The following is a 72,089-nucleotide window of genomic DNA, read 5'->3' as shown; positions in this document are numbered from 1 at the left end:
TCAGGAGAAGCCATCACGACAGCAGCCTGCCCTCGTCCCCCCGGAACCCCCGGACCCCCCGGCCGAGGCACGGTGCTGCCGCCTCGACCCGACCCCACCCCACCCCCCCTACCCCCCACCCCCCCGGGGCTGCGGCGGATCGTTCGGAGCTGTCCAGCGGCGCCGGTGCTGCTGTCCCCGCGGCGGCGGCGGGTGGCGGGTGGCGGGCGGCTGGCTCCCGAGGCGGGGGCGAGGCGCAGAGCAAGCCCCGCTCCCTATTCCGCCGCCCCGATTTATACCCGGTGCTGGGAGGAGCCTCCCCGCCCTCCCGCCAGCGCCTGTGCCCTCGCCCCGGCCCCAAGACGCCGAGGCGGAGGGGAGCCGCGGGGGTCCCCGTCCCCGAGCAATGGGGATGTCCCCGGAGGGGCAGAAGGGGACGGTGCCCCCGCCGCTGCCATGCCGGAGAGGCGCCGCCTGGGGAAGCCGAAGAGCTGGCCTCCGCATCGGGTGGGAGGTGGGGTCGCCTTCGGGAAACCCGTCTGCCAAGCACGGATCTTCCCAGTTCACGCAGCTGAAACCACAGCGCTTTGAAACGCAGGGTAACGGGGAGAAAGGGACTTGGAGATGAAGGGAATTTTTTTCCTGTCACCCATATGTGGGTTCTGAATAGCTCCTACTGAAAGACATTAGCTGCCTTTAAAGTTTTGGGGTTTATTCTCCAAAGTTGCAACACATATTAGTCTCAGTTAGGGAAATGGGGAAAGCTGATGAGTTAATCCATTACTTTTTATGCAAATTGTATATCTCAATGGAGAATAATGTTTTCTTCTATGAAGTGTCTCTTGCTTTTCATAGATATAATATATTTTATTTCCTAGTGCACGTACATGTATTGGCTTTCCAAACAGTTCCATCTATTTCCAGCAGAAGCCATGAATTTAGGTAGCAGTTCAACTATGCTGCAAGACAAACAGTTCTACTGGACTCAGTTTTTCAAGATAAAGAGTTAACACAGAGGAATAACAGCATTTGCCAGTAACACTCTCCATGGACTGATTTTTGCCCTTCCTTTTCTCAGGAAGGAGGATTTATAAGTTTGCAGTGACCTTGCTTGCTCATATTAAAGCAGTTATCTTGACGCCCTAGGGGTTTATGAGAGGTATAGGGAAAAGTAAAATGAACACATGGATGACTTGCTGAAGTGGGAGAATGAGTTTGAGCACTGAAATACCAGAAGTGGTGTACCACATATGTGCAGTTATACATGGCCTGCCTATGATTTATCTTCTGGAAACAGTCAGTGCTATTGCTCGGAAATAATCAGGTTAGAGACTTCATGTTTACTAGGCAGGTAATAGGAATTGTCATGGAGCTCCCTCATAAGTGATGCCTGGCACTGACAGTGCTTTTCTGCACTCTTTGTTAAGTTCTTCTACACTCCCTTTGAGGCAGCCTTACAGTTTGCTTGGAAGTTATCACAATTGCTAGCCTCCTCTACTTGCTGAGTGCACACAGACTTTGCTAGAAATATCGATATTCATGCTCTGGCAAGCAGTCTGAACCATTCTTTTTGATTTCCATTTGTTGGATCCAATATTTGTCTTTAACCCTGTAAGCCCAGAATATGAGCTGTGATCCTTCCACTTATTTATTTGAAAATGGGCTTATATGTGAACAATCAATATAACTCCTATATCCCATAGTTTAAAGTCAACATGTATCCAATATCAATTTACCAAAACACCAGAAGGTGAGTCTTTTTACATGAATATCAACAGAAGAACAATTTAAAGCTACTGTTGGCATAAACTTCACTTGCAGCTTGCATGGAGAAAAGTGAGACCCCTTGGGTTTTGTTGCACTGAAACTACACTTCCACTGCTGCCCTCCAGGAGAATTTCTTCTACCCAAGTAAGTTATACCATCTAGACTGAAGTATGGAATTCCTTAGAATTAGGTAGAATTAGGAACATTTTCAGTAGGAATATACTTTACTGATTTTCACCAGCACTTGATTTTATCTACTCTATGCTTTCAGAACTCTAAACAGCAAGGAAATAACCTTTGGAGACTATGAGTGTCTCCAGCTCAAAGGAAACAGAAAGTTAGATTATGTTTCTAATGTCATTCGGCGGATGTCTGTGTAAAGGCAAGAGAATATACTCAAACAGCATGAATATAATTTCCTGCAGAGGCAAAAAGGAGAGGGAAAAGCTCCACAGACCCTGACATAAAACAGCCGGAATTTAGATCCTCACAGGCAAAATGTTCGTTATTCTCTTTTCAAACAAAAAAATCTATCCATCTCTTTGGATTTTGTTTCAGATTATAGTCTAGAGACAACTTCATCTTGCAGCTATGACACAAAATTTAGCACAAGAGCAAAGGAGAGAATGAGCAGTGCAGGTGTGTCTCCTTAGTGGGAAAGAATCTGCGCACAAACTGAAATCAGGAAGCACAGAGGGAACATATCTGGGAGTGCAATATCACAGGGCAGGGACGGTGACAACTGGGAAACGTGGGAGGCAAATCTGCCTCATCAGTAATTCCCAGATGTAGGGATGCCAAATCAGTCTGTGTAGGAATGAAGAACTCCATGCATCTCACAAACGCCCTCTACTGAGACCTGCTAATAGCAGGGAAAAGCATTCCCATGTATTCGGGCAGCTGGAGGCACTTGATACTCAAAGGGCTAATTGCAGATTTGCACATCACAACAAACTTTGCATAGTCCCACAAAGATCCAGGTATATCTGCCACTAAAACTACCTACAGTAAGTAGTCTGTAATTAAGTATGCAGGCTTGCAAACTGAATGAGAGAACAGTGTAGCTGCATTTAAATACAGCCTTGAAAGTGATTACAGAATCACAGAACTGTAGGGGTTGGAAGGGACCTTGAAAGATCATCGGGTCCAACCCACCTGCAAAGCAGGATCCTCAGAGCAAGCTGCCCAGGTAGGCGTCCAGACAGGCCTTGAATATCTCCAGAGAAGGAGACTCCACAACCTCTCTAGGCAGCCTGTCCCAGTGCTCCGTCACCCTCACCGTGAAGAAGTTTTTTCGCATGTCGGTGCAGAACTTCCTGTGTTCTATTTTGCAGCCATTGCCCCTTGTCCTATCCCCAAAAACCCCTGAGAAGAGGTTAGCTACATCCTTCTGTCTCCCACCCCTCAGATATTTGTACACATTGATAAGATCCCCCTTCAGTCTCCTCTTCTCCAGGCTGAACAGACCCAGGTGTTTCAGCCTGTCCTCATAGGAAAGATGCTCCAGGCCCCATATCATCTTTGTGGCCCTCTGCTGCACTCTTTCCAGGAGATCCCTGTCTTTTTTGTACCGGGGAGCCCAGAACTGGACACAGTACTCCAGGTGAGGCCTGACCAGGACAGAGTAGAGGGGGAGGATCACCTCCCTTGCCCTGCTGGCCACGCTCCTTTTAATGCACGCCAGGATCCCATTGGCCCTCTTGGCCACCAGGGCACACTGCTGGCTCATGGTCAACCTGTCATCCACCAGGACCCCCAGGTCCTTCTCCGCAGAGCTCCTCTCCAGCAGGTCGTCCCCCCAGCCTGATCATGTTTAAAGCCTGATCATCAGTCACATGAAGAAGAGACAAGAAAACAAACAAGTAACAGCTATTATTTGACTTTAAAACACTGAGCATTAAGGACCAAACCTTCAGGAAAAGTTTCTAGTATCACACATTAGACCAACAGCTGGGAAAAGTGCATTGTAGTGCAGAGTGAATTCTCCCAGACAGCTGGAAATATAATTACCTTAAGTAAGTCATGTCTTCTTTCTCGTTACTTGAGTATAGTCTTTCTTTATTTGGGCTTGTTTTGGCAGAGACTTCCATTACCTTCCAGTTTCTTGAGTCAGAGGATCTATTTAAAGAGTAAGAGGACAGGACTTACAGGGTAGAAATAGATCACTTCCCCTCTCCCCAGGTTTCAGAACAGACAAAAGGCTTTGCCACTGCTGCTATATGGGTAGCAGGAACCCAAGCAGCTCAAGCAGTAACTGGGAACAGTAGCTGGGCCTGGAGAAGGGAGAGGACGGAGACAAAGGTCTCCCTGGATATGAAACACTCTATACTGGGAAACCTTGAAGGAGGACAATGTTCAGCTTCTAAGACTACATCTCTAAGGATAGACCCCAAACTCTAAGGTTAGACATCTAAACATCAAACTTCTACAATTCTTTTACTAGTAAAACAACACTGGAAGTTAATCATCTCATAGGCAATGCCAAAGGTTTCCCTGGGAGAGATGGATGTGGGAAGAACTACTCTAAAAAGAATTGTTGTGGTTTTGTGTAGAGAATGTCACAAACAGCATGAGCTAGCAAACTGTGTATGTTCAAAAGAGAAATGCCAAACACAACTATGGCTGCTCAGGGACGAGCTCTAAACAGCAGCTAATTAATAGAAATGATGTCAGATATGTGCCATGCAGCCCTTTCTTCTCCTGAGACTCCAGATAATGGACAAAGTAGCTACACTTTGTGGTCAGAGCCAAGCTGTGTCTGCCAGCAGTACAGGCCTGGCAAAGCTGCAACCAACACCAATATGAAATCCCCTCTTTGTTAACGCCGCGTTACTGGACATGAGGACTGTAGAAAGAAAACTAGAGAGTTGTTCTTCATGCCTTTTTTTTTCTTTTCTTTTCTTTTTTAATATGCTTTTTCAGTTACAGATTTTGTATTAATGAAAAAAAAATGTGATGGAGAAACTTAACTTCTGATATGCACCTCCCCAGACTGGGTGCCATGGCTGAGGCCATACCCTCCTACAATAAACCCAGGCTCTCTTTTGTCCATCCTTCTCAGCTCTCAGCCTTTGCAACCTGATACATCCTGTACATGGTCCTTCCCACTGCTCTTCATGCTAAATATAAACCAATCAGGAGAAAATGAGGAAGCCACCGATACCACGAGCCTCCTGCCCTAGCTGAAAGTGAGGCAACCTCCATGTCATGTCAGAACTGCAGTGGAGACACCAATCTGCACCTAGCAGAGGCCTCCACTGGCCCTAAGCTTTGATGCATAGGGAACACTGCAAACCAAAACTGACAGAAGAGGCTGTTTTACAAGATTTAGCCATGAGAGTTCTCTTTTGGCAGAGAAAATCTTGTCTTACTGACACCAGGTTTTTTTCAACAGAGATAAGGCTTGTTACATTGCAATTATTATTTAATAATGATAATATGTGCCATTACATTTAAAGACACTAAGAAAGCAATGAAAAGTTTATTATTAAAGTGTTAGTTCATCCCTATCAAAATCTAAGCAAAAGTGCATCTTTATGCGCGCCTTTTTTTTCCATTTGTTTAACTGTGATTGTTCAGTAGGACTTAAACTCATTAAAAGGTTGAAGAGCATACTGCTGAATTCCAATCTTGAGCTACAAGACAGGGTAAAGACACACTTAGAAACAAGGATACCAACATCTTCTGTCTTATTTGTGTGAACTAGACAACCAACAAGCAGCCTCTCCTGCAAATTCAAAACAAAACAACAACAACAAAAAAATTGCTGTCAAGAAAGTCCCAAAGAACTGTTTGAGTTACCTTAGGAGACAATATTCAGACGGCACAATGACAGCTTACTGTACTCCCACCTCAAGTCATCCTCTTACTGCAGTGTTATGAAACACATTATTGGACACACAAGACAAAAGAAAAATCACTGCTTTCCGTTCCTCCTAGTGGGAAGATAATTGGCTTCCCGTACTTTAGCTCATAGGACACATGTTTGAACCACTTCTAAGAATCTGACAGATTTATTATGGACCCTTTCATCATGGTCGGTGGGGTTCAAGCACAGACACCCATGGGGTTTGTATCAGGCTTATTTGACAGCCTCTTCAAAATTCATTTTTAATTTCAATTCAGCTGTAGTCGTTATGTGCTACAAGAACTAGAGCAGAGCATTGACAGATAAATCTTACCATCTTTATCACAAGACAGTATCCAAGTTTCCGTATTGATACTGCAGTCATACAAAGAATGATTTGATTGTCTTAGATTAGGTGACTCAATCAGATAAGTAGTTATTTTATCTCAAAAAAACAAAACAAAACAACAACAAAAAAGAACTATAGAGTAGCATTTGTATAGTGCAGTTTTTTTTACCCAGAAAGTGTCCTTATATATTGCTTCTATCTATAATGATATCAAAATCTTCCTGACCAAATGTAGTGTTTACTGTAGATTCATGTTCATGGATTAATGTGAAAATAATGGCTACTATATATAAAGCATAATAAAAAGCATTGCAAGATCTATCTCAGCTTAGAAACTACTAGATTTCTCCATTACTGCTTTTTTAAACATTGCTTAAAGAGGCCATAAAAAATACCACTACATATATTTTTGAAGTACATTCAACCATAGGTTTTCAATGGCAACTGACAGTTTAAAATAATTAAATGATTAAAATATTACTGATATTAAAAATCTGTCCAGCATGCTGAGCTAATTTAGTGATTTCATAGTATTGCAGGAACAATAAAAAATGCCTTGGATGCTAATTAAGCTCCACATGTATTATGAGCAGAAGAAAAGGAACGCACAGTAACTGTAATTACTGCATTTTTTAAAATGTAAAGGTTCATCACATACCCTGAGAAGCACAATATTTTATTGCTGATCACATACCATTGTGAGATATTATTGTTTGTAGTTGATTCAATACGCACAAGCATTAGCATTTTCTACATGCAGCAGAGCAGCAGAGCACTCTTTAAAAATTGTGAAACCCAGTGAAACCCAGTCTCACTACTAACACAACACCTTTTACAGTCCTCCAAGAGATAAATAGGCATTAATTAACTGCTTGGGAAGGGAGATGTAGTAAATAACACAGTTACAGAAGCATTTCTCACTATCTTCATAACTGAGCACTCAGCTAATCTTGGACCAATAACTTCCAAGTTTGGCTACCTCCCTCTTTTTTATGGAACTTTAAATATAAAATATTTTTAACTTAATAACCCCAGATGCTGCAACTAAACCTGTCAGCATCCCAGCTGGGGTAGGAAAGTAGTGGTGCCAGGGGACTCCTGCAGCTGAGAGGTGATCACTGGTACCTAGCAAGCAGGACTGTGGGTCCCTCCCAGCCAGGGGAGAAAGACTTGAGTGGGCCAGGTAGTGAAACTAACAGATGAGTTGATAAAGGTTAGATAAATGAGTGTTTATGGAAAACACATAGCAACAATAACTTGTTCTAAGCCAATATTTTGTTAGAGAGCTACTACTGCCTTCACAGGCAAAATCTTTCCTTTTAAAACAGGGAGGATAAAATAAATATTTTGGATAGTGATAAAGAGCAAGTAGGCCTCCAACAATAATTATTTTGCTCATTTTTGTTTTCATGTTGAATAACTCTGTGATGTGCAGCTCAGGCCACCAAGGGTAATTGGCTAGTTCCACACCCTTTGCTTTGGCTCAGTCTGTATGTTTTTCCTTGGCATTTTGGGCTTTGCTGTTTATGGAAATGAAACCTTGCATTTCAGCTGCGACCCAGATGACAGGGAGGTTAATCTTTTCTGTTTCCAGTGCGGCCCTATAATTCCTCAGGTAATTCTCTCTCTTTCTCTCTCTCTCTTTTTTTATTATTATTATTATTATTATTATTATTATTATTATTATTAATTGTAGAGATCCAATGCCAAGACAATAAACTCCTAAAAAATATACATAATTTTTCCATATAAGAAGCAGTAACTGATTGGTCTAGTTATCACTTAGCTTTTTCATGGATTCAATGACCTTTCATTTGTGACTAAATATGGAGTCATACTTTCTGTCCTTCATAACAACAATCTGGACCTTTCAGAAAGCAAGTGAGCTTTTCCAGTTGAAACATAACAGTGATTTCTACCTTTACTCTGTCATCTATGTTCTTATATATTTGATTTTTTAAAAAACAGGCTTGCAGATTATTCCAGTATGTGCCAACTTTAGCTGTCCCAATGCAGTTTTAAATGGCCTAATAATGTTTTTGCTACAGCTTAGGTATTCTGGACATTACAGCTGGTGATTGTAATGGTACCCGGAGCATTTTTTCACCTTTATGCCACAAGTAAGAGCATCAAACAGGAAGACATCCTCCAGAAGATGTCCTACACTATCTTTTTATATCTTCTCTGTTTTGTTAAGGATTATTCTTGAAGTTGTGGCTTTTAGGCTTCAGATTCAACTTTTTGGTTTTGAAGTGAATGCAATATACATGTGTAATGTGGCAGCACTTGATAAAATATTTAACATTACCTCATGCATGGTGCCAGAGGGCATTGAAAATACAATTTTCCTTCCTGCTATGTACACTTTCACCATGATTACATTGGTCTTGTGCGTTGCTGAATTTTTTGAGATCACATTTAGAAGGCTATATGTTTCATAAAAAGTCAGTGATGTCAATCACTTTTCGTCGTTTATTACCCTGTCCACCTGCATATTTATAAAGTTCTAGAGCTATAACAAAAAAAAAAAAAAAAAAAAAAAATCTCCTGTCCTCTATGCAGCATTGCAAAAGAGAATCACACTCATGATTACTGCTGAAGAGAAGTCATCTAACACTTAATCCCCATCTAAAAAACACCTCTTTATGTGAATAATTTTTGTTTCTATGTATAGGACAAAGGTAATAAGATTCACACAAGTAACATGTTTATGACCTGCTGCCTACAGTAATTTGTCTTCCAGAGGGATGCCTTTTGTGATGAGGAGATTGTTGATATACACATTTTTATTGACAGCTTTGTAGAATATGGTACTTTTCTTAACGTATGCAATTGAATTTGCTTGTTACTGGTCAATAAGGTTGTCAGCCTGCCAGGAAAAGCTATTCCAAATTCCTTCCATGTTCGTACAGCTTGAGAATTAATCAGTAGTGCGGGATACTCTCTAAGTATCAGAAACTGTTCAAACATTTTTCTCAAGCAGCACCACTGTTGCAATCCACTGTGGCGACAATGCATTCATTGGTATCAGTCTAGGATGCAGCATTCTAGCTGGAGTCATGCTAGCTGTGAATCTCCTTTTAGAAGTGAAAGACTGGCCTGGTATTCTTCATGTTGATTTGAATGTCCTACTTTCATTATCTTTTGAATTTAAAATTTGCTTTGTTTTTTGTTGTTGTTTTGTTTTGTTTTTGTTTTTCCATGTGTGTGTGTGACTTGCTAGGACATTATGGTTTAAGATGCAGTAGTAAAGGGAAAAATGGAGAACTTTCACAAAGCATTTACCAATTTTGTACAATTACAATTTGAAGGAGTAAAGGGGTTTTATGACTTCATTTTGCATAAGAAGCTTAAAAGTGTGAAAAGAGAATTAAAAAAAAAAAATCTAAAAAAAAAAAAAAAGGCTTTTTTGGGTCCAGTCATGCCTTGATTTCAGTGAATGTTTAGCCTGTGCATGACTGCAGAATTAGATCCATAGAATTTTCTGCAATGTCACATCTGACTAGCTCTTGTTTTGACTAAGTTGCTAGTGTAACAATTAAAAAGAAGTCTGCATACAGAAAACATTCAATGAAATATGTGTATTTTTCTAGGTTAGGACAAGAACAAGATGTTTTCTTGTGCTACGGTTTCATTTTAAGGACTAATAGGTACCTCAGCTTAGAAGTAATTTCATTCCTTGTGCTGAAGTGAGGTCACGGAAAAAATCATATTTCAGAAATGGAAAGGAGATAGCTTCCTGCATAAAATATGGACAAATTACAGTCATAACAATCAGCTATTTTTCATTTGTTTTTCAAATATCCTCAATTTCCAAGAAAAAAAAAAAAAAAAGGAAAAAAAGGAAAAAAAGGAAGATCTCCTCTTCTTTGCTAATAATTTTCCACAGCTACTGAACTGAACAATTTCTGTTCTGAATCTCAATACACCAAGAGACTCAGACACAGAATCACAGAATGGCTGAATTTCAAAGGGACTTTTGGAGGCTATCTGTTCCAATCCTCTGCTCAAGCTGGGATACCCAGACCAGGCTGCCCATTGTGCTAGAGTTCAGCCAACTGCACAGTAACATGCTTCCTGATGTTCATACGGAACCTCCTGTGTTCCAGTTTGTGCTCATTGCCTCTTTTCCTGTCACTGGACAACACTGAAAAGAGCCCGGCTCCATCTTCTTTGCATCCTCCCTTCAAGTATTTATACACATTAATAAGATCCCCCCTGAGCCTCCTCTTCACCAGGCTGAACAGTCACAGCTCTCTCAGCCTCTCCTCATAGAAGAGAGGCTCCAGCCCCCTGATCATCTTGGTGGGTCTATGTTGAACCCCTTCCAGTATGTTCAGGTCTCTCTTGTACTACATGGGGGGAAGAACTGGATACAGTACTCCAGATGCGGCCTCAACAACGCTGAGTAGAAGGGAAGGATCACCTTCTTTGACCTGATGGCAATACTTTGCCTAATACAGCAAAGAACACTGTTAGCCTTAGCTGCAAGGGCACTCATGTTCAACCTGATATTCACCAGGACTCCTAGGTTCTTTTTTGCAAAGCTGCTGTCCAGCTGAGTGGCCCCCAGTGTGTACTGGTGCCTGGGGTTGTTCCTCACCCAGGGGCATTCCTCCCCCAGATACACTGAGCAGTGACTCCTTTTCAGTACTTAACAAAGATCTGGGAACCCGCAAAGTCAGACAGAATCTGTTAGTGTCTTTAGGCACGGTCTGAGGCCTGTAACACTGAAGGAAATAAAAACAGCATTACTTCTTGAATTAAGTGTAACTTTGGGAAGCATTTAAGGAAACATCCAGTAGAAAAGCATATGAAGTTAAGATCCCACTGAGAGGAATGGTCATTTTAAGAGTATTTGAAAAATTCTGGAAAAATTACAAGAAAACCTTTTAGCATCAGCTGCTAGTTAAGCAGTCTCAAACAAGGCTGGATTATAAATGCTTTGTAATCCTGACCCACAAATGTGGTCCTCCTTATGTAAATGGAATTGCATAATTTAGATTTCTTGGAATTGACTGCTTTTGTGCCATGGACATCAAAGTAGTTCAGAACTAGCTCTGTCTTTTTTTAAAATATGCTTATGAAGAACAAGATACATTTCAGTACTTTCACTGTATTAGGGCATCAATGTTGTGACATTTTCCCTATGGAAATAAGCTGTATGTTGTCTTAAGCAGATGTGCAGCCAACACTAACAGATTTGTGCAATGAGAAACTAGTTATTTGATATTTGTAAGCATTGCAAGTGGAATAACAATCACTGTGCTAACTTCTTATTTGCATAACATGACATGTGCTTTGGTCAATACATTTAATTTTTGTTGTATGCATTGGTATCCATCCGGAGTTACTTTTTGCAATTTAAACTTGTAATTTCAGTAAAAAAAAAAAAAAAAAAAAAAAAAAAAAACTTTTTACTTATAAATAAAACATTCTGCATTTATTTCTAGTAAAAAGAAGAATTACTTCTATGTTTTAAGTACAGTGGCAATTTTACTCAAATCACACATAATCAGACCTTCATACAAGAAAGTAACTTCGTCACAACCCCATCGTTATTTTTCCTAGTACTTCATATTTCCATTGCTTGTTGTTCTTCTGCAGATTTCAAAATACTTCAGAAAGGTTAGAAGAGTGTCGGAGTCCCCAGCCCCTCGGGGAGCTTTCCTATTACCTCCAGGAGCATTGCAGAGCCAGGACTGGCATGGGACTGCCTGAGGTTCCTTTGGGCATGTCCCCAATGAGTAGTCCATGCTGGACTACTCATCACCATGCCCCTTCCTTTAGTGGTCAAAGTCTGGAAAATATCAAGTCCTGTTCTTGTTCAAAATCAGACCAGATGTAGATTTTTTTTTCTACATTTCCAGTAAAACAAAAATTCCTCAGTTTCAGTTTTTCATTGGCAAACAAAACGTGCATTGTTGCCTGTTAGTGCAAATGTTTTTCTGTGACTGATTCAATCATTAGTTTCTTGAACAAACAGATTATGATTTTACATCCATGTAAAGAAACCTTTTCCCCACGGCTGTCAAAACTTCTATTTCCTATGTTTGTCATCTGTTTTCCCAGCATTTAATGTATTCTTAAGTGTCTCTCAACTTTTCTTCCTTCTGTTCTCCCCAATTCCCAACACTTTTTTCATCATTTATGTTGCTTTCTATCAGCTTCCCTCCACCCTCATGCCCTCTGAGATTTATAGCATGCCTGCATTTATTTCTCAGTGTTGTGCTGATTTTACTTCAAATGCTTAGCAATTATTTGAGATGATCTTGGAGGCTTTTTTTCTCATTATGAAAGGAATTACATAATAAACTTGGGGATTCTTTGATTCAATTCTATTTTTTTACAGAATGTACATAAAGTCCTGCCTCCCAGAACACAGTACAAAGTATTTTTCTGGCTTACATCAAGCACATATTTTAAGTGCTTCTTTGACTTTTTCATTGCTTTCCACCTTACTCTAGCTGCCTCGTTTTCTCAGACAGCGCTCAAAGCAATCCCCAGCTCATGTGCTTGCAAGTCAGATTTGTCTCTAGCCAGACATCACACCCATTTCAGCTCTCTCTTAACAAACTGCCATAATTGTTCCCTCCATGATCTTCAGTGAAACAAGCCCAATACACCCAGCAAGTGACGTAGCTGCCTTTACATCAAAGCCATAGCTGCTTTGGGCCGGCCAGCTTCTACACCACCACAACATCCCAGCCCTATAACCACTCGTCGTTCTGTTGGTTTCTTGTCTTCCTTTCTTCTGCTCAGCCATCGTTTCCCTTCCACCCTCCTCTCGGCACTCTCCCAGGACAGCCATGAGACGATGCAGCCATCTCTCCTGCCCCGTGGCTCCCTCCAACGCACAGCCTTCGTTACGCTCTGGAGCATTGACATTCCCCTGCCTCATAGACAGCCATCTGGAGCCCAGGGGAAGCTTGGCACCAGAGCTATTTAATAGAAATCAAAAAACCACTTAACCACACCATCAGAAGACAACAGGTGCTACAATATCACAACTTGGGAGTTCCATTTTGAACGATTTTCCTCCAACAGCTCCCCTTTCTTTCGCCGTTCTCTCCAAAACCGAAAAGCCCCGGGGGTTCCTCTGAGGAGGGAGCTACGGGGAAAGCGTGTGGGCACGGCGCTGCTCCGGGAGCACGGAGGGCGGAGGCACCCGGGACTGGGAGCTGCCCGAGGTCGTCGCTGGGCCCCGCTTGAACGGCTCTGGAGTCCCGCGGGCGGCCTCCCGCCCGGCAGGGGCCGCTCTCCCCGGGCGCAGCGCCGCCGGTAGCGCCCCGCGTCCCGCAGCGGGCCGGAAGCGGAAGGCTTCGGCGCCGGTTTGGGGAGCGAGAGCCGCCCGCTCGGCGTTGCTGCGAGATGGCCGCTGCCGCCGCGCTCCCCCCGCTGCCGCCGCAGTTCAAGAGCATCCAGCACCACCTGCGGACCGCGCAGGAGCTGGACAAGCGAGAGCCGGTGGTGGCGTACTATTGTGAGTGCGGCGGGGGCAGCGCCGCCCATCCCCTCCCCTCCCCTCCCCTCCCTTCCCTTCCCGTCCTGTCCTGTTCCCTCCCGGCCGGGCCCGCCCCGCCGCCGCCCCCGTTCCCCCGGCCCGGCCCCCCGCACGGAGGGAGAGAGAACCCTTCCCCTGCTCTGCCTCTTGTGGGGCTACGCCTCGGAGCAGGCAGCTGTAGTGGGCCTGCCAGTGGGCTAGTGTGCGTGTAAAGCAGAGCGTGGGGTGTTGGGGTGCTGCCGGTGGATATCGCTCGAAACTGTCATACGGGAGGCTCTGCAGGGTTGTCATGCCACTGAAAAGTCCTCCTTTTTGTCCTGTATCTAATTAAGCAGTTTGGGTTTGGCAGTATTTAATCTTTCTAGTAATGTCTGCTTTATTTTCGAGCGAGCTAGTGTTGTCACTTCTTCAGGATTCTTTGATTCTTCTTCGTTTGTTTCATTTGTTTGCATTTCCTTGAAATGAACAAAGCAACATATGTCTTTCAAACAAACCCATCTACTCCCCTGGTTCTGATCTGTCAACCTTTCTAAAAGCTTCCCACTGCTGGTTAAGAAATGGCAGCCTGTTAGTCAGCTTCAATTAGTGTCACGGTTGATCACCGCCACACTTGGAACATCCCTAAGATGAATAGATTATGAAGAGTTACAAAGTGCACTGACTAGAAATGTGTCTTTATGTTGTTTGCTTTTTTTCTCTATTTTTTAGATGGGAGGTCATTTGGGAGGATTACTTGGCAATAGCTTGTCTTCAAAACATTAAAAAAATACAGGTGGAACTGATCACTTAATGTGCAATGCAGTCTTAGTTTTAGAGAGATGAACTCACAAAGTTCAGGCTTCAGAAAGCTTTGAAAAAATGTCGACTTAGTATCAGAAGACTTAATTTAATTTCGATGTATTATACATGAATAGCTGATTTCCACAGCTAACTAATTAATTGCACAGCTAATGTAGAAAAGTACCACTAGAGAAGCCAGATAGCCACATATGAGAACCCTGGGCATTCTCAGTAGTATTTGCCACTTTTTGCTGGAAGAACACAGGACAAATCGTTCTTTGTGTGACAGGAAACACGAGCTAGGTCAAGATGCATTGTAATTTTGTTTTTATTTATTCTTTTTTATCAGAATGTCTGGCTATTAACAAAGGCAACAACACAAGTTCATTTTTACTTTAATTTTAAACTGAAATATTTTTTTGTGGCAGATCTCTATTATTTTAATTCTGGCTTTGAACATAAAATAAGTTTATGAACTGTTATTTGTAAACATTGCGGTTTTGGAGCAATTGCATGGGGTCCCATAGTATTAATTATTAAATATTGCTACTGTCAAAAAAACTTAAAGTTCCAAATGTCTACTTCTTCCACATTATAAATAACAAAAATTTTCCTTAAAAGGTAGATCTGGGTGTGCAAAGAATGCTCAGGATGTTTTTCGGGTAATGTTTTGAAAGCAACACAGAGTTAAGAGAAAGCAGTATGCCTTACTGAAAAGGGAAAAAAAAAACCAAACTCAGATCATCTCATTGCTGGGCCTTTGAAATATGCTAATATGCTTCAGAGAAGCTCTGTACCTTTCAAATCACATTCTGTGTGAAAGGGATTGTGTGAGAAAAGCTTGCTGTGTGCTGGAACACATTGGCTCGCCTCCACTGCCCTTGCGTGTACATGTATGCCTGCAGACACGCCTGTCATGGGACCAGGCTGGTGGTGTGGTGCAGCAGTCAGCTGGGGGGCCCTGTGGTCACGAGATGGGACAGTGCTGCCTGTTCTGTCACGGGCCTGCTTGCATGTACAGCCACTGCGTGACAGGGAATATCTGCAATTTGGTAATATGATGGGAGTAGCTGTCATTGCAGAGATGCCAGGAAGGTGTTTATAGCTTTGGTGTATTGCCAGAAGTCGTTCATCCACAGCCAAAAGTTTTCATCCTAATAGTAATATCTTCAAGGCACAGTTGCTTTGAATACAGACATGTATTGGCTAGGATTTTGATTTTTGTGCATTTTAATTTAATTCCACTTATATATTGTGTAAGAATGTGTAAAAGCTGTTACACATTCTAATTTGAATACCAGAAACAGATGGATTCTGGTAAGATATGTTTGCAGCCTAAAATATTACATTCTGTGCCTTAGCAATAAAATCGTCGAAAGGAACCACTTACTACACATGTTAATATTTTGTGTCTCTTCAGCATCTACTGGTGCCAGAGGTGTGTTCTTAAAGTCTGGAATTTCAACGGCAGTTGCACATTTCATTTGCATATACCATTTTAAATTTTATTCTCTTACTTTCTTTGGATGTGGTTCATCTGAAGCCTTAAGCTAGTATAAACCAGTACTGCCACCTAAAGAAGATATTGTAGTTTGTCTCTGGTCTCACATTCCCACACCAAAAATACTTCAGAAGCAAACCTTGATGTAATTGTATGGTGAACAGGAACAACGGGCATTTTCAGCCAGGCCAGTTTGCTACCACTTAAACAGCTGTGCTCACAGAGGCAAGGAATAAGTAGCAGTAGCTTGGGCAGAAAGCAGGACTTTTTTGATCTTGCTGGCTTACGTTGATTTAAGGAAAATGTAATTTGATGGATGTTAACTTCTGTTTTACACAATACAGATATCTGCAGCAGGGATGGTTTGCGTTTTCAAGTACCACATACTTTTCCACATGAAAAATAAAATGTTACAGAACAGCATTGATGCTCTTGCGAAGCACGACAAGTGGTATTTGTTGTGGTGCTTGCTAGAAAATCCACAGAAATTGAGATTTTATTTCTTGTGGTCCTGTGAATTCCTTACAAAGCCTTCATGCAGTTTTTACATGTTCAGATTGGCACATGATCCAATCAGCTTATATGTTGTATGAAAATGATTTTCTTTAGTCATAGCTGAACAAACTGTTGGTTGACACAATAAAAATATACTTGGTTTCTGACAGCATGTACTGTAAATTTACTTGGCTGTAAAAAATTATTCTTCTTAGAACATAGACTAGAAAAGCAATTATACCATGCTTATTTTTTAATTCATACAAGACTATCTTCCAAGACTATTCTCCTTTTAAACAGATTAGGAGATGCTTTATAGTTAATAAAATGTTCAGGCCTGTTATACTCTACTACCTTCCTTTAAAATCTGTATTGTTCCATACTACTCCACATTTCATATAATTTTGTTATAGTGTTACTGTAGTTACTTTGTGTTCAGTAAAGGACAGTTGTTTCACTAGGTATAAGAGAATACCATTAAAGGATGCTACATAGGCCCAGCAAAGGAAAGGAAGTGATTGGTGGTCAATAAAATAACTTTCTTGTGTTAAAAAAACTTAAATGAGCTTGACTCTTTGGCTACTTCGAGATGTTGTATTGCAAACACAAGGAGGCAGGCTTTGATAAGAAATCTTTGGCCTGCTTAGTAGCTGAAGAAATCTAAATTGTGCCATAGGCAGATTTATTGAGAAGTTACTTTTTTGATAAATTGCATTGTTTGAGAGGTAGGTCTGTCTTCTGAAAACTTCTGTTTTAATGTTTAAAGCAAATTTTTCCTTAATAGCTGTTGTTTCAGGCTTTCAGTAGTGTTGCAGTAGTACATCTTTTCAAAGATGGTTGGTAGTGCTATTAATTTTATTCTTTTGTACCTGTTACTCATTGATGTTTTAATTCAAATGTTTTGAGAGTGTGCTAGTGAGTTGCCAGAAAAACACATATTCAAAGTGACATCTTAAAACCCACACGGTGTTTGGATATCTAGTAAATGCAGCATGAAATCATATGATTCTAGTAGCTTCTGAAAATCTTTGTTTGATAGTCAGCTAAGCATCAGAAAACATTAACATGAAATCAGTGGACTTGCTGTGTTTAAAAAGATGTAAAGAAAATCTTCCACAATTCTTATTTTTTTTGACATCTTACAATTTTACAACTTAAATACTATTATTTTGTCTAATGATCTTTCCTCAAAGCAGAGAACCCCTATAACCAATATTGAACTTCTATTTTATTCAACTTCTTACTCGTGTTGATGTATTTTGACCTAATTTGTAATGACTAGTTAGGAAGATGCATGTAATTCAGACGTATTAAATGGAAATAAAAGTAACTAATGTTTGCTATATTTCACTGGAGACGTTCTGCATATACTTGGTTTAACTGTGACATTCTAGAACAGAAGTGCATAAAATAATGTTCTTAACATCAGTTAAATACTAATTTTATATAATGCATTTGTAACATGTACATTTACCATATTCTTATGTTGCTGGTGTCATAAAGCAGTTTTGCTTTCTACCAATACTACAAAGTATTTAAAGCCTACTAATAGAGATTAGGTACTGAAGAATAGATTTACTCAGTTCTTTACCCAGAATAAGTTACTGATCAAGTCAAATACTTAAGAATTAGATCTCCATTTCATAGTGTACTGGAGAATTTTTCTGATTGTGCTATGAGTATAAACTATTTCTCATTTTTTTCCATTGCTTTCTTTTTTTTTTCTTTTTTTTTTTTTGTCTTCAATCTTAGTTTATTTGCTCTGATTTGTTTCAGAGATTTGTAAGTAGGAAAAGTGTACTCAGAACACTGTGCACTGTTTTTCTGTAGAAACAGAAGAACAGGCAGAACTGATGGGAATAACAATAACATGAAACCCACAAACCTCAGAACAAGCTGTATGTAGAACTAAATAGTAAAGATATTAAGTGCTGTGTAGTGTTTCTGGCACGTGCTCTGATTACAGATGTAATATTTTAAAAGAAACTGCTCTGACAGAGACAGGAATGAAAATAATAAAATAGAACAAGTATATTTCAGAGATTAAAACTTAATTTCTGAGGTGTGTGTATTTGTTTTAGACTCCTAAAGTTCAGTTGTATGGTGTGAATATAATAACGTGTATTTTTCCACCAAATATTTCACATTCTTTTGGTGGATCTGTTCAACTTGAACCTCTGAAAGTAGAATGTAGAACTGCCTGAGATTTGCTGCTGCTTCTGTAGAAGGGATGCATCAATGTCAACGTTTCGATTTACAGAATAGCAGAATCATTGAGGTTGAAGAGAATTGTGGACATCATCTAGTGTAATCTCCAGGTCACTAGTTCAGGTTAGTCAGGACTGTGTCCAGGCAGATTTTGAATGTCTCTGAGGATGGAGACTCTACAACTTCTGGGAGCAACCTGTTCCAGTGTTTGACCACCCTTGCAGTAGAAGATTTTTTCTTATATTTAAATGAAATTTCTAGTATTTCATTCTGCACCTGTTGCCACTTGTCCTGTCATTGGGAACAACTGAGATGGGTCTGGCTTTGTCTTCATTCCCTGCTGCCGCCCTTCCCAGGTCAGGTATTGACGCACTATCATGTGTCAAGGCCAAACAGTCCCAGCTCTTTTTCTCTTCTTGAATGACAGATACTCTTAGTCCTTCAATATTTCTGTGGTCCTTCCCATGTCTCCTCTACTGTGGAGCACAGAACTGGACCCAGCACTCCAGGTGTGTCTCACTGGACCTGAGTGGGAGAGAGGGATCATCTCTCACAACCTGCTGGCTTTCTCCTAATGCAATGCAGGATGCTGTTACAGTTAAGGTTAGGAAACATATCATAGTCGTACCCACCTACAGTGCTTTGATTCACCTCACAAAGTAGTTGAGACCACAAAATGGGTTTCTTCCACTTGAAACTGAACTAGAAGGTGTTCTACACAAGTGCTTCAAATTTGCTCTCTGATAGCTACAAGCTGTTTTATCCATATGAACTTGTCCGTAAATGAAGAGTATCAACCTTCTTTTGCCTTCTTGAGAGCTCAATTACTACATCCTACAGTTAAGGTAGTTCTTCTATTTTAATTATAAATGTTTTGTTATCTGTATTAGAATATAGAGATAGGCTTTAAAAATACTGCTTGTTTAAATATTGTGCAAAAGTTTAAAAATGTGGTGATTACCTATATAGATTTCTTACTCAAATTCTTGAGAGCAAAGGTGGTCTCTAAACTGTGGTGAAAAATGGCAGTATAAAATACTGAGTCACATCTTAGGATAAATAATAGATATTATCAGCTTACTTGGGTTGTCTCATCTGACCTTAATAATTACTACCCTTGTTTGGAATTGCAGTTTTTCATTATTTACCTTGTTTACAAGTTGCTGTTCTTCGAATAATTGTGAATTTTAATGTAACTCACTACAACTTTCAGTAGAAAGAAATATTTTACTTGAGATTGTTTTGACTTGACAAGGTTTGTCTCGCATGTAACATAACCTTGAAATTATGTTCTATAGGATTTAGAATATTATAAAAGAATCTGAAGTGAAGAGGGTATGAAGTCTTTTATTGTTTTGGGTTTCTTTGTGAAATTTGTGTGGTCTTCCCCCCAGCACACACCTTTCTCCTCAGAAAGAAAGATTTTTATTTTTTTTCCCTTGCATTTCTCCTTAAACTAATTTTACTTGAAAGTATTTATAAATAATTTGTATTCTCTGGAAAATTTCAGGTTTTGAGCAGATGCTACTAGCCAAATACTTTTCTTGTTTTGTGCCAATTTCCTTCAGCATCATATAATGAGGAGGAGGTATAGGACCCTCCAAAGTTTGTTTGTTGGTGCCATTAAATCTATTTTAAAGTCTCTTAATTCAGATACCTCTGAGTTGGCCATGTGGAAATAGCATATATTCATGATACGCATGCAAAAATTACATGATTGGTATGATATATTGATGTTCATGAAAGCAAGAATAATTCATTTTCTGTGCAGATGTATTCTTTAGGAAAAAACTTTGACAGTAGTTTTAGTACAATCTAATTTTCATGTTTTTGTGTCCCCTGCTCCCCACATTTGTATTCCAGCTATTGTTTTCCTGTTCCAAGCAGTTAACAAACTGTCAGTGGATTGATTGACAGTGGGAAGAGGAAGGTGTAGAATATCAGTGAGTAATAAATTACAAAATGAAAAAGCTTTCATTTCTTAATCAGAATCAAAATATGACTAAAGGTTATGGAAATGTTTTTGTTACCATTTAATGTTAATTGCGGAATATGTGAATGAAAAGTATTAAAAGTATTCCAGTTCTTATTAATTTATTTTTCTGTACTGGAAGAGAATTAAATATGTGTTAGGGGAAAAGAACTGTAATCTTTTGATCCTGGTAGACTAGGAAAAATCAAGATAGATAAGTAGGACAGAATTGAGAAGACAGAATCAGTGTATTGTGCATACTTGCTGGCTAGAACTTTGGTTCTCCAGTATTTTTACTTGGCACAGAGTTGGTTTAAAATGGGAGCAGGGGGAGTTTCAGTTGTAATCCAAACATAAATCTGGAATAACTTACTGTGTATTAGGAATGAATGCCTGGCACATACTGAAGACGAAATACTCTGAAATTGTGCTGTGTATTAGCAAAGGAAAAATAACGTGGTATTACGTGACATAAATAAAAGCAGAGAAGTTTCTGTAAAGCTCACTGTATAATTCCTTCCAGCACACCCACACTTAGTATTTACTGAACAAAGATTAAGGGCAACAAATCAAGACATAAATTTTGTCGTTGTCTTGGCAAAACATTTTTCTGAGAATGATTGCTTGCCAAGTCTTTATGAATTTGAAGATAAATGTCCTGTCTGCAAACTGAGAGCAAACCCTCTTTTAGTTAATAATTGGCTAAACAGTCCTGTCTTTGTGCGTAGAAGATTACAAGTGACTTTAGCCCTACTTAAAATATTAATAATATTTAGACATAAGCACGATGTAGTCTTTACCTCTTTTGTGCTTTGCTTTCTGCATATACCCTGATTGTTAGCCACGTTAAAAAACTTTCCTTCTGCTTGGTTTGGGTAAAGGAGACAAAAAATGTAGATTGTAAATATAGATTTAAAAGACCAAGTAATTGCATTAATTTATGTGTTTCCGGGTATTCCAGATCTTCATCGCAGTATTGAATAGAGATGACAATTATATGTCAGTTATTTCCAAGAGTGGCTGTGTTCTCCAAATGGTTTGTTTAGGCTTTAAAGTCTTGGAAATTTTTCCAGCTACAATGTATAGTTTTCATTGTCTTTTTATATCAACATTTTTAGCAGCTTGGCTTCTCACAGAAGAAATCAAATGTCAAATATTACCGAGCAAATGGTAATGTAAGTCTAGTTGTTTAGTTTTATGGTCATTAAGGACATTTTAAATGTTTACAACTCAGGTTCTTGAATAAAAGTTCTCCAAAATCATTTTGATGTAAAATGAGATCTCAAGTCATTTAAAAATTGATGTGCTATATTTTTAAAATGTGAAAATTTGTGTGACTTAGCAAGCACAGTAATCATGCACTCTATTGCTTTTACAGCATTATAGAAACCAAGATAGCTGTATTTAAAGGAATGTAAATAATTTCTGTGTTTTCTTTCAGAAACAGAGAAAAAAGTCTTAACTCGTGTTACATTTGGCCTTCACAGAAAACAGAGATTTTCGAGGTGATAAATAGTTGGCTTCTTGCTCAGGAGCTCTTTTCTACTGAGATTACTTGTCAACATAAACATGGAGAACAGTTCTTTGAACATTAATTACTAGTTTAAAATTTCACTGAGGATACTAACACAGGAAAATGTTATGTTTTGTTTACTGCTGCTGAAAACTCAGTAATGAAGTGAGTTTGCCTATTTGCTGCAAGTTAGATAGGATGAGGACACTAATTGGATTTCCTTCACTAGATCAAAACGTACCTTTAGTTACTGTTGTGTATGCTTACCAAAAGTAATATTTGTGTGATAAACTATATGTAAAAGTGAAAGGTACTTAAGACTTCTGACACTCTAATTGGCAAAAGTAGTAGTTTTGAAAACAGTGTAGACTTGTAGGAAATGTAAAAAGTAGAACAACTGAGCACTTTGTCATTATCTATAATAAGGCAAGATATTACTCATTTAGGTCAATCTGCAATAAGTACAACTTTAGTGATCAGTGTCTTCATATTTACTTGCCTATTGCTCTTTATACATAATATGAAAAGCAAAAATTCAAAATATTAAAAGAATATTATTTTTATTTCAGTACTGTATATAGGGGCAAATACAATATTATTTTCTCTGCATCCTGTTCAGCTTTTGTCAGAAATTCTGTATTCTTTCAGTTTTTCAACTATTTCATTTTCTTTCTGCATAATAAGTTGAAAGATTGATAATAGTTTTTCAACCTGCAGAGTTTTGGCTAGAGCACCACTGAGTAAAGCAGTAGGTGTACCAAAGTGTACTTAGCAGCATTTTCATACAATTACACGATGGAGGTTTGGGTTGGAAGGGACATTAAATTCCAACCCTCCTGCCATGGGCAGGGACACCTTCCACTAGATCAGGTTGCTGAAAGCTCCATCCATCTTGGCCTTGAACACTCCAAGAATGGGAAGCGTCAACAGTAGTTTACATAAACGTCATAATCTTGGTCACCACTTACTTGAGAAAGAAGGAAAAGCTTTTGCCCATACCTCAATGATTGTGTCATCAGATGTGTGTCTCTGGGCAGATGTGTCTCTTGATATGCAGTATTCCTTTTGAATTTATTACTGTGTGTGAAGAAGTAAACATGTAAAAATTCTGAACTTTGAAAGTTCTTAAAGATTGCCACAAACTCTTTTAATTTGCTAAGTTAACTTAAGTGTGCTTTGACCTTTTGCCAGCTAATAAGATGCAAGAGTTCTCCCTTGTGATGTATATTGATGCTGGTAAATGTGAGAGGGTTTGATGGCTAGATGTGGTAAATCTCATTATGTATTTGGTTGTGCGATACACAAATGTCATTGCTGTGACAGGTGGAGCACATTTAACCTTAGCTCAGGTGACATAAATAATCTGTAGAACGTCTGCGTTCATATAAGTAGAGCATGTATTAAATTCTATGATTTTACATCATGAAATGTGTTCAGGGAAGCTTGCAATCAAATAAGTACTTAAAGATCAGTTTAGTTAAAGACTGAGTACCAACCTAAGATTACAACACTTTAATCTTCAGTAATCTCAAATTAATTTCAGTTCCTGAAATACAGATCTCTTTATCTTTCTGTTTGGATTTCAAGTCCATCCAAACTGTTTCAATCCAAACAGTTTGGATTTCACCCTCAAGTCCTTCTCCTCAGGGCTGCTCTCAATCCATTCTCCTCCCAGCCTGTATTTGTGCTTGGGATTGCCCCAGTCCAGATGCAGGACCTTGCACTTGACCTTGTTGAACTTCATGGGGTTCACGCAGGCTCACCTCTCCAGCCTACCCAGCTCCCTGTGGATAGCATCCCTTCCCTCCAGTGTGTTGACTTTACTACACAGCTTAGTGTCATTGGCAAACCTGCTGAGGGTGCACTGAATCCCACTGTCCATGTTGCCAACGAAGATAATAAACAGCAGCGGTCACATTAGTGACCCCTGAGGAATACCACTCGTCACTGGTCTCCACCTGGACATTGAGCCACTGACTGCAGCTCTTTGAGTGCAACCATCCAGCCAATTCCTTATCCACTGGCTTATACATCAATCAAATCAACATCTCTCTAATTTAGACAAGAATGTTAGGTGGGGCAGTGTCAAATGCTTTGCACAAGTGCGGGTAGTTTCTCATCAGTTTCTCTTTCCTTGTCCACAAATGCTGAAACCCCATCATAGAAGGCCGCCAACTGTGTCAGGCACAATCTGCCCTTGGTGAAGCCATGCTGGCTGTCACCAGTCACCCCCTTATTTGCCATGTGCCTTAGCATAGTTTCCACGAGGATCTGCTCCATGGTCTTGCAGGGCACAGAGGTGAGACTAACTGGCCTGTAGTTCCCCAGGTCTTCCTTTTTTTTCTGTTTTTGAAAAATGGGGGTTATGTTTCTGCTCTTCCAGTCAGTGGAAACTTCACCGGACTACCACAGTGCCTCAAATATGATGGACAGTGGCTTAGCAACCTCATACGCCAGTTCCATCAGGACCTTTGGATGTATTTCATCAGGTCCATTGGACTTCTGCACCTTCAGGTTCTTCAGGTCTCGAACCTGATCCTTTCCTGTAGTGGGTGGTTCTTCATTCTCCTAGTCCCTGCCTTTGCGTTCTGTGCCTTGGCTAGCTAGCACACTTACTGGTGAAGACTGAGGCAAAAAAGTCATTGAGTACCTCAGACTCCTGCATATCCCAGGTAACCAGGTCTCCTGTTTCCTTCTGAAGAGGGCCAACATTTTCCCTAGTCTTCCTTTTATCACTGATGTTCTTACAGAAGCTTTTTTTGTTGCCCTTGACATCCCTGGCCAGATTTTAATTCTGTCAGGGCTTTAGCTTTCCTAATGTGATCCCTGGCGGCTCGGACAATGTGTCTGTGTTCCTCCCAGGCTACTTGTCCTTGCTTTCATCCTCTGTAGGTTTCCTTTCTGTGTCTGAGTTTTGTCCTGGAGCTATTTGTTCATCTATGCAGGCCTCCTGGCATTTTTGCCTGACTTCCTGTTTGTTGGGATGCGTTGCTCCTGAGCTTCGAGGAGGTGACCCTTAAATACTCATCCATCCCCAGGCAGAGCTCTATGCGCTCCAGCTGCTCACTGACATAAAGGGCAACACCCCATCCTCATCTCATTCTTCACTCTCATCCTTCATTGAAAACTTAAATAGAAAGTTGCTAGGTTGTTCTATCAGTTACTTACGCAAGAGCAGGGAGACATTAGAAGACACCGGTTCTTCAGTGTGTGTTTTTGTTTTGGTCTTTAAATGGTTGGGCAGCCCAAAGTCTTTAACATTCAAAACTGTGTCAGTTTTGCAGTCCTAAATAAGGTGTATATATGTATATATATGCTCTGTCTGGTTTGAATAATCAGTTGTATATGAAACAGGAAATAGTATTGTTAAAACATAGATAAACTAGTTAAATAGTTAAATTGTAATGCTTACCGGAAAAACGTAGGTAAGTTTTATGGAGAGATCTTGTTTTATTAGATGAACCGCTAATAGGTGGAAAATGCAAATAAGCTTCTGTGCATATAATGCTTTCTTCCACAGCAAGCATCAGGTTAAGTACAGGCTGAAACAGTTGTTTTGTGTGTGTTTTCTGAGATAATTTGAAGTGAAAAGGTTCTCCCTAGATGGTTGGAATAGGAGGGAAAGTAAAGATGTGAGGCAGTTCACTTGCAGAAGACTATCAGCAATGGAATATGCTGTAATATTCATGAAAATGTTTAAAAAAATGTATAGTTCTTACACTCTGCATTTGGAGGTGTTCTGCAGGACACCTTTGATGGTCAGAAATGAGAGTTAATAGAGTGATTTTGTGGAAAAATGTTATTGTCTCCATTGGGTTACAGAATGTTTCTGTCCATTATCCCTTCTGTGTGTAGTAATTCTGGTAAATAAGTTGTTTGGTTACGTCCACAATTTCCTAAAGCATATGAAGTTTTGCCATGTACATACATGAAATTCATAGGTTTTGATAATTCTGTTCATCATTTTTAACCACAGGGTAGTTATCATAAGCTTTTCAAGATCACACAAAAGAACTGTAAACTTTACTTGCAGAGAAAGTTTATTAAAAGTCTGTTGTGTCTGATTTGAAAATGAGGTTTGAGTCTTGTTTGCCTTTTGATGATGTGTATGCATTTATGTGGGTACAATAGATTGTTAATTCTGTTTGTTAAAGTAATGGTTTTAGAGATGACTAGTTCCTGCTACAGGAAACTTCATTTTTTTTTTTTTTTAGGTATATCCATACACTATGTACTTTATATAAGAGTTGTTTGAAAATTATTTGTGGATACTTAGGGAAAAAATCACGAAGCTCGTATTAGAGAGTTGCATTGGAGAGTAGTGATTATTTAGAAAAGCACTTACAGTGATACAACCATCAATTTGAAATGAGCAGAGAGACTCGTGAAAAATAAAGCATAAATCTTAGAAAAAATATTTCCTAGTATTTATGCAAGATTGAATAGATCTCAAATTACCTGTCAGTGCTCAGTAACACTATAGTATTGCATTGTTTCACTGATGAGCTTGTCTTTCAGATATATTGGGAGGTGAATTGCTTTGTCTGGTTATGGGTTTTGCCTTAGATACTTAATCTTTGTTTTTTTTCCCATATTTTGTTTCCTTTAAGGTCGTTTGTATGCAATGCAAACAGGCATGAAGATTGATAGTAAAACCCCAGAATGCCGTAAATTTTTATCTAAGCTTATGGATCAGTTGGAAGCTGTAAGTATAATTTATTGCTGACCTTTAAAATTATTCATGATGTTATTTTAATTTCTATTTAAGCTTCTGCAAATACTGTCTTTTCTCTGTCATCATTCTTTGAAGCAACTGTTCTGTATGCAGGCTTAATGTAAGAATTTAAGTGGTATGTCATAAATCAGCAGAAGGGTTGGAAGGAGATAAAAGCTGCGTGTGTATTTATGTGTGTGTATACATATGCATGCATAATCATAACCATACAGTGGGCATTTGCCATAAGATTTTGATTAGACAATGTTAATTATGATACTTTATATATATATTCTCGTGAGAAATCATAATTAATTATGAAATATATGCTGGAGACCTTTTTATTGATTTGTCTTTCCTTGAAGTCTGTGAGAGTTATTTGTAATGCTGTAGGAGTGATTAACTTAGTCCTTACTGCTTTTAAAATCTTTGACCTAAGTTGTTGTAGCCTGGGAGTTTCTTTAAATGTTCTCTAAAAGATAAAGGTACTTTTGATGTTATCCTCTGTTAGAGATTAGGGATCTCTAATTATGATTTTTTTGTAAGCATAGTATTATCTGTTGTGGTTAAGAGGTAGTTATGCCTTGCTCTTTTGAGCAGACCTGGTAGTATTAAAGAGCAGTCTATTTAACAGTCTTAAATAGAACAGAGTTAAGGTAAGAAAGGTAGTCAATGTACAGATAGTTTAAATTCCAGGAGCTGTTTGTGTTCCTGTTCTGTAGAGTAGTTTTCAATAGTCTGGGAGGAAGTAGTGCATGGATTTTAATGTTTAAGCGCTCATTTGGAAGCAGAAAGTAACACTGAAAAATGAAGTGGCACTTCTTTTTGTGTTCAGTGTTAATGATTCCATCCACAAACTAACCATAGAAATACCCGAAGAATTGGTGTGAAACTAATGCAACAGCCTTCAGTTCTTCAAGGGGAAAAAATGAAACATGAACCATTTGCCTTGTATTCATAACCTTCATGTTATGTTTTATTACTGATTTTTTTAGCAATGGAAAATCCTGTGTACAGTGACTTGGTGTGTTATTGCATCAGCTTTTGATATCTTCAGTGGATCTGGTTCTCATGCTGAAAAGGGAACAGGTAGCAAGAAAGATAAGATTTTAATCTCTGAAAAGTGTTCCCCTTCATTCCATAACGATTCTTGAAGGTGTATTGGATCCCTTGTGGTACTGCAGCAAGCAATCTGTCTGTAGTGTGCCGTTACCCCCTTTGTTTCAAATTTGAAAAAAATAGTAAACCAGCAAAACCCACAGTTTAATCTCTCAGAATCTTTAAGATTCTCTCTGTGACAACTGATGCGAAGGTGTCAAAATTCCTTTTATGTAGCCAGGTGGTGGAAGACTGAAGAGAGTGCTTCTAAGCAGGTGTAATACAATATTTGGGGGGCTAGGAAGCTTGAGTGTATTGGTAGGTTGGTGTGTACCTCTGCAGTAATTTAATAGCAGCCATTGTCAGTGTACCCGTACCAGCAGGGGGCACAAAGGAGTGTTACAGGCATGTGCTAAACAGTTCTCACAGCTTTCTGTGCCTTGCCAAAATTATTTTGGAGGTTAAGACAGAAGCTTACAAGGGATGCAGATTTTTTAGTAGCAAAGAACAAAAATATATACGTGTATCTAGAAATTACCAAATGTGTTAATTTGCAAGCAATTTCATACTGTTTCAAATCTGTGTAATTAATTAAATACAGTGATTTTTTAGATATAAAATGCTTGTTTCAGTCAGAAATACTTTTACATATGATTATATTGTTTTATTTTTTCAATAGGTAACTATTTCATTTAAATGTTTACTAAAATTAAACCAATTTTGCTTGATTTTAGGGACAAATTATGAATCAGTTTTGAAAAATGGTCTTACTGTACTGAATCACAAATTCAGATGTTTGAAAGATAGTTTCAGAAGTAAATAACATGGTTAACTTGAACTTTTGAGGAGCTTATGTATCTGAGTGCCAATTGTGCATTTGAAATTATCTCTATTGAACACTAGATTAAGTATAGCAATAAATTATTTTCCAAGTGTAAGGTATGCATATAGGCTGGTAAAATACACATTAGCAATTTGCTTTCTCTGTGAACTTCAATATTTCATTTCAGATGTATATCTTGCAGTTTACAAAGTATAACTTTGTTTTTCATGTGTGTTGCAATTTGTAAAATAAAGACTTTTTGAAAAATGTGTTGGAGTTTGACAAGTCTTCAGATTTGAAGTACTTTTTAGAAAGTTTATTTTTCACTACTGAAATCAATTTAAATATATATATATTCTGTGCATTAAAAAGTTGGCAGCAATGTAAACAATATTATGGAAATGTAGCTTGCATGATTAAACTTTCCTCACGCACTCAAAGTGAAAAATAACAGCCATTCTGATGCTGGTTTTAAATCTTTTGGCAAAATAAAGGCTGCAGGTTAGTATCATGCAGTGTTGCTGTTTTTGTTCTGTAAGGGTAACCTGAGATTTCCTTATGTGCAAACAGTAACCCTATTCAGAAGCTGTAAGTCCACCTGTTGTAACTGTTAGTGGATTATTTGCTTTACTGATTTTTATTAGGAAACCTGAGGTTTCTTGTACTCCAGCATCTTTGAAAAGAGGTCTTTCAATTGCAGTACACTGCTTAGACTGAAAATTCCAGTAAATCCATAGGTCACTAGACCAGTTAAGGTGCGGCTCAAACTTGGTGAAAGATGTAATGCAGTGCAGTGAAATATCTTACAAGAAAGAAGATGCATAGTCACTCTGATCTATGGTACCTTAAGAATGTGTGCAATATTTTATCAATTGAGCTGTGTTGAATTGCAGTGCGTGCTTCAGAGTGCTTTGTCTTTTGGATAAAAAGGGGAAAATATCTGCAGATATTCCTTCAGAATATCATAGTTTGTATATTTTTGTTTAAGGTGATTTTTCTTTAAAAAGTATTTTCTACTAGAAGATAATACTAAGAGCTACTTATTCTTAATGTTTCTCTCTCCAAAAGAGCATATTTTCTCTTTGGCATGCTGCTTTTGATGTTTGTTATGTTAGAAGGTGGAGATTTGAAAAAATAATCAAAGTGCATATGGTTTCTTTTTTAAATTGTACTCAGGTTTGTCTAAATCAGCAGTTGCTTCTTGTGTTTGAATTAGATTGAAGTTCTTGGGTCTAATAAGGTAATGAATGTTTTTTTTTCAACTTCTTTCAGATGAAAAAGCAATTTGGTGATAATGAAGCAATTACTCAGGATATTGTTGGTTCTGCTCATGTGGAGAATTATGCTTTGAAGATGTTTTTGTATGCAGACAATGAAGACAGAGCTGGGCAGTTTCATAAGTAGGTGAAAATCTTTGCGTTGTTGTCTGAATTAAGATATTGCTCAGGAAATTTGAATTTTCAATCTCTTTTCAATTTAACTATAAGCAGGAGTTGTGCATTCATCTTCCAGAAAACTCCATTTGTTACCATTTCTGTCACTTAACTTCACTGGTATATTCCATCTTGTATTCTTTAAGTAGTTGCTCACATATTGTCAAGCCTTCTAATTGGTCTTCTCAGACTAATATTGAACTTGACGTCATGCATATTATATTTTTTTACTGTCCAGCGATATCAAAATTGTTGTGATGATGCATGACGTTGTTTGATTTACAGTGATTACTACAGTATGCTGATGATTTTGCTGGGCCCTTTTGAAGATAGTACAGGATGTCCAGTGTCCTGTATTGAACATTGCAAACTAGAAACGAAGTGTAGAACACATGTCCTGCTTGAAAAAATATTGAAGACTTTCTGCATAGTGGTCATGATATTAGTCAATATGTTCCTAAATTTTAACACTGTGAAGTTCTGTAGCATCAGTTTAAAAGAAGAAATCAGGGAAGATTTGTTTGATACAAGCCAGTGTAATCTAAACTGTTAAAACATGATCCTAGGAGGATGACAATGCCAAGTTAGCACTGTTTCCTTTTTTTTTTTTTTTTTTTTTTTTTATAGAAACATGATAAAGTCCTTTTATACTGCAAGCCTCCTGATAGATGTTCTGACAGTATTTGGGGAGCTCTCTGAAGAGGTAAGTGGTAAGGATGTATGATTGCTTTTCATAGCACAGTTGCAAGTTCTGCAGTTCTGCATTTTTTTTATATATAATTTATGGTTATGAGTTTCAACGAACATAGTGACATGTATTTCACTACACAATGAGAACCTAAGTTGTAAGGAATTGTGATAGCCATTTCAAATTGTATGTAAAATATTAGATAAACATTAGCAATAGAATATTAGAAATAATGTGAAATAGTAGATATCTGTTATAAGATGACGTAGCAAATAAGCAAGACTTAAAAAGTATTCAGTTAGAATTTCAAAGTCTGAATTTTACTGACAGCAGTGTTATATCAAGCAAATGAGAATGATTATAGGGAAAAATGATGCAAGGCTCTTGGCGTTTTCCATCTTCCTATTTTTCACCCTGCAATTAAGAACTTTAGTGCTAACAGTTGGGTTGGAATGATATACACTTTGTGTTAAAATGGATATCTTTGTTGTCACAACAAATCTTACTTTTAAAAGGTGATATATTAAGTGGAAAGGATATGAATTTACTTTAAAAAAAAATGGCTTGCTTTATGACCATTTGGAAATGAATATTTTATTTTTAAAAATTCTCTACCAAAGTAGCTAGCACAGACATGTAGCATTCTTTGTGGCAGATTATTTGCAATCAAACAAGTTTTCCAGAAGTGGCTGAACAAAATCATGATTTTATTAAGGAATACCAAAATAATCTTTTGGTCTGTTTTAAAGAAAACTTTTAAATTAGGTGTATAGTCGGCTATCTGTTATTCATGACACACAGGAGAGTTACTCCCCAGTATGGTGGAGCAGATAGTCTACTTTTAATAATGTATTTTTTGTTATGAGAAATAATTTAGCAAAGAACACTTCAGTTTTAATTGAATGATGAACTCACTTTGGAAATGTAATGGTGTAGTTAACTTCTGACAAAGAAAAAAATATATAGAAAAAGGATACTGGCTGGTGAAGACAAGTTTCAAAGGCTGTTAAAGGAAGGTTGAAATACCTAAATAAGAAACGGTAGTGATACTAAACAATTTGTGACAAAGTTAGCAATGACTGATCATGTAAGTGCTTAATATGTTTCAGGCCAACTAAGTCTATATGGGTAATTGAAAAACGTTTCATGCCTCACATGCATGAGTGCTGTAGTAGGCTTCTCTGCTTCCGCTTGTAATATTTTCTTAGAAACAAGCGCTCCGTTGATTTGCGGCTCCCTAACAGCCCTGTGGTTATATTGGTCCCAAACTACTCCGTGCCATGTTAGGAATACACAAACTAGACATTCTATAGGTAGATTTCAGGTCTGATAAATATGCCTGCATATGAAAAATATTTGTTACATTTAAAATGCAGTAACTGTGGATACTTTCATTTGTAAACATTGGAAGGAAAGTAAAAGAATAATTTTGGTGGTGGTGTGCTTTAGGTTCATATTAATCATAGGGTTGTTGAGCAAGAAGGGGGACACTTGTACAAGTGTTCTTTCAAGATTCTACATCTTCTGTAACTTGAGGATATACTAAAGTTTTCATCTATCAAATGCAAGAAGTATGAGTGTTGTTTCATGTGTTCTATTAAAACTGGCTGTTCTGCACGCTCACATCCTTTATGATATGAAATAATAATAGTCCCTAGAGCCAGAGAGTGAGTAACGTAGTGGACCAAAAAGGCACTCGCCTTTGACTGTAGGAATCTAGTGCATTACCAATAATCAGCAAGCTTTCAGAAATCCTGAAAAAATCCTTCGTGTATATAGGAAAAAACTATAAAATGTCAATGTATTGGTACGCTAGCAGTGATGTTTACTGCTGAATGTTGTTTTTTCATTGATGTTGAAAGTACAGAAGTGCTTTGTAATTGGAAAGAAGAATTATCTCATTTTGATTGTTTAATTAGTGAAGACGTTAAAAGAGTGTGTACAAGAAATACAGTAAAAGGCTTGCACTTCTGTTTAGCATCATTAGGTTTCACCATTTTCCTTATCCAGAGCAACATGAAGGAATGTTGGGACAAGTATGACGTGACCATCTTAGATTTTTGCAAAAGCCTTTTTTAGCCTGAAGGAAGTCTCAGTCTAACTCCTTGTTATATAGTAAGATATCTAACTTTTCTACCCTTCCTTACTATTCAGATCATCCATGTTTTTTTTCAGTAGGTAATTGCCTTCACATGTATGGAATGTTGACTATTAAAATGCTTTTAAATCAACAGCAAAAGGAGTAGAAAACAGATATTTGACACCTAAAATCAGAAGTTCAGTATCCTAAATAATGTGTATATTTCTAACTGTCAAGTGGTTGATAATAGGTTAGTACGAATGGATTGTATTAGAGAAAACACTGGATATTCCGTATCTCAACATTAGAGCTTAACAAAAGGGTTTTCTGGAAGACTTGTTTTACACAGCTCATACGAGATTAGTAAGAAGCTGTGCAGTAATAGAGTTATTTTCCTGTACCTCAGTAACGCTGTTCAGAGGGCAGCCTTCTGAAAAGAAACAGACATTCACATTGAAAACAGACTAAAAGCAACATCTGGATTCGGGAGTTAGAGGTTTTGCATTTAGGTGCATAATAACATGTCAAAAAGGGTTCACTTACTTGCCTGTAAATTTTGTGATCTTTTATAGATTCTTCAAATTGCCTTGTTATCGCTGCCAGAAAGAAAATGCCTTTAAGTTTAAAAAAAAAAAAAAAATCCAGATTATGCTTTTTTTAATGTTACTTTAACTGAAATGTTCATTACCAAAATGCTAATTTTAATCAGTGATTGTGGGCTGTCCAAAATGTTCCTAGCTGTTCTTTCCATTAATTAGGTATTTTCTTCTATTCGTTTTGGAGAAAGCTTACGGAAATAATTTTGACTAATTTAAATCTCAGATAAATTATTAGTAGGCACGTCAGTGTTTCATGCGCTCCTGAAAAGCATCCACTGAAAACTAATTAGTAGACTGTATTTAAAACATTCACAGACTGTATTTAAATAAAGCATTCACAGTTTCTGAGAAACAAAATTTTTACTTTTTCAGGGAAGCTTTCTGTAAACGTCAAGTTGTTTCAAAGGAGTGTTAACAACTGTAATGGGGTTTGGAAGAGTTTTTCTTAGCCTATAACTGTGAATCTTGTAAGAGTTCTGTCTTAGTGCATCAGTGTGGCAGAACACTCCAGTTAAATTTCTTTAGCTAAATTATCTTTCGAACGTCCTTTTGGTATTTAATATAGATTACTGAACTTTGTCAAATATTTTGTAGTGTAACATTCCACCTCTTTACTAAAAATGTAAAACTAATTTTCAAGAAATGCTGCTGAGAGTGTTGTATTCGGTATTGAAAAAGTAGAATAGAATTCCAACACAGTTTATCTTTTCAACTGTTTTTTCAAAACATCTGTATCAATCATTTTGTGCAGTGTTGCTGAATAACTTCTTTAAGATCATCAACAAGTATACTGTTGCAGTTGAATTTTATGGTTACTTAATGGCCATTTAATAAAAGAACAGAAAATATGTAATCTGGTTTCAGACCTATACGAAGGAAAGCAGACTCCAGGGAAGAAATGCTATCTAATTCCTGAGATCCTAAAGTGTAATCTAATCCCTTGTCTGGTATGCTTTGCAGTGTTTTATATTGGTCTTTGGAGTGTTTTGATTGTTTTTTTTATATTCCTATTTCAGTCTGTTAATAACGTTGTATAGATAATTTTAAAGATAAAATGTAAATGAAAACTACATCTCTACAGCTATGGTGTTTTTAACCTTAGTTAACAGTGTAACTCCAACTCAACCACTTGCTCAATGCCTCTTCTTCACAGCACTGGTGGAGAAAATAGGATGAGAAAGCTTGTGGGTTGAGATGAAACAGGGAGATAGCTTACCATGAGAGAAACAGGCTAGACTTGAAGAAAACTAATTTAATTTATTGCCAGCTGAAATAGATTCAAGTATTGAGAAACATTAAAACAATCCCTTTGATCCCTACTTTCCCAGGCTTAAATTTATGCTTTCACTCTCTACTCCTCTTCTGCTCTGCCCTGAATACTGCAGGGGTGGATAGGGCAGGTTATGGTCAATATATACTGATTCTTCTCTGCTTCTCCTTCCCTTGTTCCAATGTGAAGTCCTCCATAGGCTGCAGTGTGAATCTCTGCTCTGACACCATCCTCTCCACAGGCTGCAGAGGATACCTGCTACAGTGCTTGGAGTAACACTTTCTCTTCCTCCTTCTCTGACCTAGGTATTCCCTCTGCTGTTTCTCGCTCTGATTGCTCCCTCTTCTTTGGGTTCAGCTTTGGGCTTTTTTGCCCTTTATTAAATACATTGTCCTAAAGGTCCTGTGCCTGTGGCTTATAGGCTCAGCTGTTCCCGATTGGTCTGGTATGAGGCAGCCCATGGCCTCTTCTCAAAGATGATCCCCCAGATGCCAAAACCTTAACATGGGCACCCGATACAATTGCATTTCCACACCGCTATAATAATGTTTGTAGAGCATGTTATCAAGAAATAATTTCAGTATATTGGAAACAGAAGGGATATGTACAGGCTGTTAGAGTTGCATAATGTTCTCGATACGTAATTCTGCATTTTGTGGCTTCCAGAGTATTTGTGAATAATGAAATAATTTCATCTGCAACACTACCTGGCCAGGAAAGATTATTCAAAGGAAGTATATAACAGAAAGTCATGCTTTCTATTTGTGCTTTTCCCTTCTTAGGTATAGTGAATGCATTTTATTAGATCTGCCATCAGGGTATGCTATTTTGGAGATCATTTCATTTGCAAAAACAAAAGGGCAAATCTTTCTACTAGGCTGCATAAGCATTCTGGTGGATAACAAGGAAGCTTGCTGGAGTTATCCAATACGCTATAGCTCTCTCTCTCATCATGGATAATAGTGCAGTAGACTTTGTAAAGTAAAATTTGTCATTTCAGTTTACTAATTTTCTTACTTTGGATGTAATTTCAGTCAGGACTTTTAAAGAGAAATTAATCTACCTGTTTCCAAACTACTCTTCTTGTGAGGTTTTTACTGTGGAAATCTGAGTTCACTAGTGCCTTGCAGATGGTATGAGGCACACTACCAACCTGTGTTGTTCATGCAGATAAATTATTCCATTCATCCTTCCACACTTCTCATCTCTGTTTACATTCAGTCATATCCCATGAAATACATTAGCCTCTAATTGTCAGAATGTGTGACTGGTTCCTACTGTTACAACTTTTGACAGAGTAGTTGATTTGTATAATCAATTTAAGATTTCTCTTAACAATTGAGAACTCTTTCTGGATTAAAAAAAGTCTATTGTAACAGACCCAGGAAATATGAAATAGCCAATCCTCTTGTCATGTTTTGACATGTTAGTGTTGTACATTAAAAAAGTAAACTATATTTTGAAAAATGAAATGGAAAACCTCAAACTAGGTGAGATTCTGACATTTATTTGCCACTGATGTTTTACCCTGTGAAGAAAATAATCTCTGAAAACCCAAGTGAAATGCTTCTCCTCGGTGCTTTTTTTTCAGAAACTGAAAATAGTGAAAAATATTTTTTTTAAATACTGAAAACTATTTGTTTTCTTTAAAATAATTTTAAATAGTAAAATCTGGCTACTACCAGATTTTTTCATGTTCAAACCATGCAGGTAGAACCAGATAGACAAGCAGCAGATTGGCTTCTCACTAATATTATTTCATGAATATACTGCTTCATGAGATAAGAATTGGCAAAAGTGAAACTGAGTACCAATACAGTAATTAATTTTTTTGAGAAATACTCATGTTACAAATAACTATTGACCTTGCAATGAGGGGTTTATTTAAAGTCATTATTGTGATAAGCCCTTTCTTTGCAGTTAGTTTATATATTGCTTTATCTAAAGTGCTTTATCTAATTTTAAGCAATGTTGTAAAGATACAAAATTAAAATATTTTGTCTAGAATATCCCACACATACTACATTAATCCACAACTACACCAGCCATGAATATAGATTCATGCTTTTAAATACCTATTGGTAATTTAAAATAATGTAATAAGAAAAATTCTAATATTATTGATCAGAAAGAGTAGCATTGTTTCAGATTTTTTAATCTGAAGTAAATAATCATCTAAGGAAGTCTTCTTCATTACTTTACATCAATAATTATACGGTGTCCTGTCTTTCACAGTAGATAGTCTTTGTATAACTGATAACCTTTTCCTGACATGCTGCAATAATTGAAGATCTCTACATTTTCATTTCATGCTGAGATCCATCCCATTAGAGATGTTCTTTTTATATTTTTTTTATTCACTGATTAAATTCACATGCCTTATCTTTAAATGAGTGTCAAACGATAGCAGCTGAGAAATCTCTTGTCAGGGTGGAAAACCTACTTCTGTTTCTTTCTTGAATGCATTAATTCACAGAAGTGAGTGGTTAAAATAGCTGGCCTTTTACCTTCCTCAGAATGTTCAGCACAGAAAGTATGCCAGGTGGAAGGCAGCATACATTCATAACTGCTTAAAGAACGGAGAGACTCCTCAGCCTGGACCTATTGGAATGGAAGGAGAGAGCTTCGGTACGTATTGCATTTTTCTATTTAATGCAGCTGAGGGTTGGGTCAAGACAAAAACGGTGGTGTGTGCTGATCTTCAGGGAGCACCCACAGGAAGCATAGCTTCCCTGTTCCCTGTGTTGCATTCATGATGAACCCTTTTCTACTTTTTCTTGTCAGCTTCTCCTACTTCTCTTTTAATTGGACTTCAATATTTGATTGACTTACCCAGTGTTTTTTTTTTCTTTCTGCTATACTAGAGATAAACATGAAATGGGACTTTGTGAACTGGTATGTAAAGTTTTGGTAGATGCAGATGATCTATATGTCATGTTTACACACACATAAATACACACTTAAATATTTATTTGTTATTATTCATTCATGTCTGGGGTATATACCTGTATCTTTGGTAGATATTGAAATCTGAACCTGTAAATTTCATATATGTTATAAGTAGATTTGTAATTATCTTTACATCGGTTTTGTTTTATACATGTCAAAACATAAGAAAACTGGCATTTCTTCCAGTTTTCAAATTTTTGTTATGCAATCCATATTTTGAAGCTTCTTTCTTGTTCATCTGTGAGAAAAGAGGATGGGTATGACCTACTCTTTACAGACTGATTGTCCCTTCCAAGAAGGTACATCGTATTCCAATTGGCAGCCACTAGCTGATTCTTTATCAGAAGTTAAATGTGCAGGAGAAGATAAAGAAATGATAAAGTAGCTTGAATGAAAACAGTGACTCATTTAGCTTAACACCTTTATCTGACAGTGAGCAAAGTAGAAAAAAGGCAGTCTGCTCCCTCCAAGCCCACAGTTGCTAGAAAGTACTGTATCACTTGAGGTACAAGGTTTCTTTTTATTGTCTTCCAAATGTAAACTGGAGAATATGACATACAAGGAGTTAACTGGGTTTCTTCAGTCTTTAAAAGAGAAGTCTAAACAGAGTTCTTAATGCTGTTTTAAACTATCTAATGGGAAAGTATAGAGAAGGTTGAGACAGGTTGCAATAAGGAAAATGCTGATTAATTAATAAGGGAAAAAAATAATTTTCATCGTGAATCTGATCAAATATTGGTAGAAGGTCAAAGAGAGACTGTAGCATCTCCGTCCTTGGAAATTTTCAAAATCTGGCTGGACGCAGTACTGGGCAGCCTCCTCTAAATGACCCTGTTGGAGCAGGGGGTTGGAGTAGATAATCTCAAGACGTTCTTTCCAACCTCAGCCATTCAGTTGAAGTTCAAGTAACTGTGAACAAGTAATGAGTATGTGAGTGAGATTTCCAAGCTACTGTTTCATTCTTCTGGTTTTCCTTACCTAAAGATGCCCTACATACCTGATCATTGGAACAGCTGTCTTACCCACTTGTAATATGCCTGAGTCTTATTACAGCTATATTTCAGTTAAGGCATTTTCAAACTATATTTTTTTCAACATATGATCTTTTTCAAGGCAGTTTTTTTAACTACTGGTGCAGCTACAATGAGAGACTTGCGTTACAACTCCAGCTGCAAGTATTGCCACATCTTTAAGTCAAATTACACCAGTTTGATAGGAATTCAGTGAAGAAGACATGAGAGGAGAAAAATCTTTTATAGTGAATGTTATGAATGGCCCAATTAAATGTTTATAGCTTTAGATGAATGTTCTTTAGTGATTGGGCACATAGCCATAGGAATAGTTACGAAGTTCTCCTGATACAAAATTAATTCTAAACAATTGAAAAAAAAAAATTCTAAGCAAAGATTAAAGATATTTTACTAAAAAATTATGCAAGCAGCTCATACAGAAACAACTGGTTCTCAGCAACAATAAAACTGGTTCTCAGCAACAATAAATAGTCTCTTTTTCCTTTTTCTAGTGTGCAGGGTAAGGTAGCTGACTTGTTTGGGGCTGCATAAGAAGGTCCCATTGGAGGGAAAGTAGTATTCAGATTTCACTCAAATTCTTAGTGTTCATCACAGATTATTACAAGCAGTACTGTGAATAGGTAAAGAATGTTGCGTTAGTAACATGCAAGCAATGAAGGAACAAATGCCGATGGAGTCAAAAATTTAACATCTGTTTTCATAGTAAGCATACATTATATATAATTCAGTAATGACTTTTTATTGTTGAGTTGTATTTTATGTGGTAAGATAGTAACTCACGCACCCTTATCTTAAAAATTGCAAATTATATTTTACTGGAAGATACAGTTTAATAAAGAAGTGTCAGTTCTTGCTTTGTGCATCATAAGAAGAAAAGAAACATTGTTTGAATGTTCAGCTGGACCTTCCCCATTCCTTTCTGCTTGCTCATTCTCTTCCTTCCCTTGCAAGTGGAAAACGTGTGTTTAAACAGAGTGAAACTAGGTCTCTGTAGCTTGACAAATTACCATTTTTTTCCAAAGTGTTATTTTCCTTGAAAACTATACTGTAACTCTTAGAGATGTTTTTACAGTAACATAGACATGCTTTATGCAGTTCAGCTGTTGGATTTATGGATGCTTTTGTCAAGTTGCCACTATGGAAACTTTAAAGTGACGTGCTTGATTTATTAATGCATTTGGAATACAAGCTGTAGAGTACACATAAAGGTCACTTAGAAGTAGCCCCAGGTCATTCAACAAGTTTTAATACTAATGGAAAAATTAAAAGTATAATTTCAGGTGGGGAAAAAGTTCTTGAATAATCACGGCGTAGCTACAGTAAAATGTATTGTCAGTACTTTCACTGCAATATATAACGAATATTCTACATTTATATTGCAGAGTTCCAAGAAACATTCATAGTCCCAACTAGCTGAAAGAACAGTATGTGAGCTGTCAGAGGATTTTTTTATAGTTTATTTCTCAATGCTGTGGTGGAAAAAAAAAAAAAAATATATATATATATATATATATAAGCAGTGTTCCAATAGAACCTTGCCTTCTGTGTCTTTTAGCAGCAACTCAAACTAGAGAGAAACAATGCAGCACTATGAGGAAAATATATGTTTTTTTTACATTAAAATTAGTAGCTGATGACCAAAATATTATCTTTTTAAATCTCTGGACTCCTTAAAAATAAATTATGCTAATTTTCAATTTAGTCTTCTGGGCTGTTGAATTTCAGTTATGTTTGGCACTTCCTGACATTAGACAATACATTTCCATACACTGTTTCTTGTTTTTCCTTGACATCTTAACGCATAATACTTTGTAATGTTAAAAAGATACTATTATCAAGTTAATATTGGGAAAACATTTGTATGCAGTGTTCCGATACAAACATACACCCATTTGTAGTGATAATGTAGATTAAGTTATATACCTTACCCTGTCAACCCATAGACTCCAGACTTCAGAAAGGAGAAGTCACTTTATATATTTTCAAAACTGACAAATTCATGGATTTTGCTGTCCGTGTACTTCACAGTGTGGTTGCAAAACCTCCTGTAGCAATTTAAAAAAGCGACTATTAATGGTATTTCACTAAGGCTAATTTTAGACTTGTAAGTGTGTTGATTGAAGTTATTTGTTGCATGTGTGTGTTGCCGTGTAATAAGATAATAAAAATATGATTTAGTTTAGATTATAGTTTTAAAGCGATGCAGAATGTATTGCTTTCACTGAAGATTTCCTGACATGTTAAACATTGTTTGCTGCAACTTCTAGCACAATTCATATCAATACATAAAAATTAACTTCCTGAGGTTTGTTCCAGTTCTACATCTCAAGCGTCTGCTTATTTCTGTGGGTTAGGGTTTATCTCAAAATCACTAACATCCTGTTTTACCAGAAACTTAGTAGATTTAATCTAGATGGTTAACAAGGAGTACTGTTAAGCCCTGAGAATCCTTTATTTATATAAAAGTATCTTCAGACACATGGTTTAGGGGCCAATGCTTGGTATCAGCCTTATTCCAGAAAATCTTACCTTCAATAAAAAAATAAGCAAAGAGCAAAACAGATAGTTGGTGATAGCCACAGTACTGCGGTTTCTGAGGAAAATCTAAAGAGCCCATTGGATCCATTCTACTAAGATCCCAGCACAAAGGCTTAGGAGGCTCCAAGACAAGAACCTCGACTGGAGCTGAAAATGAATGTGAAGCAATTGTATTACTCTTTTATAGGCTTCTTTTACAGCATTTCAGTAAACTTAGATTTTAAAGGTCTTTCAAATTTCTTGAGTAATTACTGCTTTATGAGAAATGAAGTCTTTACTTTTTTAGCATTTGTTCCCTGAAAAATATATATTTCTCAATAACATTATGGATATTCTGATCACAGAGCTTAAAAACAGTTTGTTGAGTTAAACTTTTCCAGCAGCCTGAAATCCTTTTATTTACCACTACTGTTAAAACTCTTCAGGAATACTGCAAGCACATATCTCAACATAGTCTTAATATTTAATCTTTGATTTAATAAAATTTTAAATATTTACTTTGCAGTAAGAATACTTAGTATGCTTTGTTGACACTTGGGCACTGTAAACACCTAATAAGCGTTAATTTAAACAAAGCTACTTTTATGTTTAATACAGTTTAACATTTGGCAATTGCATAATGAGCAAACAGTTGAGCTTGATCTCTTTGTGCATATGCCTGCATAAAAGTATATTGCCCTCTTGTGAATTTGCCTCTTACACACACTGCTGTTAAGGGTGGCCAACACTTTTCTTCTGGCTTCTTTCTAACATTGCTGGACTTTTAACCATTTGAGTTCCTATCTTCTATGGCCAGAGTTCTTTACCGTTGATTGGTTTTTTTTTGTTTTGTTTTGTTTTAGATTTCTTCATTTTATTAATTTTAGTCAGAATTGTTTCTGAAAAGAGATCAGAGAGAAAGAGATGGACAGCAAGGGCTTAAAACTTGGAGAAGGGAGTTGGCAGGAGATTAGTTGGTGTTTTTTCTTTCCCTAGTTCCCAGGGATGGGCTTTTCCTGTCTCTAAGACTGTTTGGCCCAAGTTCTGTACCTTTGAGAAACTGCAGCTTGCAAATTCTTGAGCTTGCTAGAATTTTACAGCTGAATTCCCTAAAGGTTCCATGTAATGAAGAATCCTAAGGCTGAGGGGAGTTTCCTGCTTCTACAGTTGTATCTCAGAGCTGCTGTGGGTGGGAAACTGGAAATTAAGAGCTGGAAGCTTATGTATTCTCCATACTGGCTTGGCACCGGAAGGATAGGGAGAAGAGGACAGCTACCATTGCAATTAGGTGTTCCTGGACAAGGAAATAAGGAGGTGATGGGAGTGAATTGGTGTTGGGTAGCATTCTACTTGTACAGGAGTGACTAGAAACCATTAACTAGTCACTCTGTAAAGAAGCTCATCTGGTGCTCACCAGTGTAGATAAACTGATGAGGCAGGTTAAGTTTGAGGTAGTGACGACATCCTGGTTGAGTTTGTGATCTCAAGGAATATGGGGCCTCGCAAAGAGCATACTCAATATCCTGAACAGAAGACCAAAATTCCAGCTGTTTAAAAACCTAGTGGATAAGATCCTCTGGGACACTATACTTAGGGACAGAGGAGCAGATCAGAGCTGGCAGCTCTTTAAGGACGCTTTTCTCAGAGTGCAAGAGCTCTCCATCCCTATATGTAAGAAATCAAGTAGGGAAGGCAGGAAACTGGCATGGCTGAGAATGGACCAACTGAGGTGCAGTTGGTCCTTTCAACTTTTTTGACTTGCAGAAAGGTCAAACTGAGGTGCAAGAAGGAAATGCACAGGCAGTGGAAGTAGGGACATGTGTCGGGGAAGAGTGCAGGGATACTATCTGGATGTGTAAGGATGAGGTCAAGAAAGCCAAGGCATGGATGGAATTTAACTTGGCAGGGGATGAAAAAAATATGAAGAGATACTAAAGGTACATTCGCCAGAAAAGAAGGTCTAAAGAGAGTGCACCCGCTCTGATAAACAGGAGGGGATTAGTGGTGACAACAGACATGGAGAATGCTAAGGTACTTAACAAGTTCTTTCCCTCTGACTTCACTGGCAGTGAAGCTTGTCGTGTCTCTCATTTCCCTGAACCTTTAGGCAGGGACTTGGGGAGCAAAGTCATTCCCACTATAAGCAAAGAGCAGGTTCGAGACCACCTGATGAAACTGAACAATTAAAAGTCTATGGGGCCCGCAGACATGCATCCCAGGAGGGAGCCAAGGTCCTGAGGGAGCTGGTTGATGTAGTTGCCAAGCCTCTCTCCATCATATATGAATGGCAGTCAGGCAAGTCCCCGGTGACTGGAAAAAAGGAAACATCGGTCCCATTTTTAAAAATGGTAGAAAGGAAGACCTGGGGAATTACAGACCAGTGAACATCACTTCTCTACCTGGGAAGATCATGGAACAGATCCTACTGGAGGCAATGTTAAGGCGCATGAAGAGGTGATTGGAGACAGTCAGCACAGCTTCACCAAGGGCAACTCGTGCCTGACTAATCTGGTGGCCTCCTATGGTGGAGTAACTGCATCAGTTGACAAGGAAATATAAAAGTAGTACATGGAAGTATAAAAGATTGTACTAAGGAGCCTAACTGTTCATATTCCAACCAGTACTGAAATGATTCATTAATTTAAACAGAAGAGATTTTGAGAGTGTGAGAGTTTCTAGACCTTAATCCTGTGTTATGTTGCTTTTTTAATTTTGTTAAAATCAACAGTAAGTGATTTGGTTTGTTAAATGTTCTGTATCACAATGTGGTGGTAGCAATTTTTCAACTAAGAAAAGTTGAGAAGAGATTTTAAAAGAAATACTTTTCAAGTGTTTTTTACCAAAGAGCTGGCGTAATTCCTATTTTGTGTTGTCTTAACAGATCTCGAAAGAGAAGAAGCAGGGTCGTCATCTCTGCATAGTGGAACAACTCAACCAACATCATCATCTACATATGAAGCTAATAACACACCAACTACTAATTTCACTGGCATACATATACCACCAGGTGCCCATGCACCAGCCAATACTCCAGCTGAAGTACCTCATAACACAGGTATATCACAATCACATGCAAAAAAATCATGCCTTTATTAAGAAGCAAATTCTGTGATTAGCTAGGATAGGCCTCCATTTAAATATAAAGAAAAATAATTTAGATGTGTTATGTTTTATGGCAGATGCAACCTCATAAATTTAAGCTGTAATAATACCATAGGAAAATACTGCTAAATATATCCTTCTTATTCTCTGTCATTTTTGGACCAAAACTAAGTTCTTAAAAATGTGAAGTTCTTCCCAATAGCTGCATTAAAAAGGAAAAGAAAAAAAAAAGTTGTATTTTTAGATTATTTGTGAACCCACAACTTTTCCACTTCCTATTCCCTTTTTTATAGTTTTATGTAAGGCTACCAAGTGAGAAGCTCGTCTTCAATCCTGACTATTGTTTGATTGTTCAGATATATTTTCATATTAGGGAACATAGGAGATGTTTTTCTCACATATCTCCTCCCCTTCTTTTACCTTCTTATTTTAAGAATGTTTCTATGAAACAATCTGTGAAAACTCAGGATGCTCTTTTTTCAGCTTTATCAAGGGGAAATCCTTCAGATAGTTGGGGGGGGGGGGGGGGCGGCCCACGGGGGGCCGGGGGGTTTTGGTTTTTTTTTTTTTTTATATTCAGACTAGGTAAATGTTTAGCTCTGTGTTTTTGTTAGAACTGAAAATTATGGAATATGTAGCTTGCTGCAGTACGTGAATTGTTTGTATTACTTAGTTTTAACCCCAGTGTGCTGTTTATTCTAGCATCAGCATTTCCCTTTCAAATCTATCTATCTTTATTCTCACCAATTGTTTTCAAAGGAATTAGGAAGGGCATAGCTTGCAAGTGTTAGATGGCAGACATGGGGCTTTAAAAATGGAGACTAATGTTAAGAGGCAGAGTATAAACTTCCATTTAAAAAGTTTACGCATACTCTTCCTTAGCAGATTTTCCTCAATACAGTAGGGTAGGCGGTGTCTTATGGACTGGTATTTTCTTAGTTTTGTTTAAGGCTTGAAATTTAAACTTCTGTGAAGTACTGTAGTGATAAAATGAGACTGTAAGTTCTTTGGTGTGATTTTATAAAGCATTCCTAGTCTGAAGTGGAAGTTTTAAGTCTATAAACAAAATTCCAATTGTTTGCGTTGATTTCCAGGAGTGACAAGTAATACTATTCAGCCTGCTCCTCAGAATGTCCCTTTAGCAGATCCTGCCCTTTACAGCGCTCAGTCTGCAGGTAAGGTGGTGGCATTTGTATTGTCCACACATGGATGTGCTGTCCTATGTATTTCTCCCTGTCCCCTGCAGCTTTCTCATAGCTTAATTTGCAGCACTTAAGGAAGAAGTTTGAGAAGTAATGGTTACCATTAGAAGAATGCCATACTAATCATAACTATTATCAGAACGCTATAAATTCACAGATTTTAAAAAGAATGGACATCATCAACATTGTGTTGCTGAAAGTTTAATAGTTACTGAAATCTTTCCTATAGTGTGTGCTTAGTGTTGTCTAGCTTTTTTTATGTGTGATTTTTATTTTTAATTATTGTTATTATTTTTAGCCAACAAGCTAGCATTGTATTAAGCTTTTGCATAGCTGTTTCTCAGATGAGGTTCTGGGTTCTGGTATACTCAATAAAGTCTGTCTTCCTGATAGCCTTTCTAAATTCTACTTTTGGTAACAAATACACATTCGCTTTCCCTAAAATTGCTTCTTCGGGGTTAGTCTGTAAGTTACTTATTAACTTCAAGAAATAATCAAGAAACACATTCCAGTGGTGTTTTCTGTTGCAGCATAGTTGTTGTGTTCCATACCAGCAGTGCTTGTTGATTCTAAGTAGTGCCTGTATTAAATGAAATAGTATAAGGAACCACTGCTAATGATATTATTTTGATTTACCATTTAGTCAAGGCTTTTATCTTTTAAAATGTCACCGGTCTTTTCTGTAGAATCACTGATAACCTATAATATATATTTTACTTCTGTTTTAAAATATCAGCTTTACTGAAAAAGCATTTTTAATCAGTGAAATATTATAATAGGAATTCAATATTTAGCTTGATTCTAGTCTGTTGTCATAAAAATCCTGAAGGATGTGTCTGTCTTAATGTATTAAGAAGCCAGTTTTGTCAATGATGTCTTCAAAAGAAAAGTCATGAAAATCATCTTTGATAGTTACAAATCCACTTTTTGTGTTCCCTTGAAGAACAAAAAGTGCATCCTACTTTTTCTGTCTGGTATATTAATAAAATGTCTCTTACTACAGTTATTTCTTACTGGGAAAAAAAATCTCCAACCTGTCACTGAACCATTTAATCTAGGTGATGGTTTTGCAGTTTGGCGGCTGTTAAAGGAGTTTCGGTAGCTACTTAACCAAAACAGCTGAAAACTTAGAAAATAAGCTGTCAGTTATGCAGGAGCTTGAGAAGGTGTATAGGATATGTCAGTAGAAGTACAGTAACATTTTGTTTGTATGCATACGAGAAATTGAAAGCATTGGTCCTTGTCTATCATCATCCTGCCATACATGCATTGTCATTACCTAAAACATTTTCCCTTCAACTAGTCAGAATAACATTGTCATTCTCCCCATACTGCTGAGGAGTCCTTTTTATACCCCCAGTACTGTGCTGTGGAATAGTCTCGTCCTGTAGGTAGATTAGGAAATGGCTGTATTTCACAACAAACATACTAAGCTGTGGAACCCGGGAGCCCTCCCCAGTTCCTGAGTCGTAAAATATATTCAGGCTATATATTCTGACTGCATATTGAGGTTAGGTCTTGGTATGCTCTGTTCCTATGGAACTGAAGTTTCCTTTGGGAGGGTATGAGGGATTGGTGTAGCTCTCCAGCAGATTCATACAGCTAGCTTAGTGTGGAGTACATTTACTCCATGATTTAGATGCAATGTCTGTGTCTATACTAGTAAATATGCCTGTAAATATTTGTTTAACACTGAGAGCAGCTGGCACAGAACTGCTCACATCCATACTGTTAAACTTTTAAACCTTCTAAACAAGGTAGTTCATTACGGCTGCCAATATTGAATGGTCTTCAGCTTTCTCTAACCACAAATCGTGCCCAGGAATTGTTTGGGAAAATGGTAGTTGTCATGGGCCAAAACCATACTGCAATCTGTTCCAGTAGTTTGACAGTGTAGACAGTCAAGTTTAAGTGCTGAGACACATTCCCTGGCACTGTTTAATGTACTAGGATAGACATAGCCAAACAGGATATTCTACATATTCCTGCAAGGCTCTTTGTGTTAGTAAGATCAAATGTATATTTTTAAAATAAATTATATATATTCTTTGCTTCCCATAACATGGGAGAAGCAATTTGATTAATGCTATGATGGGAAAAAACTTTTGGTGGAGAAGACTGGAATATTTATCAAAAGAAAATTTAGTTAAAGTAAGAGTATTCCTTTGATTTTAGTGAGGACGAGACCTTCAGTAATTGTCCTGTCCTATGCGAACAGGTTTCAAAGTTGAACATTGGCTTTTGAAAGTGTCAAAGTAAATGCAATTAAGCATTGCTGAATGTCTACTAGCAGAATGTAGAGCTATATAGCAACTTTATAGAGTGTGCTCACGTACTTCTCTGATAGTAATGTGTTTAAAAATTTTATTACCTCTAGACTTTGCTAACACTAAATTCATTCATAGCTATATTACATTGAGTTTTTATAAAATGTTCTTACATTACCATATGTTCCCTTCCACAGGTGGCATAGTATAGAGAAACCATTTGTCCATTCTAGTCCATTGATAATAATGTTTGTTTTTCCACACACAAAATAGAAATAATAGTTTTACATTTTGGTATGTTTTTATGATCTTAAGAAAAAAATCTTTAGGGAATTGTATCCTGAATGTCGTAACTGCTTTAATGCGGGGGGAACCACCTGGTTTAAGAAGCATTTTTATTCTTTGCTATCACCATTTTTATATACCAAGTTGCACTGACTTTATTAGTGTTCTTAAATCATCTGCGTTGTATTTGGGCAATTTCATAAAAAAGGAAGAACATCTGACAAATCTAAAAGGACATCAAGGAGAGGCATATATATACATATATATATGTAAAATACCCATATTATTCTAAAACTGTTTTCTTAACATGATATTTGTCATCACTAGTCTAATCATCTTTTGGTTTTTATTTTATCATTCTCCTAAAAGGATGATGCTTTTTGATGTTAGTTACGGATTCCATGTCTTCCACTTTTCAGTAATAAATATAACTACTACTAATTTCATATTAACATAGGAGTGGTGTGTTTCAGTATACTTTTTCCCATCTCAATATTGTTGGTAATTTTAGAGCTCAGGATCACAGACTGGTTGAGGTTGGAAGAGACCTCTGGAGTTCATCTGGTCCCACCCCCCATTGCACTCCTTGAGTGCAAGGAGAGAGATACCTAGAGCCAGTTGCTCAGGACCATGTCCAGACAGCTTTTGAGTATCTCGAAGGAGGGAGACTCCACAACCGCTCTGGGCAACCTGTTCCAGTGCTCAGTCACCTTCATAGTCAAAACAGCATTTCCTGATTTTCATATGGAACCTCCCATGTCTCATTTTGTGCCTCTCGTCTGGTAACTGGACATCACCAAAAGAGCATGTGGCTCCACCTCCCTTACAGATTTCCTTCAGAGATCTCCAAGAACTTTCTGTGAGCTGAAGAGTCGCATCTCTTTCAGCCTTTCCTCATATGAGAGATGCTTCAGTCCCATAATCATCTTCTTGACCCTTCTCTGGACTCTGCACTAGCTTCATGTCTCTCTTTGTTCTGGTGAGCCCAGTAAGTGGACACAGTACTCCATGTGTACCTTCACCAGTGCTGAGTAGAGGCAAAGGATCATCTCCCTTGACATGCTGCCAATGTTTCTTCTAAGGCAGCTCAAGATACCATTAGCCCTCTTTCCTGCAAGGCCATGTTGTTGTCTCACATTCACCTTGGTGTCCACCAAGACCTGCAGGTCCTTCCTTTTCTGCAAAGCTGCTTAACCCTTGGAAAGTATAAATTGAAGTTAGTTACCAACTTCTGAGGTGACACTCTTGATGTGAGTACATATTATACATATATGTTATATATATACACATATATATATCACACACACATATATATACACGGACATTATAGTTAAATTTCACATTATTTTGAAAACTTTACAACACAGCTGTTCTATTTCTATTCTGCTTGTCCATTGTGAATTGCTGACTTCAATAGGAGTTGAGCCCACTGAACACATCAAAAGACCAACACCCTTACTGTGTAAACTTTGGTTTATAAATTTAAATTTTTTATTTTTTTCCCCTCAAGTTATGTCATAATAGCATCTAAAGTAGATTTCATAATAAATAAGGCTTTATGCCAGCAAAACATTAATAGAGCTCATACTGTACAAATAAGATTAGACTGGTGAATTTAGGCTTCCTTCCAATAAGTTAGCTGAATAGTGGACTGATGCCTTGGCCAGGTTTTAAAGAAACATTTTGTAGTTTCTTTTGGCATCATAGCATAAAGCCACTTTGAGGGGAACTTGGTCTTTCAAATTTCTTAAAGATGTTCAGTAATGTGGTCACAGATTTACCCCATCTGCTTTTAGTCTGTGACTTTATTTAGGTTGCAAAATAACCTAAGCATATGCTTATGTTTATGCACTCCCTCACACATATTTACTCATGTTTGTGTATTTTAAGAGATTTTAATGTGGTTTCACTTATTCAACAGTAAACTAATATACATTGCAGTGTAAACAAGGCCAGCAAATTGTCACGTGGCTCAATACTTAAAAGTTATTTTGTGGCTAGATTTATTTATTGAAGGGAAAATAAAGTTCTAGTGTGTATTTTTAAAATGGATAAAATGAATCTTAAAAGTAATTACCCTCATGCTTTTTTATTCAGGTAAGATTGTTTTGTAAACCAGAACGTCAGTCTAGTTTTTATATTCCCAGGTTTTCCATTTTATTTGTTCAAGAACTGTTCTTAATAATAAGATTGGGGAAAGGAAAAACAAACATAGGAGACATTTTCTGATAAGAATTGAGATTCTTTAGTAAACATTCTCACAGTATTGCCAACAATAGAGTTTTATTTTGAAAGAAATTGATCCAGCTAACTAAAATTGTACCCTGTAAAATGCATTTAAGTGTATTTGTGTCCTTGCTTAAAATAAGAAAGCTATACTTAAGGAACTAAACATTCCTTTAAACAATTCTATATTAAAACCTGTGGTGCATTTAAAAATGCATTTGTTCACAGTCTATGAAATCTCTTTATTGCTTATAAAATGCAGTATGGGAAACCTACTAAATAAATGCCTATTAGTTTCTACTGTTGCATATAATTACTTACCTGTGTTCATAAAAATTGGTCTTTCACGAATTAAGTCGTTCTGAAGTACTTGAGTAAAGACTTTATCCATAAGTTATTGGAGTGGCATGGAATTAGCCTTTAAACTTCCAGTGAATTCATGGGTGGAAGGAGGGATACTAACATAACTGTGCTTTATGTTATGCACACATCAGTGATTACATATTAAATGTTTTCTAGTTAAGGCATAAGTCTCCACTATACTTTATTGAATGTTGAATGCATATATGTGAGCATTGGACTTCATTATGTTGGACCTTATGTCAATGAAATATTCTGATTAATATATGACAATTGTTTTATACTTTATTATGAGAATATTTTTGCTAGAGTTCTCCAATATGAAAAAAATGGAGTAATTTAATGGAACTATCATTTGCGGTCACCCTACATAAAACTTGAAACATAAACATTACTTAGAAAAACAGAAATATAATATGTGCAGAAACATCCCAATGAGAAATGCTTCTAAACCTTGAACAGCTACTCCAGTTGAGAGTGGACAGTTTCTAACGGATTTTTATTATTCCTGAAGAAGAGAGCAAAGTAATTATACTGTAAGCACAAAAAACACTCCTTTTCTCTTGCAGGTTGTGATATGATTACAGCTAGCTTATTGTTAAAATGTTCTCTTTTGCTGCTTTAGTTGAAGAGCAGATCTTTCTCAAAGGTATTGACTTACTTTTGAAAGGCACTGGGTCATATAAAAAAACAGTGTTTTGAAAGGTTCTTTTATACTTTTTCAAATGCCAGCAGCAAAGAAGTTAAGCTTTCTATGAATGGAAAGAAGAGTGAACAGAAGACCATGGTCTCATCTTTGTAATATTACCACAGATATCAGCCTGATCTTTGTAATATTACTGCAAATATAAGTTAAAACATAGAAATCGAGTAAAGGGAAGTGTCATTCAGATTTCCCTTTTTGTAACTTTTTAATAATTATGTTTTTGCAGGGGAAGTCCACTTGACTCCAGAGGACTTTGCCAGAGCTCAGAAATACTGCAAATATGCTGGCAGTGCTTTGCAATATGAAGATGTGAGCACTGCTGTGCAGAATCTACAGAAGGCCCTCAAGTTACTGATTACGGGCAGAGAATGAAGCCTTTATCCAACAGATTAATGTCGTTTGCCTAAAGAACTAACAGCTTATTACTGTACCTATTAGGGGAGTGGAAATAAAAAGAAGTTCTCAATTCCATCACCTATGACAACGAAATCACTGTTTCAGTGTCAGATTAGCAGTTAAGAGTACAGTAGGAATCTCTGTTTTCATTTTACAAATAATGGAGCTAGAAACATATGAATGCAGTGGTTTGTTGTAAGCAAAATACAGAAGTACTGTGGACACTGCTCAAGAGTTAGAATTCATGTTTCAATATTTAGATTATCAAAATGGAAAAATGCTGAATGTGTTAAAACCTTGAACATAAGAATGCTCAGTTAAAATTCTGGCTGATTTTATTATTTTAAACAATTATTTGTTAACTGTAATAGCTATAAAATGGTAACTAAATTCTGGGCTTCCTCCTGAAATGAGAGCATGTGAGAAGTCTGATAAATACACAGTGGGAAGGACTTTTTTCTATATCTAAATTATTTGGGTATTATCTGAGACATAAATCAAAGTTAAGAGAGCCCTGAGGACATTTGTGTTTCGTTTTAAGATGCGCAGGAAAAGCATCTCTCCATACATCAGAGCAAATAATTTTGATAGCATTCCAAACAAACTCCCTACCACTGCATGGGCTACTGTATGTAGTCTTGATCATTGGTTCTTGCTCTTTTTACATGAACACTTAAAATTTTCTTTATGTATGGATAATTAGAGGAAGTACTAATGTTTATCAGAGATGAGGCTGAAACCAGAGGCAGAGATTCTAAACAACGTGAACTTTTAGGGAGATTTACTTTGTGGCTGTTCCATCTATTTAATAGGCTGAATCAAAGGCCAGTTCTTCAACCATTAAAGCAGTTTTGGTTCATCTCTGGTACTAGTGTCATAGAACTTTGTTTTTCCAGCTAATATTCCTCCTGTCTGCTTTGTTGTGGAGACTATTTGGACTTGGGAATTAATTAAAATATCTTGGAAATGGAATTTTGAGTCTTTTTAAAGTGTACCCTTGCAATTCTAGAGCTCTTGATTGTTAAAAATTCATCCACGCTGTTTGAAAGAAAGAATAAGTAGTCTTTTAACCAGTGTGACATAGTAATTGAGTACACCGCAAAGCATGTGCAATTTATGTAATAACTTCTAACGTCTTTCTTTCCAACCTGCCAGATCAAATACACATATTCTTCGTAACTGCACTATTTTTTCAGTGTCTGAAATATGTCTGATATTCAAAGCAAAAAGGTGAGGAAAAAATAAATCATAAGCATTAAAATTTCACTGGTCATATCATTTTAAGAGTGCAGACCTTCTTGACAGCAAGTTTGAAAAGGGTAGTATGAAACTTATTAATGTATCATTAAGGAGAATTTAATGGCTAGAATCATTTATTTTTTAATGTAGAAGTTTTACAACAGTTCACCAAACTTTGAAGCCACATATTTTAAGCAACTGATGTTTGGTATTTATCGTCCAAACTGATGCCTAAGGTAAATCATAGCAAAACATGTCCATTCCATTAAGTACAGCCTCTGGGACAGCTTTAAATGTGGCAGATAGCCCTAAAGCTCAAATCAGTGTTGCAGAACAGTTTGAAAATTGTAATTATTTGAAAATGTCAGGAGAACATGGGTAGATAGACTAATTATTCCAAATTGGAATTTGCGGTAGGCAGTGGAATTTATGGCCCCATTGTTAAATGTTGTGTGAGCTTGTCTAAGTGTTGACTGATTCGTTTTACAGCTGTTCTAAATGATAAAGCAACAACCCATAATTCCTCTTAAGCCAGTTCCCGACACATACAATTAGAATAGTAACTAAAATAGAGTGCTGTTGTTTTCCTGTTGTTTGCTACCTAACACCAACAGATCTCTCTTCTTCACTGATGATTACTACCCACATTTGCTCACCTTTCTCATTTGGATTGTGAGCTCTCAATCTTAACCTTGTTTAGCAAAGAAGAAAAATAGTTTTCTTTCAGATCTTCCGTGTTCAGTTGTGCTGTTTTTGTAAACTAGAATTTTAGTAAATCTGTTTAATATTTGTTACTTAAAAGGCTTTTTGGTGTTGCTTAACGCTTTTGCAGTTCTTTATGCTTTTACATATCTTCAGGGAAAGTCCCCATATTATACTTCAGGATTCCTTCCGGAAAAGTGTCTTGCAGATCAGGTTGCTGTTCATGAAATGTGTACTCTGAGTTTTTTAATACTGAAGGTGTACTTTCCAAATTGTTGCACTCATATCAAGTGAAATATTTAAAGGATATCCATTGTAAATGGAGTTTCTGAAGCACAGACTTAAGTATGATCATGATTTTAATTATACTATTTGGTGCTATATGATACCTACCAGAAATCAACAACAGAGAAATTTACTGTCTGAAGGGGGGGGGGGGGGGGCGCGGGGCGGAAACGTGCATGTGTATGAGCATCTGTAATATGCCTGTAAATTCAATGGTGAACTATAAGAATGCCTTCCCAAAAAGGGATTCTTGTACTTTGTTTACAAGTATTGGAAAATGTCAGATATGAATATATAGATACTTCTGACAAATGTTTTTAATGACCTTTAAATATACTACTATAGTGCCAAAAGTTAGCTTTTAATTTTGCAGTGTTCAAAATTTCCAAATGAGTGATCTTCGAATTTCTTCTTCTGAACAGTAAAAATAGGAGCCTGGAATTAAAAAGAAAAAAAAAAAAAAAAAAGAGAGAGAACACAAATTTAGAGAAAATTAGATTTACAAGAAGACAGAGTCTGTTATTGCAAGTTTTTGTGGTAATGTTCTGATTGAGATTGCAAGGTTCCTCTGGTTTATAAAGTATTATTCTTGCTTCCTTTTAAAATGCCCTTTGTTGTGCAGTTTATGGAATTAGAGCCTGCACCTGGATATGTGGATTTGGGAAATGTAAAGTTTGGTGCTAAGCTTCTAAGCCATTGCTGCTTCCTGATACTGATCGCAGTTTTCTTCACAGTCATTATTTTTAAGTTGGAATTTTTAGTTGGAGTTTAGTAGATAATACAAAGATGTTTCTTTCTTACTGCATTGCAACTTTCCAGTGTGCAGGTGTAGTTACAGGAGGACTGGAGAAAACATGAATTTATATTCAATATTTCACTATCAGCAAGAAAGAAAAGAATCTCAAGTTGCCAGTGGAGCTCTTTTGGGGTTTCAAGTGTATTGGAACAGTCTGGTAATAAAGATGTTTCTGAATATAATGCTTTCAATGATCTCAGAATAGGAACTTTGTAAATGAGAGCATTGAAAACCAACTTGAAAGAGAGCGGAGGTATCTCCTACAGTGGAGAGAATCTCACATTCCACAAAATCGGAGTGGTTACAAAAATGATTGGAAGAAATATGAAAAAGTATGAATAAGAATATGAAAAAAAAAATGAATTGAAGAAATACTTAGAATGCAACAGGGTCTGCAATAAAATTTTTTAGAGCCTTGGAAGAGATGGGATAGAAGCTGGATATAAAGGCAAAAGATTACAGGAATATAGGTAGGTATCTATGTGCTGAGAAGCACTAGAATGGCAGTGAAAAAAAAAAAAAAGCAACATGGTGGAAAAGGTAAGTTACAGCACAGGAGAAAGTTAACCTAGCTGAGGATATCATAGCAGAGACAAAGTCTGTCTCTAAAAGGAAAGAAAAATATGGGGAAAAAAAAAAAAAAGTCATTAGTATGCTGAAAATGGAGAGGAGCAGAACTCTTCATCATTGGGAATGATGTGCTCATTAAGATACATGATATTTATTAAATTATTAAAATTGGGCTGGGGTGTCCCCTTTGGAAAATATAAGACATCTCATAAATAACAGCATAGTATCTGCATAGACCTGCAAAGATGCATGTTTGTCCTTAAAATGTCTCCTGATCTTGTGCTTTCCTTTGTATTTTGATTTTTCTCTCCTTTTTTCCACTGTTTTTATTCTGTAGTTTTCCCATAGCTACAGGGGAGTTTGTTTTGATTTATTACAGTGCTAAGTGTCAGTGATAGCCTATGTATTTAGACATTCCCAGGTAATTTGGGAAGGTTAACAGGTCTGGGTTTTTACCTGATGTGAGCTATAAAGAAAATGCAGGGATTGTACTTCCCCCAACCCTGAGCTTCAGAGAATCTTTGGCAGCAATATGACTGTAATATTTGCAGAGTGCTGTGCAGAAATTAACTCTTCAATCACAGCTCAACAAATGGATTTCTTGAAGTTTGGAGACCTAAGAGGTTGGTGAAATTGTCAATTTTCCTTGCCTCATTTAACCCATCTGTAAAATGGGCTTCTTTAGATTTAGCAGTTGTTACATAACCATGATTTTTCTTTGTGGTTTGATTTTGAGTAGATGTGTAGGATGATTTTTTTTTTTTCAGTGCAGAGAGTAAACTGTTATTTAAAATACTTGGTTTGATTCTGATCGTTGTTGATGGAAGTTACTAACTGCCAAGAAATGCAAAGGAGGGATACTGAGATGATAAAGAAAAATTGAAATCTTTATATATTGAAAATAGATTGAGTCTAGCTGTTGAATGGTTTTCTTAAGGCATTAGGAGCAAAGGATTGATTTCTTTTAAGACATCTTACTAAATTTATAGATGGGATTGCATTACAAGTTTGAAATTATTATGGAGTTAAAATTTCAGTTTGTCACTGAGTTTTGGGGAAGGTCTTTCTGGCTTCTGGACTCCATCACTGAAAATACTTGGAAATGTTAACGATAAAAAAATGTTTTGTAGAATCCGAGATACTGTGATGACCTGATCTCAATACCTTCCAGTCATACATTGTCTTGATTAGATGTAATGTTGGTTATGGTGCATTGGAAGCATTTTGTGATTTATAGTGAATGCGGGACAGAATGAAGATACCTTTATGCATTGTATGAATTCAGTACCTAGTGTATATTTGCTTGTGATGGTGAATGAGTATCCCTGTGATGCAAAGTATTTTATTTGAACATGTGTCTGAGTGCAGAAATATGAGAAGTCATATGAGAAGCTTATCAAAGATTCAGATGTATAGCATATTGCCATGATATGGCGCTGCTTAAAATAGAGGCCATACCTGTTATTTGAATACAGCTTTGCAGGACTTACCCCTTATAAAATCCCTGCAAGCTGTTTTTTTCTGTTTTGTTTTGTTTAAAAAAAAAAATGCTGAAGGTAGTCAAATATATCAGCACAGTATTGGAAAATATACCTTGCTCGGTGCAGGTATTAAATCTCTGTGAAACAAGTGTGCAAGTGCTCGTGATCACTGAACTTCAGCTCAGCAACCCTTTGATAATAGAAGCTTTACACACATCTGGCCTTTATCCTACACTTATTTGTGTGAGTGACTTCACCCATTTGAATGGTCCTATTGAGGCAATAAGAGTACTCATGTACATAAGTATTTGCTGTATTACGATAGAAAGCTTTGGCAAGAGGCATATTGCTTGTTGTTCAGTAAAGTATAGCTAGAACAATAGCAGTAGCTTTAATGGAGCCAAATCTGGCATACCTCTAGTTCTACCAGTGTGGGGGTTCCAATCTCATAATCTTTATGCTGACATATTTTGAGACAGAAGTCAACTTTTTTTCTATTTCTGTTTTCTGTTGGGAAATGGTGAGATTTTATGTGGACTTTAATAAAACAGTAGTGACAAATATTTTTGAACCTAATTGCTCTATACTTGCTGAAAAGCCCTCTGTTGAGGGCTCTGTCTGTTTTATGTCTAAATATATCTAAACACAGCTTCTATTAGCAAGAATTTTTTATTCTCAACAACATCTGCAGGAACATGCACATGCAATAACAGCCTTGCCATGTATACAGGAGGTGGTCATGAAAGACAGCAACTTCTGTTCTTGTTCACTCTCAATCACCTGCCTAAATTAGTTAAAAAAAATAAATTACTTGAAAATTAATTTATCTCTTTTGAAGATAGCAATGTTGAAAGTTTCTTCCCTATACCACATAGCTTTACATTATAAATTTCTCCTGCAGGATACTAAGCAGTCAGTCATCCCTTGCTGCAGCTTAAGTGAGATACAGTGTAAAATGTGAAATTTCTTTCTTTAGCCACTTTGCATGGTAACTAATGTTTGATACTACTTAGTCAACTTTCTGGGAAGCAATCTGTTTTTAAACAAATCCCCCCCTCAAATTTACTGATCCATACATATTTATTTAAATGTCTAAACTCTTAGAATTTAAGCACATTGAAATATGCTAAGCATCCTGCTACTGCACAGCTAGCACCTGCACATTTCTTTAGTATGTGACAATGGAAATACTTATCAAGACTACTGAAATCCAAGTCACAATTCTACAGCTTCTTCTTCTGTCACAGTTCATTTTTCAGAGGTCATCTTGCTTATTCAGATGGCTTTTGAGTCTTTCTAGTCAATGTAGACACAGATGCTGCACTATGCAAATCTTCAGGACAGGCCTCAAAATAGCCGCTTTTTTTTCTTGTTCACACAGCTCCAGTCTTAGATTGCATAATAAGATAAGTGACTTTATGCAAGCATTCACTCTCAATGACTACTGCTGTTAGTCTTCTGTCTAGAAATTTCTTGATCTTCAGTCAACGTTGTCTTTTAAGTCCTCAGTTATGCAAAGTGTGGGGTCTCTAGAGCAAGGAAGAAAAAAAAAAACATCTGTTTATGCCTTCCAACTTAAAAGCTCTTTCATGTTCAAGCCTTTATAAAGGAGAAATGCAAAACAGGGTGGGAACCTTGAGTTTTCCAAACATGAAATTTTTGGAGACTGAAAATGCTTTCTCCTTAAAAGATATTTGTAGGGAACTCTACAGAACTCTAGAGAAGGAACTCTAGAGAAGACCTGAGAGTATCGGCCATTTTTCCTGAAATACTTCATCTTTGTCTGTTAAAGTCTGTTAAACTATAGCAGTTTTCTAAGGTTTTGGCAAGCAATTTGCATAAGTGCTGCTCCAGGAATATATGTTGAATCAATCTACGTATTGCTAGGTTCTTTCATCATCACTCCAAAACAAACATATTACTGAGTGCCGCTCACTCACTGTTCAAAATACTTGGCATAATGCTTGAATCTAGAAACATTGACAAAAAGTACTATGTTCTGCAGAAGCTTGTTTTGTTCTTGTGACCAAACCCAGTAGCCACCATGTCTACTGCAGCCTTAAAAGAGCAATCAAACAAAAACTTGAGTGGCTTTGTTTTATAATAGAAGACAGACAACTGCTTGACAAATTGACAATATTTGCAAGACTTGCTAAATAATTTCTTCCAACTTTATGGTATGTTATTAACACAAAGCTATTGTAACACAACTCTGGGTCTCCCAGGAGAATACCAGAGCTTGTGCATGTCCACTGTGTCTCTTTATTCCTGAAGAAAATTTAACTTGCAAAAATGAGTAATCCATTGAAGTAAACCATGTTTAGCACCTGTACAGTGAGGTTGTCATTTTGGTAAGGATAGCTACCTGGTGCTTTTTGTCTCTAGGGGACCTCTCTTCACTTTCAAAAATAATCTGTTGTGTATGCTGTGCTCCCTTACCCTCAGTTTCCTAAAATACCACATGTGCAAGTTCTTGTAGATGCCATGGAAGAGCCTCCACAGGCATACCAGTATCATTTCTGAACTTACATGTTCTAGCTGCAGAGGAAGTGTTTTGAAATATTTTTGTAGAATGGAATCCAAATTTTTCATCCTTTTACTATGACTGGCCTCATTGACTTAATCTCATTTCAGTTGCCAGTCATCTCCAGTATTTGACAGCTGGTAACCTCAGACATGCTTAAAATTATGAAACATTTTTCTTCACCACATTTGAACGCCTGTTCTTTTTGTTCATTTTTTTTCTCTTCTAGAACTCCTCCCATTAGACTCCCATTATCTCATTAGATTTGCTAATAGAATCATGTTCAGAATGTACCTCACAGAAAGGGAATTTGCAATTATTTCGTGACATCAAAAATGAGTATATCATAGGCCAGTCTTAAGCCTTAAAAACATGAATATATCTTTCGGTAATCACTGTCATCTTCAGTAATTCCAATTTCTCAGTCTGTAAGTACTGATAAGGACAATTCCAAATTAGTATCCTATTCATAATCCCAGAGGTCCTCTTCACTTTGCTTGGAGCCAGCCGATGTATCATGTGCCTCATGCATTGAACACAGAAGCTGAGATGCAACTGGTGCTTGTAGCTGCAGATTTCAGCATATTTTCTCCTACTATGTTTGAAGCATTGGGTGATGGTTCTTCCATTTATTGGAAAATAGAAACCTCACTGCGACTTAATATTGGTTTTGTATTTTTGATTTACCAGTGTTTTGACAAAGGGCTATTCCACCTTCTGTCAAAAAAAAATCGCTTTTTCTTCTAGCTACTAGCTATCCATCCAATCAGGAGAGTAGGAAAGAGTCAGGCCTTAGGGTCCACAAACCTGATGTTCTACCCTCTTTAAGGAGTAGGTTATGGGTCAGAGAAGAGAAATGACTCCAAGGATTCACTTCTTTTACTTTTCTGTGAACAAGGGTATCTGAGTTTCACTTGAAACCATTGGCCGTGCAGACATCTTTATAAGATAAACATGATTAATTCATGTAAGCATAAACAAAGTTATCATTTTTTAATTTTTCAAACTAATCTTTAATGTGGTTTTAATATAATTAATATTTCTATCTGGTTAGATATGATTGAAACCAGAGGTTTTATGTATTTGAAGTCTCAAAACAGCAAAATGTAAAAGAGGATAGAAGTAGGAGAGGAAACTTCAACACCAAAATTCTCCTCCTTCGTGTATCTTTCTTAGTGCATTACACCATAGGTTCATTTGATTGCCTGGAGAGAGATTTGCATAGACTTGTATCCACTAAGTTAAAGTGCTCAGCTAACTAATGTACATAAAGCTGCATTTTAGACCACATAGAAACAAAAATTTTAGGAATGCTAGATGCAAATATTTTTTTCACACCATAGACATTTAAACTTATTCCACACTTGAGAAATGTGGCTTTAAAAGTTAGCACATCCATTTTTATCTGATATTTAAATGTTAAACCTGCCACCAAATTACAGATTGTAACTTGCATTTTGGCATTTGCAAACAAGTCATCATGCTTCATGATCACACTAAATCCTGGAATCCGTTGCAGGTTTTCAGCTGTTGAATGCAAATAGTGTTTTCTTTGGTGTTTTCCTCCACTGGCAGCACAAATTTTGATTTGTGTTGTCAAAATAGGCAGGGAGGTAGACAGATTATTCATAAAAAGAAAGCTAATAAAATTCAGCATGTGAAAACGGGCTTCTAGTTTACTCATGTCTGGTTTTATCATATCTAATTTCATGTGTAGATGTCAAGTTTCCTGCTTATGGGAGGAGGAATCTAGGGCTGTAGATATCTTTGATGGTGAAATTAGCACTTTCCAGGGGACAAAATTACAACTTAAAAAAGTATGTGGAATCCTGTGTAGAGGAAGTTACGCAATAAGAATATTCATGTGCAGGAAAAGTTATTCTTTTTATTCTGTTAACCTCTCTTTCTGACTGCTCTCAGTTAATGTTTTATGCATGTAGCTAGCTTTTTGGTTGGTGAAGTTGCCATGAATCATGAACAAATCACACAAACACTATAAAAGAAACCCAATCACTGCCCTGCAATGTGGCAACAGTAGTGGTAGGTACTTTAGGCTCTTCAATAGCTTTTTTATATTATTATTGACATTCCATTGTCAAAACTATGAGTAGCTGGTGAATGACTTGCTTTGTTCTCCTAAAATGAAGCATGCTTATACATATGTTTGCTATTTTACGCATAGCTGCAAGCACAATTTCTGCGAGTCCTTGTAATTGCTACAGGAATCAATAGGTTCTTGGAGACATCGTATTCTTTGGTGACATATGATTGCAGTGAAAGTAAAGGAGAAGTGGGGAAAGCCTCCGGGGGTAGAGGGAGGAAATAGTCTGAGGATGCAGGAGAACTCACATTGAGATTCCTCTTAAGAAAAAGAGAAGATAATGAAAACAGCAACATACTCTTTAGAATCAGCTCTGAATCACAGAATCGTCTAGGTTTGGAAGAGACCTCCAAGATCACCGAGTCCAACCTCCGACCTAACGCTAACAAGTCTTCCACTAAACCATATCCCTAAGCTCTACATCTAAACGTCTTTTAAAGACCTCCAGGGATGGAGACTCAACCACTTCCCTGGGCAGCCTATTCCAGTGACTAACAACCTATTCAGTAAAGAAGTTCTTCCTAATATCCAATCTAAACCTCCCCAATGCAACTTTAGCCTATTCCCCCTTGTCCTGTCACCAGGCACATGGGAGAATAGACCAAGCCCCACCTCACTACAGCCTCCTTTCAGGTACCTGTAGAGTGCAATAAGGTCACCCCTGAGTCTCCTTTTCTCCAGGCTGAACAGTCCCAGCTCCCTCAGCCGCTCCTTGTAAGACTTGTTCTCCAGACCCTTCACCAGCTTCGTAGCCCTTCTCTCGACTTGCTTGAGCACTTCCATGTCCTTCTTGTAGCGAGGGGCCCAAAACTGAACGCAGTACTCGAGGTGTGGCCTCACCAGAGCCGAGTACAGGGGGACAATCACTTCCCTGGACCTACTGGCCACACTGCTTCTTACACAAGCCAGGATGCTGCTGGCCTTCTTGGCCGCCTGAGCACACTGCTGGCTCATATTCAGCCGACTATCAACCAAAACTCCCAGGTCCTTCTCTGCCAGGCAGCTTTCCAACCACTCATCTCCCAGCCTGTAGCTCTGTTTGGGGTTGTTGTGCCCCATGTGCAGGACCCGGCACTTGGCCTTGTTGAACTTCATACAGTTGGCCTGAGTTTGAACTTATTTGTTTCTGAAGATTATTAGCTGCTAAATTGCCTCTTAAGTTTCTTAACACAGGTTCAAAGTTCATACAAAATTAATTTCATCAATGTGTGTCATGATTTTGTCCATTTGCTTTGCAATGATAAGGTCTGGTGTCTGTGGAACATATGGTACAAAGTTAACTATGGATGTATAATGAAGAATTTTTTATATCACATTTATCAGGTATTTTCCTTCCTACCTTTATGGTATTTGCAGCTTTTGAGATTTGCTTAGGAACAGAGGTCCTAACTATCAGCTGGCATACCCCAATCTGGCTACTTCCTGAAAACTACAGTTTTCAGCCTGTGGCATGAACTTGTTGACATGCTGTAGAATTTCTTTTTGTTTTCTTCTGGGATACAGTTTTCCACAATTTCTCACTTTTCGTTCTAGATACACATTCTTGTTCGAAGCAGCCTAGCTTTGGATGGAAAGATTCACATACTTTTGTACCTTGCTAACTCTCCTGAAAGTCAGCAGATTAGCCAAGGATGTTTTTATTTTCTCCTTACAGATATTCCTCAATATATTTTTCTTGAGCATTTTATACAAGACAGGCCAATTGTGAACTGGAAAGAGAAAATCGCCTCACGGGTATTATTGCTGTGAGTTTCTGGATATAGAAACTCATATAGCATTTGCCTTATTCCACGTTGGCAGAATCCACGATTAATCCACATTGGCAAATGCTGGCTGCTTGTTGTTTGTTTTTGGTTTTCACTGTTTTCCATAATAGTTTTGAGTGTATTATTTCTTAATGGGATACATCTCTGTGTATTTTCTCTAATTATAGTTTTGGATGTGAAACTAGTCTAGACTTGCCAAAATGACAATCCACTACACCAGGACCCCCAATTTAGGTGAGAAGGAAAATAAATAAATAAATAAATAAATAAATAAGAATAAGTCACTATTATGCTGTGCAAACTCCGGAGAGGTAGCCAAGAGCAGTACTTCTGACCACAGTACAATGCATATTTTTTGTTATAAAGCTGATTTTTGATTTGTTTTATTTTACTAGTAAATTCATATGAGTCTCATTCAACTAGTGGACATTCTATTGGGAATTTCTATTTTCTATAGTACAAGCTCAATAAAACTGATAAATTTTAAGAAAAAATACTGTTATGGGGAGCCAAAATCATAAAAGGCTCAAGAATCAAGTGCTTCTTATTTCACATGTTAAGATTTATTAATCACAAAATTTGTTGATTATAAAGTTCTAATATATCTTACTTTCTTCCCAAAGGAGCTTTCCATTGGTGTACAAATTATTAAATTATTCTGTCTCCAGAAAAAATGTCTATGGAGATAGATGTCCAGATGTCTATGGAGATGTTCCTTGTTCACCTATAAGAAATGCAGTGTGAGAGGTTCTGTCTTCACTGATCTCTGCTTTCCTGCAAAGGAGGCTGGCAGTAAAAATAGGCTGTTAATAACTTTTAAACAACAATCCTGAAATGCATAATGCAAATGTGCTCTTATAAATGGTATTTTCAGCACAAATTCTGTTCCTCAGAGCTAAGCAATTTCCACACAGCAGTAACAGTGCCCATACTCCTTGCCTGCTTGGAGTTGGAATCCAGTGCTCTGACAGATTACTCCAGCGAATGATCTAATCTGCATTCTTTGTTTTAATCTCCTCTTCCATTATTTTTGTTTTTTTTTTTTCTGCTTTTTTTTCCTCCTGTAGTTCTGCCAAACTTGAAGAAATATTTAGGTTCTAATAAGTATTTTATATAAACACAGGACCTTTGATCATGAAGCATGCTAATACAATATTTTAGATATAAATTATACCAGTGTTGCAGAAGGGAAACAAAGGGGGGAAACAATGCATTCTATCCAAGTTGGGTTACACATTAGGTGAAGACCTTTGGGAAAATTCTGCTTTCCATAACCTGTCACAGATTCCAAATCTTACAGAAAAAGATCTAAGAACTCAGCATCAGTATGGGACTACACAGAAGACCCACAGATGTTTCTTTTTGGCAGTCAAATTATCCAAATGCTAGAAAGAAAACATTAAATCACACCTGGAATTCAGTGCGTGCCTGGTTTTAGAAAGGCTAAACCAGTACTTTCAACTTCCAGATTTCATATTTCCAGTTTTGAACACCAGTTCTGCTCCTGTTTGAATTTAAGCTCTGCTTTTGGCTTCGTGATCACAACTCCTAGATTGAGAACAACTGAACAAGATGTTACACATTAAGGCTGTGTACTAACATACACTCTGGAAATTATCACAATGAACAACAGAGATGGTTTGTAAACTAAATCAGTTTAATAGGGATAATCATATCGTCCTAGTGAAATAAGGAAGTTCGAAACATAACTTTTAACTCTTCAGCATGTCACTATTAAAATTGTATTTTTTTAACACAAAAATTCTGTACAGAAACACAGAAATAATCTGACAATGATCACAGGTAGTTTAACATTTTCAAACACACCACAAAAGCAGAAGCTTCAGTTGCCTTTCAGCTTCTCTTTCATGACTAAAGACTTCACTCAGGAGAAGTGAAATATGTAGAGAAAGTGACTGGAATATATTACAGGTATAAATGACATCTCATAACCGAGTTGTATTAAATACTGCATGGAATTTACTGCACATTTTCACTGATCAATTTAAAGTTTCATTTTTGTCACTTCATATTTCCAGCTCTTCTTATATCCAGGTGGGTGGGGTTAATAATTCCATGTATGATGGTAAAACCTGGTATAGAGCAAACATATCTCATTCTATAATGCCCAAAGATGTGAAGAACATCTGTATTTCATCAATATGTACTATTTAAAACTACTTTTTCAACATACCAGACAGATGCCAGTTCCATTTAAATTACCTATTTGCCAAGGTGGAGAGTTGAGTGTTGTTCCAGGTAGGAACCTCCACATCACAGGACAAGAGAATGGTTGAGGTTGGAAGGGACTCTGGATGTTGTCTGGTCCAACTCCTCCAGCCCCTCCGCTTGAGCAGAGCCATCCAGAGCGGCACACCCAGGATATACCCCATATATCCCTGTGTTTCTCAGAGCAAGGTGAGGAAGCTTCAGGTACTATGAAGCTTCTATGAGATCTATAGTTGTAAGTGTGGGAAATTTGAGGAAAGAAGACATATGCTTCATTGTTGCTAATGTTCAGCCTCCTGGTTTGATATTAATATTCTCAACTCAGTGGTAGTTCTGATGACATCGATAGCTTTCGGTAGATAAATTCTTTGCATATCTGAAAATCAAATGATGTCCTGTGATGTTTCTCTTCAGTTGTTATCTCACCAGAACTGTTGATGTTGTAGGCTTATTATCATAATCTTGCATAAACTGGGTGGGGGGATTAATGGAATAAATCAGAAACTTACTTCTCTGTAGAAGACTTGAAGTAGGTGAATGGCTGCTTGTACACATGAACACATTTTCCTTATGAAATATTTATAGTAGCACTATCATTTACTAAAAATGATTAGCTGAGTACCTGTCATGAATTTAAATGTGGTTTCCTTGAGGCTTATCAGAAGCCTAGAGGTGATAGGCTGTTTCTGGTGTTTTGTTCTGAGAGGAGACAGAAGTGCTATAGCCACAGCAAATGTAAACCTGGCAGATGCCGGAGACAAGGGGGAAGGAAGTACATTAAGTGCTTAAAGTTGGGTAGTGTAAATATCCTTTTCCCTCTCCCCATGCAGTCAAAATTCCAAATACTCAGACGGACAGATAAAGCCAAGAGGGAGCTCTTTGTTTCTTTATGCAAAGGAAGGACATATTTTGGAAGGCTCTTAAACTCCAAGTGAGGAGCATTACTATATCAAAAGCAGCCATATCTAAGTTTTAATATATACTGCTAACAGCAAAATTTTAGCAACTTGTATTTTGGTGTTGTTGGTTAGCCTCACCGCCCTGTGGTTCCGAGTGCTGGTGCTGCAGCTGAAACCCGTGTCAGGGTGCTTCACCACAGCCGTGCTGTGGGTGGCTACAATAGACAACAACAGGGTTCCAGTGCTTTCCTGATATGAGTTCATTTAAATATTCACTTCTGTGCATTACTGTTTAAGTAGCCAGGTTATGCTTAAAGTGTTAAACTGTTAAACAGGTTTCTCAGAACAATGTTCTGTTGCTCATTTGTCAAATTAAGCGTGTTGATCATGACCTTTACAAGGGAGGAGCTGACTTTAACTATACTATTCCTAACGCATTAAACCTACATTGTCTACTGGTGCAGAAACTTTAGCCACTGATGTATTTTTTTTTTTTTTCATCAGACCAAAATGCCATCAAAGACTTATTTTGCTGCTATACAATAGTTATTCTATTTTGAAACTGATGCAGACTGAAACATCTTTGGAGCCATACCAAATCCCATTTAATTTGCATAAATGTTTTCTGTTTTCCAAAGAGCACATGTGAAAATCCTACTAATAAATGAAATGTGGAGAAGTATTTGGCATCAGCTATACTTCAGTAATATATCCCCTAGCAGAAATGGATAAATGTTTCCTTTTTATATTTAAATTATTTTAAAGTAGAGTTTTCACATGGATTGCCTACACTTCAGACAAAGTACTTCCAAACAAAAAATTGTCTTGGGGGAAGAAGAGAGTCTTTATAAGCTTTCATACTTCAATGTTAATGCAAAACAGTGCTAAATAAGTGGTTATAATAAATGTAATTTCTTTATCATATACATACACTACAGTTAAATGCAATGTTCAAAATTTTGCACAGCCAAAATTCCACTCAAATTCATTGAAGCCAAGTGAACCACTGTAGTGAAGTTTGTGCAGCACATTCTCATGACAAGCTACACTGTTTTCCTCATTGACATCTACTTTACATGCCTATATTCAGGTGAAAAAGGTTATCCACCAAAATTAACCTTATCCAAGGGAGCTGAAGTTTCCTCAAGTATGTTTCTAATCTTCAGTTCCAGGTAATTATATCAAGTTCTCCATCACCAGGTAAGCTTGATTCTGGAAACTTTGCTAAAGCTCTGTCCTATTTGCAGGAGGCACCTGAATACATGTTACATACAGCTGATTCTGGTGCACAAGATTGTCTCTTAAGTGAAAAAAAAAAGATGAATTATAAGTTGTGTTACATTAAAAGTGAGGAAGATAGAGGGCTTTACCGCCAAAAATCTAAGGAATTGCCTATTTCTCTGTCAGGTGTTGTAGCTCTCAGTTGCACTTAGCTCACCTTCTGTTAAGTCTGTGTAAACACTTTACTTTCCAGTGGAGCCTGCATTTCTCATTACTGCAGTGTTAGCATTGTTAGCTTTTATTTGCTGTCCCTTAAACTAAATTTGAGTTTAACTGACTTTGTCTAGACTGCAGCCTGTTCTTTATGATTACTATGTTAGTATTATAAAGATTGGTTCTAGAGAAGATTTAAAAAAATAAATAAATTTTGGGGGGACATGTAAAAAAGGTCTAATTACCAGCAGCAGTCTGAAATGTAAGAACTGTAAACAATAACTGGAAATAGTAGATTACACATATATTTACAAACAAGAAAAAAGTCTTAAAATTGACTCTATGCTGCTCCTTAGGTCAATTACCCGTGTGGGACTGCTTGTATGAATTAATTAAATATCAGTGCTGAGGGCCATAACAATTGCATGTTAATGACAGACAATAGCAAAGCTTTGTCCTTCAGCATCCACACTTATTACAGAGTTTCTTAAACCTTAATGTTGGTAGGAATGGTGTATCTCTGTTTACCAGGCGCTAGTTTTTATTGAATAATTGATAAATCAAAGCTGTTAATTCTGTAGTTGATTTGAATAAATAATGTAATATTTAGTTCAGCACCACCTTAGGGCTGAATTTGTATGATTTCTGTTTTGGTAGAACTCTACAGGGAGTCAGATCAATACAATTCCCTTTGTTCCCTTTTGGGAACATAAATTTGCTCTTTTACTGCATAGTTTAGTCTTCCTTCCAGGTAGATGTAAATTATTTCAGAATAAACAAGTCTGTGCTTAGTGTATGATTGCACAGTCATCTCAGTCATTCAAGTGCAACAGTCTCTGTGCAAAGAAAACCTATCTACAATTTTAAAAATAACTAAATAAATGGAAAACTTCAACTTTTGGGGAGTAATCTTTACCTGTGTATTATCCTTATGTTTTGTCTTTGTATATTTTTAAATGAAATCCTAATAAATTCTGGGTAGCATTTTGAATTTGAAATTCCAGAAATAATGAACTGGTATAGATTGATTGTTGCATCTAGCCAAAATAAATATATTTCACAACACAGCACAGAAGTAAATGCAAAATAAGATGTGTACAGGAATCTCATGTGTACAGTGAAGTGTTATGTAATCATAAAATCATTATGAAAACAAAATAATTAAAGCATTGTGCTATCCTTTATAAAAGATTTTTCTAATGGAAGCCAGGTAATACATTTCCATGTGAAATAAAATGCACCAGGCATTCTCAGTAGTGGAAAAAACTGCAAATCACTTGCAAATTGGCAAGGTGTTTCAGTAAACAGAAAAGGTCTGAAATAGTATAGTTAACTAGTGTGCACTGGAGCCACCTGCAAGCTCTTCCAAAGGAAATTCCAATTCTTAAAAAGAGTTCCAGCGAAAGGCAGGAGGGCATGAGTCAAGTGAAATTAATGAAAAGAAGCGCTGTGTGTACTCTCCCAGCCATTTCCACCTACAGTCAAAAACATGGTTATTTCTACATATTAATGCAAAAGTTCCATTCTTGTATCTTAAATCGTGCTCCATAAACTACTGAACTAGATACAAAAATATTTCAGATCAGAAAGCCTCAGCTGTGAAATTCTCTTGTATGATACAGAAAGGAACAGAGATATCAGAAGCATTGTCTTGGAGCAATTGGGAGGGAAAAGAAAAAAAAAAAAAAAAAAAAAAAAGTCCAGGAAACCTTCAAACAGTGTCTACTGAAAAATGAAATTCGGCTTTAAGAACTTGTTACTTTAGTGATGAACTCTATTTTACATACCATTTCATATGTCTCTGTTATGATTTTAAATGAAAAAGGGCCTCTCACTTAGGGCAGTTTTAGGGGAGTATTAAAATCTTAAATTCTTTTTCTGAACACTGATGTGTTGGCAAAGAATGTTTTTGGTTTTTTATTCTATAAACAGAAGCTAAATAGGAATGCAGCCAACCAACCAACATTTTGCTACCCCATTCACAAACTGAAATCTTAGCTTAATTGTTGAGTTTTCTGCTATATATAATCAGTGATTCCTACCTTGATTTGCTCTGACAAGTTCAGCAGAAGATCTTAGACCTAAAAAAGGCCACAAAGACAAGTCACCATATCTTTTTACTTCTCCTTGCAATAGTCCAGTCATTTTATAAGGTGTTTGTCCACTAAGCAAAGATCTATCTTTAACACACACTACTATAGCTATCTGTGAAACTTTATTCAAACGGGCATGGATGACAGCAGTAATGATCTAAGCACAAGGATTTTTGCTGTATGTTAATAACAAATTTACACATATAGTCTTCATGCATAGTTTGCATGTTGTTTCCACCACCTTTCTATTGTAATCCTGTTTATTTGTTGGCTTCTGCTTTGCTTAATGGAAACCAGAGAGATTACCAACGCTCAGCTGAACATGAGCCAGCAGTGTGCCCAGGTGGCCAAGAAGGCCAACAGCATCCTGGCTTGTATCAAGAATAGTGTACCCAGCAGGACCAGAGAGGCGATCATCGCGCTGTACTCAGCTCTGGTGAGGCTGCACCTCGAGTACTGTGTTCAGTTTTGGGCCCCTCACTACAAGAAGGACATCAAGGCCCTGGAGCATGTCCAGAGAAGGGCTACAAAGCTGGTGAAGGGCCTGGACCACAAGTCCTGTGAGGAGCCGCTGAGGGAACTGGGGTTGTTTAGTCTGGAGAAGAGGAGGGAGACCTTATTGCACTCTACAGCTACCTGAAAGGAAGTTGTGGAGAGCTGGGGGTTGGCCTCTATTCACAGATAACTAGCAATAGGGCAAAGAGGGAATGGCCTCAAGTTGTTCCAGGGGAGGATCAAGCTGGAAATTAGGAGAAATTTCTTCTCAGAAAGAGTAGTTGGGCATTGGAATGGGTTGTCCAGGGAGGTGGTGGAGTCACCGTCCCTGGGGGCGTTTAAGGAGAGGTTGGATGTGGTACTTAGGGACATGTTTTAGTGGGTGATGTTGGTGGTAAGGGGATGGTTGGACCAGATGATCTTGGAGGTCTTTTCCAACTGTTATGAGTCTATATATCATTAATGTTTTTCTAATTAAAGAAAAGTAGGAGGGAGATTTCTTATTGATGTTGCTGGTGAAAGTCAAGAAAGAAATGCACATTGATACAGCACTTAGATGTATGCTGTAGGTTCTACAAAGGCCATCACTGTGGTGTAAACTTTGTGTTCTGCTAACAAATGCATGCAAAGAGAACCCAGTTAAAAGTCTGTAGCTTATCTCACAACAGAGAAAATAGGAGCATAATGTTTTACAGTGACAGGACAAAGTCAAGTAAAATCTTCTGTGACCAGGTGCTAATGTATTTATCATTCTGACAAAATGCAAAAGGTCTATGGAAGGAGGCGGCTACCTGCAAAAGTTTTAAAGATCTCCTGTGAGTAAAGAAGCACGAGCCTGAAGCAACAGCCAAGAAAGTAAATATCAGGAGAAAGACAATATCAAAGGTTTAGCCTAGAAGGAAGGGTAATATAGACTTTCCTTCAAAAGTCATCTCTCTAATGTCTTAAACCATATGGTGGAAGATTATATGCACTTGGCTCTCATCCCATGTCACCCTATTACCTCTGAGAAGACCCTCAGAGTAAGGAAAATGTCCCATTAATGTTCTCAGATCTTAAAATAAAAATCTTTCTAAACTGTTGGATTGTATAGATGTTCATAAGAAAGGCTTGCCTTGTTGTATTGTCAAGGCTATCTTATCCTTGCAAACCCTGCAAAAGAAGTTGAAGATTGTGCCACTGCTGTAGAGGAAGCAAGTTTAGCATGGGAGAAGGCCACAAAGCAAATGTGAAAGAGATAACAAACAGAATGCTAGGAGCATTTTGAGGAAAGCAGGGACAAAGTTAATAGGAAAAATAAAGTAGTTTTCATAGACCCCCAGGGGAAACAGTGCAGTGCTCATTGCTGTGCAGAAAGCTACTGGAAATAGACTAGAAGTCAGAACTTCAATACAGGTCTTGCTATTCAAAAACATGAGTAGGCAACAGAGAAAATGTCTTCTCAAGCCCTTTGATTTTTGTTTGATTTGTCTAAAGATCTTTGATCTAAAGATCTCTTTTGAGTTACCTCATTTTAGCCTGTGTTCTGATTATGTCAGGACATTTGAAAGTTCTTGCTGTAATTTTCAGTACAGTCCCTTCTAAAAAGAAGTACAAGCACACCCACCTCAAAATTTTCACTGTTTTGAGATCCCATCATAGCATCCAACAGCCAAAATCTTGAAGGCTTTATGCAGCTTTCAATAAGTGTGACAGGATTACCACATGGGCAGAAAGTTAAAAACCTATAATCAACATTCACGGTAGAGGTAATGATTAAGCCATATTCTTTCCAGCTGATGGAGAAATCTGGATTCAATATCAGGAGAGAAAAG

The 72,089-nt window shown here is 37.3% G+C and overlaps 2 protein-coding genes and 1 long non-coding RNA gene across 3 annotated transcripts in view; all 3 read left to right on the top strand.

Annotated features, from left to right (window-relative positions):
• Positions 1-385: 385 nt before the first annotated feature.
• On the top strand, positions 386-8,383 carry GJE1 (gap junction protein epsilon 1). Its single transcript, XM_035320777.1, is given in 5 exon segments — positions 386-578; positions 6,978-7,012; positions 7,378-7,557; positions 7,996-8,112; positions 8,114-8,383. Coding segments are annotated over 5 exon segments (795 nt in total).
• Positions 8,384-13,244: 4,861 nt separating this feature from the next.
• Positions 13,245-53,721, top strand: VTA1 (vesicle trafficking 1). The gene is made up of 8 exons (XM_035321131.1): positions 13,245-13,425; positions 26,526-26,620; positions 29,823-29,950; positions 30,611-30,686; positions 37,137-37,248; positions 43,999-44,172; positions 45,314-45,394; positions 51,492-53,721. The coding sequence occupies exons 1-8, from the start codon at positions 13,314-13,316 to the stop codon at positions 51,635-51,637; spliced, it is 924 nt and encodes a 307-aa protein (XP_035177022.1). The 5' UTR covers positions 13,245-13,313; the 3' UTR covers positions 51,638-53,721.
• Positions 53,722-65,165: 11,444 nt separating this feature from the next.
• LOC118163949 overlaps positions 65,166-72,089 on the top strand; it is a 7,108-nt gene continuing 184 nt past the window's right edge. The window contains exons 1-3 of the long non-coding RNA XR_004749267.1: positions 65,166-69,179; positions 70,984-70,987; positions 71,814-72,089. The exon at positions 71,814-72,089 is cut by the window's right edge and continues 184 nt beyond it. This is a non-coding gene — a long non-coding RNA (uncharacterized LOC118163949). The remainder of the gene's footprint in view (positions 69,180-70,983; positions 70,988-71,813) is intronic.

Source organism: Oxyura jamaicensis, chromosome 3 (genome assembly GCF_011077185.1).
Source record: "Oxyura jamaicensis isolate SHBP4307 breed ruddy duck chromosome 3, BPBGC_Ojam_1.0, whole genome shotgun sequence".
Classification (NCBI taxonomy): domain Eukaryota; kingdom Metazoa; phylum Chordata; class Aves; order Anseriformes; family Anatidae; genus Oxyura; species Oxyura jamaicensis.
Note: the sequence above shows the minus strand (reverse complement) of the source record. Positions and strands in the feature narration are given on the sequence as shown.

What these genes read in the sequence shown, in the direction of transcription:
- VTA1 (XM_035321131.1), top strand. Translation starts at nt 13,314, where the DNA reads ATGGCCGCTGCCGCCGCGCTCCCCCCGCTGCCGCCGCAGTTCAAGAGC. An exon ending in TTGGGGAGCTCTCTGAAGAG is followed by an intron (nt 30,687 to 37,136) that starts GTAAGTGGTAAG and finishes TACCTTCCTCAG; the next exon opens with AATGTTCAGCACAGAAAGTA. An exon ending in AATGGAAGGAGAGAGCTTCG is followed by an intron (nt 37,249 to 43,998) that starts GTACGTATTGCA and finishes TTGTCTTAACAG; the next exon opens with ATCTCGAAAGAGAAGAAGCA.